The sequence below is a fragment of the Lepus europaeus genome, chromosome 11 (assembly GCF_033115175.1).
Source record: "Lepus europaeus isolate LE1 chromosome 11, mLepTim1.pri, whole genome shotgun sequence".
In the NCBI taxonomy this organism is placed as follows: Eukaryota; Metazoa; Chordata; class Mammalia; order Lagomorpha; family Leporidae; genus Lepus; species Lepus europaeus.
This window is the reverse complement of record NC_084837.1, coordinates 90,654,560-90,725,984: the sequence shown is the minus strand read 5'-3', so window position 1 is coordinate 90,725,984 and position 71,425 is coordinate 90,654,560. Positions and strand designations below refer to the sequence as shown.

The 71,425-nt window shown below is 43.3% G+C and overlaps 1 protein-coding gene across 1 annotated transcript; it reads right to left on the bottom strand.

Annotated features, from left to right (window-relative positions):
* Positions 1-12,432: 12,432 nt before the first annotated feature.
* Positions 12,433-38,190, bottom strand: SPESP1 (sperm equatorial segment protein 1). Its single transcript, XM_062206664.1, has 4 exons — positions 38,158-38,190; positions 37,103-37,124; positions 22,358-23,195; positions 12,433-12,491 (listed from the first exon to the last, which is right to left on the bottom strand). Exons 1-4 carry the CDS (start codon positions 38,188-38,190, stop codon positions 12,467-12,469), a joined length of 918 nt encoding a protein of 305 aa, XP_062062648.1. The 3' UTR covers positions 12,433-12,466.
* Positions 38,191-71,425: the final 33,235 nt, after the last annotated feature.

Here is a 71,425-nt window from a genome sequence, read left to right as displayed (position 1 = left end):
CCTCCTGAGCCCATCCATCATGGCTGTGGGCTCGGCACACCCACTCCCCCTCCGGCACCTGAACCTCACTTCCCGTCATGCACGAGATGCCGTGACACCTTCCTAGAGATGGCCACGTGTGTGTGTGTGTGGCAGCTCCACGTGGACACGCCATGACATTTTTAAGGTCCCCCAAATGGGGATGTAAATGCAAACAGTACTCAAGCCCCGCCCCAATTCTACCCTATTTGAATATTCAGTTAGGCCCTGTCCAGGGCATCGTCTATCCTATAAAAGGTGGGGACGCGAAGAGAGGCTGCCTGCACTCAAGTCTGTGTGCCGCCCCTTTCAGTAAGCCCTGCTCTCCTGTCCACCGTTAGGCCTCCTCCTTGCTTTCTTTCCTCTGTGGAGGGAAGAGCCTGGAACAGGCCCAGCCAGGGGCCGAGGTGCACACAACACTATTGAAAACTTAACCGAGTGCCGACTCCAATTGCAGCTCATGCGTCAGGTGCTAGGGATTTACTACGGCAGAAGCAACACTCAGGACACTGCTTTTTTCCTTTCTAATTATTATTTACTTAGTGTATGTGTCTGAAAGGCAGAGAGAGAGATCTTCCATCTGCTCGCTCACTCCCCAGATACCCACGACCACCAGGGCTGGGTCAGGCAGAACCCAGGAGCCCAGGGCTCCACTCCAGGTCTTCCACATGGACGGCAGGAACCCAAATACCCCCAGGGTGCACGTTATTGGCAGGAAGCTGGAATGGAGAGCAGAGCTGAGACTCAAATCTAAGCATTGCAAGCAGCCGTGTAACTGCTGTGCTAAATGCCCACCCTGACTAATGTTTCAGTAAATGCAATCTTTAGAAACCTCTGTCACTAAAGGAAGGCAGATAAAGGTAACGCATGCATGGAGAGGATGGGAGTACACCTCCTTGTCTGGCCCCAGGGCCACGTTACAAGGTAGACCACAGGTGCCCTGGTCATTTCAACACTCCACTGGCTGTTGTGCTGGGCCACTACGCTGACAACAATACCATGCTGATTAGATCTGCTGATAGTAAGAAATGGGAGATGCTCAAGAAGGCTGCCAGGGGGCCGAGATGAAACCCTGCTAAGACCCCGTGACTTCTAGCAGGGAGGAAGAAAACCCTGGGGCGGCTTCAGATATGAGTCAGCTTGGGGTGTGCATGAGCCCACGAGGATGGCTGCCGCCGTGCAGCCCTGCTCAGGAGTGAACTAGGGAGTAGCGGACCAGGGGAGCTGTGTGCCTGCTGGGGCTGGTGTGTATGTGTGTGTGTAGGGGGGTGCTCCTCTCTGTGGGGAGAGCTTTGAGAAGAAAGCGTAACCAGCGACCATGTTTGCAGGGAGGAATTGCCCAAAGCAAGGATACAGGTGGGCTCCAGGGAGCGACGAGTGGCCTGAGAATAGCAGGAGCGGGGCCAGGGATCTGGGAAAGAGATGTGCAGATGGCCTGCAAGGGTGCGCATGGTGTGTGTGGCTTTGTCTGTCAGTCAGTGCCTGCGGACAGTGGCCATGGAAGAACCCAGGGAGCAGGAGGATCCACGCCGGGCGTGGCAGCTGGGTGCCATCTGTGGCTTCCTTGGTGCTGGCCAAAGGACACAGCCTTCCCTCCCCAGGGCCGCTCTGGCGATTGCCGCTGCTGCCTGCATTGAACCTGGCCGTTACCAGGATACGGTCTCCTGAGCAGAGCAGCCAGCTAAAAAACACTCAACCCTCCCAACACGCAGGGGGCAGCACCCCAGCCTTCCTGATTTCTGCTGGTCCCAACGTATCCCAGGATGCAACTGAGTTCATTGGCTTGAGGGCACTCACCCAAGGTGCAGGACTTAACGCAGTGGCTTAGGCTTAAGCACCAGAACAACATAAGCAGGCTGTGCGAAGCAGCCTAAACCAAGCAATGGACAGCACTGGCTCTTCCCTAAGGAGCCCCTAGGGCTGCCACGCCCCAGAGTAGAATTCCAAAGATCCCCAGAGAACCCTAGATGTGAATCTGCTAGGTTGTCCTATTTCCTTTTTTTTTTTTTTTAAGGTAGAAGGACATACTTACATTCCTTAACAATTTTTTTTTTTAACTTGGCTTACAGATTTTTTTTTTTTTTTTAGATATTTGAACAAGATGTATGTGGCCTTCCATTTGTGCCCTTTCCATAGTCTCCACACACATGGGGAGCAGGCTTCATGGTGGTCTGGAGTTAATGAGGAGTAAGTATGGGGTTGCAAGCAGCGGGGAGAGAGGAAATCCTCTGGTATACACAAAGCACCTGTCAGGCAGGAGCCACATGAGCCTGTGTGTGTGCGAGCATGTGCGTGCTTGTGAGTAAAGAAAAGAGGAAGCTGGTGCAGTTAAGGGGCCTGGACGCCCTGGAAGCGACAGGACACTGGCCCATCAAAGGTCCCGTGTGCAGGGAAGGTCCCATGCCTGGGAATGTGCCTGTCCCTGTCCAATGAATCACAGGGAAAATCTGGTGCCAGGAATCTTCTTGTTCAATAACACTCCTGCCCCTACCCCTCCAGGAGTAGCCCTTGGAGGCTTCCCAGGGACCTTCCTGTCCCATAAGACTACATGCAACAGGGGAATCCTGCACCCCCAGAGCTTTCCGCCTGGCAGCATTCCAGCAGAAGAGGGGAAGACGTTCACCCTGCACCTGTTGATGCTGCCCACCCTGCCTGTCAGGTGTATTCTCTCCATTCAACTTGGCTAGCTCGCTTCCTGCTGAGCTGTCTCTTGTCTGTCTCTTGTCGGAATAGGACACAAGGACCTATCACAGCCCCTGCCTTACCAGCAGCGCAAAGGGCCAGGCTTCAACTGCCAGCCGTGTCTGTAACAGACCCAAGGATTCAGAATGGGTCGCGGGCAGCCACACCCCTGGGTAGTCTGGAAGACACCACTTCAGCAGGGTATTAGGTCAGGTGTCAGCATGCTCAGAGACCTGTGCCTTGGTTGTCATCTCTAGGACGATGACGATAGCAGGAGACGATGGAATTCGATTCTCTCTGTCCACTGTGGATTTAGTGGAGTTTCGAAACAGCAGAGGCCAGGTGGTGGTACTTCAGTTTCACAGACGACATGGGCACAGGGACACACGGGGACGGGGCGGCAAACAGAGGGTTGGGATTGCACGGAAAAGTAGCAACGGCTAATTCATCATGGAAACCCACGATGTGCGCTGGATAGGGGTCTGTTAAAATATATTGGGAAATCCTATCCAAAGTGAGTCGCAACAGTACTGCTGTCTCAAAGAACAAGACACAAAGTGTGGTCGCCTCTGGATTCTGGAGGCAACCTATATCTCAGCTGGCCAACATCAGTTAGTGGGGAAAACCAGGACTTCCTCATCATGTGACCGTGCCTGAAGAACCTCCAAAACCCTCCCACAAAATGCTGATGAGAGGAATCACACGTGAAGAGATACCGTGTGGCTGGACAGGAGCACCCACAAGGCACAGGGGTCACCCTCCCCCAGACTGATCCACTTCCGTGTTCAACACAATCCCCAGCGAAATGTCAGCCACTTTTTTTGGCAGACAGACAGCCTATTCTAAACGTTTTATGACAAAGGAATGACTGTAGTATAGCCCAGAGAGCAAAGCGGCGGGACTGGCCCTCCCCAGTGAAGGCTTCGGGCTGACTATATGCACAAAGCTACAGTAACCAAGACACGGGGGAACTTAACACAAACTGAGGGATCGAGATGGTTCTCCACACAGCAATGGAGAACCCAGAGATGAACACGAATATGGCCGCTGAGTTTTTGGTGAGGAATAAGCAATAGCCTTTTGGTGGTAGTGGTACAGTCTTTTCAGCAAATGGTGATGGGGTGACTGGACATCCATAGAGGGACTGAGTGGGGGGTGGGGTAGGAGGAAGGACCTTGACCAAAACCTCACATGTTATAAGAAGATTAACTCAAAGTGGATCATGGACTCAACTATAAAACACAGACTCAAACCATTAGAGAAGCGTGATAGGAGAAAAACCTTTGGAACCCAGAATAGTCCCTAAACTTAACACCACAAGCACACCTATGAAAGAAAAAATGATAAGTGGCACTTTACCAAAATTAAAAACCATTCTCTGTAAAAGGCCCTGATGAGAGAAAGAAAATTTTTGAAGATCTCATGTCCTCTGAAGGACCTGCACCTTAAGACATCGGGAAAAAAAAGACTCAAAACTCAACATTAAGCAATCCATTTGGAAACTGTGCAAAAGACATGACACGAACTTCACTAAAGAGGAAATACAGGGTAGAATTAGTGCATGGAAAGAGCTGGACATCATTAGCAAGCGCGAATTAAAACCCTAGGGAGATCTGAGCACACACCTATCAGAATGACACACAAGACTGACAACGTCCGATGCTGCAAGGCGGTGGAGAACGGCATCACTTCTGCGTTGCTGATGAAAATGTAAAATGGTCCAGTCACTCTGGAAAACATTTTGGCAGCTTCCTAGAAAACGGAACTGGCAAGTTCCAGACAGCCCAGGGCTTGCAGTCCTTGGCATTTATCTTGGAGAAACGTAAGGGCATCTACATTCACACAGAAACCTGTATGCGGTCTTCACAGCAGTTGTATTGGCAGTGGCTCCAAACTGGAAACTCCCCAAACGTCCTTCAGTCAGGGAATGGTTAAGCAAACACCTAAATCGCTACCATGGAATTCTATTCGATAATAAAAAGGAACCAACTATCAGCATGCGCGATGAGCTGGATGGGTGTTAAGGCGTGTGCTACTGATTGGTATCATTTTGCATCATAAGGTAAGTGATACAAAATATCAACCTCAACAGGATGTGGAGTGCACGGTTCCATGTTCATGACACTTGTGAAATAATAAAATCCTAGAGAGGGAGGAGAAATCTGTGACTGCAAGGACCAGGGTGGGGGCGGGAGAGAAGGTGAAATCTGCTATGATCAGGGTTACTGTCACGATCCTGTAACAGCCATACGTTAAGCATCTTGATGGCATGGTGGCTACACAAAGTGACATCTGTGATGGTATTCGCACCACTGTACATACATACACGAGTACTCATATGATGGGGGAAATATGAATAAGCTATGTGGATTGTAGCCTTGTCTTTTTCTTATTTTTTTATTGTATAGTTATGGCAGGTGTCAACGTTGGAGAGAGGCAATGTGAAAGGTGTATGGAATTTCTTTGCTACTTCCTGTGAATTGGTAATTATTTCAAATTCTAGAAATCAAAGTAAGGCTGTTAGTTTTGAATGGAGCCTGGGGAATAAGCACAGATTGTGTAATAGATCCAGGGCACAACACAAGTAACCCTAGGTCTTCTACCTTAGAACCCAGCAGACCTAATGCCATTGGAAGTGTCCATGGTGGCTGAGACTTTACCAGAGGCTTTGACAAACCATTAAGAGGCATAGTGCAGGGGTGAGCATCTGACACAACAGCTAAGTCACCACATCCAGTGTCTGAGTGCCTGGGTTCAAGTCCCAGCTCCACTTCCAATCCAGCTCCCTGGTAATCCTCCCCGTGGGAGGCAGCAGGTGATGGTCCAAGTGGTTGGATCCCTGCTACCCATTGGAAGATCTGGATGGAGCTGCAGGCTCCTGGCTTAAGCCAAACCCTGTCCCAGCTGTTGCAGGCATTTGTGGAGTAAACCAGTGGATGAAAGAGCCTGGCACAGAGCAAATCTGGGAGTAAGGCCACCCTTTCTCTGTCAGTGGTGTCCTGCATTGGAAGTGCAGAAGCTGGCTTGTCCTCAGAACATGACCTTATCTGGGGATAGGGTCTTTGCAGAGGTTATAGAAATACAATGAGACGATCAGGGTGGGCCCTAATACAATATGGGATTCCAGTAGTCCAAAGAAAAAGGGGGAACCTGGGGGCTGGAGTTGTGGCACACTGCATGAAGCTACCACCAGTAACTGGCATCCCACCTGAGCACCAGTTCAAGTCCCAGCTGCTCCACTTCCAATCCAGCTCTCTGCTGTGGCCTGGGAAAGTAGTGAAGATGGCCTAAGTGCTTCTATTCCTGCACCTACATGGGACACCTGGAAGAAGCTCCTGGCTTCTGGCTTCAGCTTGGCCCAGCTCTGGCTGTTGGGGCCATTGTAGGAGTGAACCAGTGGATGGAAGATTCTCTCTCTTTCTCTCTCTCTCTCTCTCTCTCTCTTTCAAATAAACAAAATAAATCTTTTAAAAAGAAAATCTTTGTTGAGGGGGGTTTGGACACAGGCACACAGACACCATGTGATGAAGGCAGAGAACAGTGACACTTCTATGTATTGAGGGGCGCCATAGAGCACCAGGGAACCCCAGAGGTTTGGGGGCTGGCCTGGAACAGATCCTTCCCTCGCCATCCTTAGAAAAAACCCACACTGCAGACTTCCTGACTTGAAGGCTGCAGAACTGTGAGATGCTCCTGGCTCTCCGAGTCTCCCACGTGGGTGCGGGAGCCCAAGCACTTGGGCCATCTTCCACTGCTTTCTAGACCATTACCAGGGAGTTGGATCAGAAGTGGAACAGCCAGGACTTGAACTGGTACTCATATGGGATTCCAGCATTGCAGGCGGTGGCTTTACCTGCTACGCCACAGCGTCAACCCCTATGCCTACCTTTTTATGAATCCACTCTTTCTCCTTCCCTCTTATCCCATCCTCCTCAACCCACCTTCAGGCTCTCTTTTTCCACCAGCACCCTCCTGTTGCCTGCTAAACATGGTCTAATCTCATCTATCTGAAAATAGAGGGGACCGGTGCTGTGGCATAGTGGGTAAAGCCGCGGTGTGTAGTGCCAGCATCCCATATGGGTGCCAGTTCAATTCCTGGCTGCTCCACTTCCAATCCAGCTCTCTGCTGTGGCCTAGGAAAGCAGTGGAAGATGGCCCAAGTCCTTGGGTCCCTGCACCCATGTGGGAGACCCAGAAGAAGCTCCTGGCTCCTAGCTCCTGGCCTCGCATTGGTGCAGCTCCAGCCGTTGCAGCCAATTTAGGGAGTGAACCAGTGGATGGAAGACCTCTTGCTCGCTCTCTGCCTCTCCTCTCTCTGTGTAACTCTGACTTAAAAATAAATAAATAAATCTTTAAAAAAGAAAATGGAGAAACTAATGTTTTCCCTGGGCCTCACTCTCCCTCTGGCTGTCACCTATGTGACCCATTCTAATCGGTCTTGTCCATATTTTTCACTCCCTTTTCTTACCCCAGCTCATTCTTCTAGTACGGTTTCCTGTCTCACCCCTGTCCGAGAGCTCGCTCTGCACCAATTTTCAGTCTTTACCCTATTTGACTTCGGAGTTACGATGGTGCTCAGCCCTCCTTCTTCCTCCTGCTTCTGTTTAACTACACAGTTCCTGGAGTAGCTCCTACGTCTCTGTTCTTACCCAGTTGCTTGAGGAACTCCTTCAAGTTGGAGTTCCTAAAGGCTTAGTTCTAGGCTGCATTCTCCTCTCTCTACTTCAGTGGCTTGAGTTTCTATCTATGGGCATATACATCCCAGAACCTTATTAACAGCTATCTCTTAAGCTTCAGGCTAACATATACATAACAGATATATGGCTCATAGGCAGCTTAAATCTAAGAGATTCAGTGAGGTGGGTGTTTGGTGCAGTGGTGAAGCGCCAGCGTCACATGTGACAGTGCCTGCTCTGCTTCCATTTCCAGCTTCCTGTTACCACGTACTCTGGGAGGAAGTGGATGATGGCTCAAGTACTTGGACCCCTGCCACTCACATGGGAGAACCAGATTCAGTTTTGTGTCCCTGGCTTCGGCCTGACTTAGCTCTGGCTGTAGAGGGAATTTGGGGAGTACTAATAGATGGAACACTTCTCTATGTCTACTAGTCTCTGTCTCTCTGCCTTTCAAATAAAATGAAAATAAATTGTTTTTTAAAGTATACACAAAAACATTTCAAAAATTATCTTTGCCATAAAATGCTTCTCCTTTTAAATATATCATAATATAGCAATATTCACTGAACATATAATTACAGGATAGACAATGTGCCAGGTACTGGGTTTATAGCAATGAACAAAATTCTCATGGCCCCTGCTCTCACAGACAAGTCAGAAACATAGAAGTCTTTTCTGATTTCTGTATCTTGGGTAACCATCACCAAATTCTCCTGGAAGTCTCAATTCCTAAACACCTCTGAAATTTGCCTACTTATTTCCATCTTCTCTGTTACCATCCAAGTCCAGGGCATCATCACCTTCCACCAGACTCCTCCAACACTTCCTGATGGGCCTCTCTTGCCATCTCCTTTTTCCTAACTGGTCTCCACTTCTGGTCTTGCTGCTTCCTATGCCTTCCCTACATGGAAACCACCTCAACTGACTTAAGATCTTTCAAAACATGCTATTTTAGAATAACACAAACTCCAATACACGAGTAAAACTCCTGGACATCATATATAAAATAAACACAAGACTCTAAAAAGTGGAGGGGAGAAGGCATCTGACTACAAAGGACATGATGGCACCTGGCTCAGGTTTTCTCTTTGCATCAGATAGCCCAGACTTGGCCCTAAAGAAGGTGGCAACCCAGGAATCGTGAACAAGCACAGATACAACAAAACCTGCTCGCTTTAGCCACGATCATGAAAGGGATGGCCTAGCGCTACAGCTTGAACAGGCTCCTGAACTCATAGGAATATTTGAACCACCAAGCCATGAGTCAGGGTGTTAGGGGGATGAAGACACTCAGGAGGTGGGCCTGGATAGAAGATCTTAGCCCACCAGGAGTGTGCCTCAGAAGACCACTGCTGTGAGAGGGTTGGTCCTAACAGCTGTGTTGGACCCAGGCATCTCTCTGTTTCCTGGCTTGCCAAGTGGTCACTCCTCCACACATACTCCACCACTGCCCTCCCATAACCTCAACAAATGGCTGAATCAAAGGAGCAAAAATAAACCTCCTTCCTTCATACGTAGATAGTCTTAGGTATTTCATTGCAGTAATGAAAAACTAATGCACCTAGAAACACAGGTATCTTCTGGGGAATCGTGGCTATCTTCTGGCCAAATGTACATAAAAGCTGTAACCCCAGCATAACCCCTATGTCCACCAACAGAAGCTGAATAGTGAGTCTAGTCTTCCATACTCACCAGGCTACTGACACCCCCCTCACCGGGGTGAGGGCAGAGAAGCTGAACAGGGAGCCAGGACTTCCATCCCTGATGGGTGCACTGAATCCCTGCTTCGTGTTAGTGAGACAATGACCAACAGATGTCGACACTAAGATGACAAAGATGTTGGAATTACATAATAAAGGGTTTATTTAACTTATTTGTTTGTTTATTTGAAAAGCAGAATGATGGGGAGAGAGGAGAGAGGGAGAGAGAGAGAGAGGAAGAGAGGGAGAGAGGGAGAGAGGGAGACAGGGAGGGAGGTAGAGAGGGAGAGAGAGAGAGGAAGGAAGACTTTATACACACACACGGAGACAGAGAAAAACCTTCCATCTGCTGGTCCACTCCTCAAATGCTCTCAACAGCCCTGGCAGGGCCAGGTTGAAGCCAGGAGCCAGAAACTCTCTCTGGGCCTCCCATGCTGGTGTAAGAGACTCAAGCATTTGAGTCATCACCCTCTGCCTTCCCAAGTGTGCTAACAGGAAACTGGGTCAGAAATGAGCAGCCAGGACTCAAACCAGGCCCTCTGAAATGGGATGTGAGCATACCAAGTGGTGGCTTAACCCGCAGCACACCACCCATCCCCATAACAAAGATTTTCAGAGCAGCCATCATAAAAATGCCTTAATGAGCAATGACAGACATGCTTGAAGTAAACAAAAAAAAGTATAAAAAGTTCCCAAAGAAATAGGTGTAGCAAATAATTAGAAAATTTAAAGGAGTACCAAGTGAAAATCTTAGAACTAAAGAATACAGTAACTGAATAAAAAGCTCAGTGAGTGTCCTCAGAAAGAATAGAAAGGGTAGAGAGGAGGAAAGGGCTTTAGAAACAATAACTCAAATCTCCAAATTTGGCAAAAGGTATAAACCTGGAGATTCAAGAAGCTGAGAAAACTTCAAATGCATAAATAAATCCCAATAAATAAATAAATAAAAGATGTATTACAGCAAGAAATAATAAAACCAGGGGTGGGGCCAGCACTGTGGTGCAGTGGGTTAATGCCCTGGAATGAAGCGCCAGCATCTCATATGGGTACCGATTCAAGGCCCAGCTGTACCACTTCTGATCCAGCTCTCTGCTATGGTCTGGGAAAGCAGTGGAAGATGGTCCAAGTCCTTGGGTCCCTGCACCCGCATGGGAGACCTGGAAGAAGCTCCTGGATCCTGGCTTTGGGTCAGCGCAGCTCCAGCTGTTGCGGCCAATTAGGGAGTGAATCACCAGATGGAAGACCTCTCTCTCTCTCTCTGTAACTTTGACTTTCAAATAAATAATCTTTAAAAAAAAAATAAAACCAGGGCATATCATGGCCAACATTCTGAAAATTACAAAGAAGAAACTTTGAAAGCGGAGAGACCAGAATGTCATCTTACCAATAAGAAAACCTAATACAAGTGACAGTGGGTTTCTTACCAAAAGCCATGGAGAGAGGAAGGAAATAGCACATTTTTGAGGTGATGAAAGGAAAGATCGATCTAGAACCCTATACCCAGCAAAAACATCTTTCAGGAATGAAGGGTAAATGAAGATATTTTCATACAAAGAAAAACTAAGAGCATCTGTTACAGGAGACCTACCCTAAAAGAATGGCTACAGGAAGTTTTCTACACAGAAAAGAAATAACAACCAGGAATCTTGGAACATCAAGAAAGGAGAAAATAGTAACTAGAGTAAAATGTGTAAATAATGTAAAAAATGTAAATAATGGATAGGGGAAATATATAATAGATTTTCTTTCTTCTGTATTTTCTCAATTATGTCTGCTGCTAAATCAAAAATTTATAACATGTCTGATGTGGTTCTGAATGTATTCAGAGGAAACAGTTAAGAGGATCATAAGCAAGAGAAGATAAAGGGCTCTAAATGGAGTTAAGATTTCTACTCTTATCCAAATAGTTAAATGATGACTGCCCTAAATTATGTATATTTAATATAATATCTACAGCAACCACTAAAAATTATAGTTATATATTTAAATATAATATAGATAAATCAAACCATATTTTTTTAAGATTTATTTTATTTATTTGAAAGAGTTCCACAGAGAGAGGTAGAGACAGATAGAGAGAGGTCTTCCATCCACTGGTTCACTCCCCAGATGGCCACAATGGCCAGAGCTCCGCTGACCCGAAGCCAGGAGCCAGGAGCTTCTTCCAGGTCTCCCACACGGGTGCAAGGCCATGCCAAGATGGCTGCTGGCAACAAAGCCTGCCTGGCAACAGGCTCTGATTGGATGGCTTCAGAAACCACATGGCAACGGAGCCTGCCTGGTAACAGGCTGTGATTGGATAGCTTCGGAAACTGCCTGGCAACAGGCTGTGATTGTTAGGGCATAAACCGCCCCTTGATCAGATTGGCTGCTTTGGCTATATAAGCTGCTGTACCAACTGAAATAAATGAGTCTGTGGGCTGCTCACCTCTGGCCTGCTTTCACCCGACTCCTGGAGTCTGTGTGGTGACTCCACGCCTCTTGCCCCCACCGCGCTCCTCCTCTCATAATGAATCCACAGCAACACCTGGCTGCTCCATTTCCAATCCAGCTCTCTGCTAATGCACCTAGGAAAGCAGTGAAAGATGGCCCAAGTGCTTGGGTCCCTGAACCCATGTGGGAAACTCAGAAGCAGCTCTGGGCTCCTGGCTTCTGCCTGGCATAGCCCAGCCATTGCAGCTATCTGGGAAGTGAACTAGCAGATGGAAGACCTCTCCGTGTCTCTCCCTCTCTCTCTGTAACTGCCTTTAAAATTTTTAAAGGATTGCATCATATAGTATTTTCTGAGACACAAAAGAATCAAACTAGAAATCAAGAATGGAGGATTACAGTAAACTCTGACCATTTGGATATTACATAATACACCTTTAAACAATCCATGAGTAAAAGAGGAAGTCTCAAGAGAAATAAAAAATTTATTAAACTGAATTTATGGAAAACATCATATCAAAAGTTGTGGGACATAGTGAGAATAATTCTGCTAGGGGCCAGCCTATGGCGTAGCCCATGAAGGCACTGCCTGCAGTGTCGGCATCCCATATGGGCATCAGTTCAAGTTCTGGCTACTTCACTTCTGATCCAGGTCTCTGCTATGGCCTGGGAAAGCAGTAGAAGATGGCCCAAGTCCTTGGGCCCCTGTACCCACATGAGAGGATTGGAAGAAACTCTTGGCTCCTGGCTTCGGATCGGCACAGCTCCAGCCATTGCAGCCATCTGGGGAGTGAACCAGCGGATGGAAAATCTCTCTCTCTCTGCTTCTCCTTCTATGTGTAACTCTGACTTTCAAATAAATAAATAATCTTTTTATTTAAAAAAAAGGAAAAATAGTTCTGCTAAGAACATATAAGGTGTTAAATGCATGCTTTAGGAAGAGGTAAAGTCTTAAATCAATCATCCAAGCATCAACCTCAGGAACCTACAAAAAAAAAAAAAGCATAAAATAAACTCCAAGAAAAAAGGATAAGATAAACAGACACAATAAATGAAATTGAAAAGATAAATAATAGAGAAAATTAATGAAATGAGTCTTCACTAGTTCTTTGAAAAGATTTATAAAACTGAAAAACCTCTCTGCAAGACTGAAAAAGGAAAAGGAGAGAACACATCAATTATTCATATCAAAAATGAAATGGGGTGTATCACCAAAGACCTTGTAGACATCAAAAAAGACAACAGGGGAATCATGTCAACAACTTCAAAAACACAAATGTGACAAGTTGGATGAAATGGAGTCATTTCTTGAAAAATAAATGGTTACAGCTCACCCAATATAAAACAAAAAATTTGAATAGCCCTGAAATCATTAAGGACATTTAACCTACAATTTAAAGATTCTCATAGGAGAAACATTGAGACCCTGCTGGTTCAACAGGGAATGCTATCAAATATGAAATAATAATTAATATCAATTGACATAATCTGTTCCAGAAAGCAGAATAGAAAGCAACACTTCCTAATTCATTTGATGAAACTAATATTACCCTGATACCAAGTACAAAACAGGGATGCCACAGACCAAAATCCCTTAGTAAATAGATGCAAAAATCCCTAATAAATATTAGCATCTGGAATTAAGGATTGTGTATATAAAAAGAAACACCATGGCTGTTTTAATTCCCTAGGGCTACCATAACAAAGTGTCACAAACTAATTGGCTTTAACAAGAGACAGTCACTCTCTTGTGACTCTAGGGGGTAGAATTCTATAACCAGGTGTCTCCAGGGCCCCTGTGATTCCGGGTGGAGTCCTTCCTTTCCCTGTCCTATTTTCTACAGGGGACTGTTGATGCTTGGCAGTCCCTGCTGTGGAACTGGGCCACTCCAATCTCTGGTTCTGTCATCACATGGTGTGAGGTCTGTGTGTCTGTCTTCACACAGTATTTTCCTCCTCTTATAGGATGTCTCAGAAGGACACTAGTCATACTGAATTAGGGACCCTGGAGTTGGCAACAGTTTCTAAGATATGCTACCAAAGCATGGTGGGAAAAAGAAACATATATAAATTGAATTACACCAAAATTTAAAACTTCTGTGCTGCAAACCATACTATTAAGAATATGAAAAAAGCAAATGACAGCATGGAAGAGAAAGTTCCATATAAATGATATGGAACCAGTATCCATAATATGTAAAGGATTTTTACAACTCAATGATAAAGACAAGTAACTCAATTAAAAGGCAAAGGATTTGAACTGACATTCTCCAGAGAAGATACAAAGATGACCAATGGCATACAAAAAGGTACGACATCATTAGCCATTAGAGAATATAAGGTAAAACAACAAGAGACCACTTTACATACACAAAGATCACTGTAATAAAAAAGACAATGACAAATGTTGGAAGGGTTGTGTAGAAATTTTAACTCTCAAATATAGTTAGTTGGAATGCAAAATTATTCAGCCCCTTTGGAAGTACACTTTGAGTATAACTCAAAGTTATAACACAAGGTTACCAGCAAGTCCACACCAAGGCATACTCCCAAAACAACTTAAAACATGTCCATACAAAAAGGCATACATGGATTTTATGGAAGCACTATCCCTAAAAGCCAAAAATTGCAAACAGCTCAAGTCTCCATCAACTGATGAGTGCATAAACAAAATACATATCCATACAATGGAGGCTTACTCCATCACAAAAGGCATAAATACGGATACAGGCTACAATATGCGTGAATTTCGAAACATTATGTATGAAAGAAGCCAGCCACAAAATGACACACGGTGTATTATATGAAATGTCAGAGAGGCAAACCCAGAGAATGCAGATCAGTGGTGGTCAGAGGCTAGGGGCAGAGGACAGAGGAATAATTGCTGGGGACAGAATTTCCTTTGGGCATGATGAAATAATCTGAAATCAGATATGATTTTACATCTTTGTGAATGTAATAAAATCATTAAATTGCATACCTTACATTTTAAAAAAGAGTGGTAACACCAAATGCCAGTGAGGTCTCAGGGAAACTCATATATTGCTGGTGGTTATATGAAATGACATAGTCACTCTGGAAAAAGAGTGGGATTTTTCTTATAAAACTGAATTATAACTGCCATACAACATAACAACTGCACTCCTGGGCATTTACCCCAGAGAAATTGAAAACTGATGTTCATGCAAAAGCCTGTAAATTAATATTTTAGCAGCTTTGTATTTTGTATTCACTGAGAACTGGAAGCAAAGCATTGGTTCTTAAATATGTGGATAGTTAAACTGTAGAGTAGTACTCAGCAATAAAAAATGAATGGATACCTGCAAAAACCTTGATAAACCTGAGTGCAAAGAGTCAGTTCCAAGAAATATGTACTGGATGACACCACCCAAATAACTTTCTTGGAATGATGAAGTTGTGAAAATGGAGAACAGGGGCTGGGGCTGTGGCATAGCTGGTAAAGCTGCAGCCTGAAGTGCTAGCATCCCATACGGGCGCCGCTTCGTGTCCCAGTTGCTCCACTTGCAATCCAGCTCTCTGCTATGGCCTGGGAAAGCAGTAGAAGATGGTCCAAGTCCTTGGGCCCCTGCACTCGCATGTGAGACTCGGAAGAAGCTCCTGGCTCCACGTGGGTACAGCTCTGGCTATTGCGGCCAACCAGGGAGTGAACCAGCAGATGGAAGACCTCCCTCTCCCTCTGCCTCTCCTCTCTCTGTGTAACTCTGCCTTTCAAATAAATAAATAAATCTTTAAAAAAGAAAATAGATCAGAGTTACCAGTGGCTAGGGAGGGGTGAGGCTGAGAGGGTTATGGGTGTGGCTATAAAAGGCAAACATGAGGGATCCTTATGGTGACAGAAATGGTCTGTATCTTATATCAACATTATATCTTGGTTGCTATATTGTGGAGTTTTAAAAGGTATTTCCATTGCCTGAAATGGATAAATGGGACACCAACTAGATCTCTCAGTATTCTTTCTACAAACACATGTGACTGTAATCTTCACAAAATAAAAAGGTTAATTAAAAATAAGAGTTCACAACAATAAGATAACAGATACAAGCCTATCAGAATGGCCAAAATCCAGAACGCTGGACACACCAACTGTTGCCAAGGATGCATCAGGAACTCTCATTCATTGCTGGTGGGAATGCAAACTGACACAGCACTTAGGAAGACAATGTGGCAATTTCTTGTAAAACTAAACATATTATGACCATATGATTCAGCAATTGTTCTCCTTAGTATTCTCCTTAAGGAGTGGAAAACTTATGTCTACACAAAACTTGCACATGGATGTTTACAGCAGTTTATTTATGACTGCCAAACCTTGGAAGTGACCAAGAAGCCCTTCAGCTGGTGAGCAGAAAATCCATTTAAAGATATGAAGGAAACTTGAACACATATCACTAAATGGAAGAAGCCAGTCTGAAAGGACTATAAACTGCATGAATCCAATATCCATTCTGGAAAAATCAAAACTACGGAGACCGTAAAAGAGCAGTGGGTTTCCAGGGGATATATGGGGAGGCAGGGATGAACAGGTGGAACTCACAGGATTCTCAGGACAATGAAAGAATATGGGTGAACATGTGTCCTTACACATTTGTCCAAAAACCTAGAAAGAGCAATCCTTCATGTAAACTATGGATTTGGGTGGTGATGATGAGTTACTGTAGGTTCGTCATTTGTAGTAACTGTACCACACTAACACAAGATGTAAATAATAGGGAAACTACTGGGAGAAGAGGGAGGTCAAAGGGAACTCTATAGTTCCTGTGAATTTGTCTATAAGCCTAAAACTGCTTTGAAAATTAAGATCAGTAATGTCAAAAAATAAGAAGGTCATCATTGGAGGAGTCTATGAACTGAGTATTTCAAAAAATATTTTTAAAAAGAAAGATTTGAGTATTTGGTGTCTAATACACACTGGATCACCAAGGAATCAAATAACAGCTATAATAATGTTTCTCTTTATAGATATATGCTATCTCCACTTTGCCTCACCTGATACATCTACCCAGCTAATAATGATCATCAAATTCTTCTAAACTAGAGACGTAACCAGATGGAAGAATAAAACACCGCCTTGCCGAGAGAGAAGAGATGGCAAGCCTCAGTCTGATGACACCTCTCTAGATCCAGTTACTGATGTAGAGAAAACGGAGGACAGGAGAACACGCTAAAGCACAACTGAAGATGCAATCAACAAAATCCACTGCAGGGAACTGTAGCACAAATGACCTCTTTCTTTGATGAGAAATTTCAAGGGGGAAAGCGAGGTTGAATCTTCAGATTAAAAATGACTGATCCATTTTCAGTTCATAATTGATCATAATGATAGAATTAAGAGTCAAAGAGATCACATAAACAAGACTAGTGTCTGCTAATACTAACTGATAGAATTAAAAAGGAGAGAATGAGCCAACATGGGAAGCGGGATACACAGCAGACTCAGAATGGCAGATGTCCTAAACAGCACTCTGGCCTCAGAATCAGCCCTTAAGGCATTCGGATCCAGCTAAAAAGCCCATGAGAGCATTTCAGGCATGGAAAAGCAAGACACTGGGGGGTGGGGGAGAGGAAGACCTAACTGAAAGATCTCTGAGAGATCCCAGTGGAAAGAACGGGCCATCAAAGAAGGAGGTACCTTTCTCTGAAGCGAGGAGAGAACTTCCACTTTGACCATGACCTTGTCTAAATAAGATCGGAGTCAGCGAACTCAAAAGGCTTCCATAGCCTTGACAACTCATGACAAGAGCCTAGGGTGATTACTGACACCATAAACAAGAGTGTCAATTGTTAAATCGACAACAGGAGTCACTGTGCACTTACTCCTCATGTAGGATCTCTGTCCTTAATGTGCTGTACTATGTGAATCAATGGTATAACTAGTTATCAAACAGTACTTTACACTTTATGTTTCTGTGGGGGTGCAAACTGTTGAAATCTTTACTTAATATATACTAAATTGACCTTCTGTATATAAAGAGAATTAAAAATTAATCTTGATGTGAATGGGATGGGAGAGGGAGCAGGAGATGGGAGGGTTGCAGGTGGGAGGGAAGTTATGGGGGGGAAAAGCCACTGTAATCCAAAAGCTGTACTTTGGAAATTTATATTTATTAAAAAGAGTTTTAAAAAAATGACTGATCCATCAAACCGTCAGGATCTGAACTGGAATTGGAGCCCCAAACTCATGCAGACTTCAAACCTCGAAGTCTTACGGTAGTGATTAATGGAGTAATGGTTGATGGGTCAGGGATGGCATTTAATCCAGTGATGATGCCTAAAGGTGGGACCTTGGAAAGCAATGGGATTGCATTGCATTGCTGGGTGGGAGCTCCTTCGGGGACTCATGAAGGTTGCAGAAGAGATCACGAGAGGGCAGATGAAGAGTGCACTTCTTCTCTCTCCCATCTTCCTACCTCATCATGTGATCTCTGCCCAGCAGATGCCTGAGCCACTGGGGTTGCCCCGCCTTGGACTGTAACTCTCCGAACGGTGAAACAAAATAAAGCTTTGTTCTTCCAAAGCAGCTCCTTGTAGATATTTTAGTTGTAGTAATGAAAAGCTAAATAATACATCAACCAATATAAATGTGGGAACTTTATTTGATCTTGATTCATACATTCTAAATTTTAAAAATTACCAATTTGGAAGTTTATTATTTTATATTAAAGAATCATTTAACAGATTTTGAAGACCTTCAAAAGACTGATGTTGCTGAGTATGTACCTGATGGAATTTGAAATTTGAAGCTCTGTTATTTGATTATATATTATGCACACTTTTTAAATTCCAAATTTGAAATTTTTTTTCAGAAATGTATTAAATATCCATAAATTATGTTTCTTAATATTTATTTGAAAGAGCTACATAGAGGGAGGAGAGGCAGAGAGAGAGTGAAAGACAGAGGGGAGGGGGAGGGGAGGGGAAGAGGGAGAGAGGTCTTCCATTCGATGATTCACACTCCCCAATTGGCCGCAATGGTAGAAGCTGCGCCGATCTGAAGCCAGGAACTTCTTCTGGGTCTCCCAGGTGGGTGCAGTGGCCCAAGGACTTGGGCCATCTTCTACTGCTTTCCCAGGCCATAGCAGAGAGCTGGATCGGAAGTGGAGCAGCTGGGTCTTGAACTGACATCCATATGGGATGCTGGTGTTTCTGGCCAGGGCGTTAACCTGCTGCGTCACAGTGCCAAACCCATAAATTATGTTTTAATTGAACTCTTGAATAACTAATTTTAGTGTTCAAGAGGTTACAGTTAGGGTCAGCTCTGTGGCATAGGTTAATCCTCTGCCTGCAGTGCCAGCCATCCCATATGGGTGCTGGCTTGAGTCTCAGCTGCTCCACTTCCAACCCAGCTTACCTGCCAATATGCCTGAGAAAGCAGCAGAAGATGGCCCAAGTGGTTGGGCCCTTGCACCCACGTGGGAGGCCCAGAAGTTTCCAGCTCCTGGCTTTGGCCTGGCCCAGCCCCAGGTTGTTACGGCCATTAGGGTGTGAAGCAGCAGATGGAAGCATATAATTCTCTCTCTCCCTCTCTGTATCTGCCTTTCAAATAAATAAATCTTAAAAAAAAAAGAGGTTAGACTTCTATTAAGTAATAAAGCTAAACCCGGGACTCAGGAAAACCAAGTTTTTAAATTAAAAAGTATGGGGCCGGTGTAAAGCCACTGCCTGCAGTACCAGCATCCCATGTGGGCACTGGTTTGAGTTCCTGCTGCTCCAGTTCTGATCCAGCTCTCTGTTATGGCCTGGAAAAGCCATAGAAGATAGCTCAAGTCCTTGCACCCCTGCACCCATGTGGGAGACCCAGAAGAAGCTCGTGGCTCCTAGCTTTGGATTAGCTCAGCTCCAGCCATTTCAGTCATTTGAGGACTGAACCAGTGGATGCAAGACCTCTCTCTCTCTCTCTGCCTCTCTGTAGTTCTGCCTTTCAAATAAATAAATCTAAAAAAAAATAATAATCACTAAATTTCTGTGATAGTGTGGTCAGGTTGTTTTAAAAGCTTATAGTTTTACGTTGTTATGTTTACAGGTGAAATGATAAAGTATCTGGGATGTAGTTCTACATAACATAGGAATGGGGAAGTGACAGGGTATACATGGAAGAAGATCGGCTATTAGTAGATAATGGTTGCAACTACATGATGGATCATGCATTCATTACACTAGTTTATTTTGCATTTGTTTGAATTTTTCCATGCTAACACTGTTGCTTTAGTTAATAGTATAGTTCTTACAAAACAAAATTTCTGCAATATTTTAAAAACTTTATTTGAGAAGTAGGGAGACAGAGGAAAACATAGAGAAAGACAGAGCTCTCATGTGCTGGCATGGCCTCCAAATGCCTGCGACAGCTGGGGTTAGCCAAGGCCAAAGCCAGAAGCAGGGAACAGGTCTTCCACTTGGGTGGCTGGAATCCAGTCCCTCAAGCCAGCAAGCATTTGCAGGAGGCTAGCCTCAGAAGCTAGAGCTGGGAATTGAATCCAGGAACTCCGTGGTAAGACACCATTGTGATCAGGAACTATTTTTGATCTCTGCCACTCCCTTGGTCTCCATATGCATTAACCACCAAATTCTGTTGATTTACCTAATTTCTACTTCTTTCTATCTGCTCCAAACTAAATGTGTCTATGCATGGTGCACTTCTTTGACCTCCTTTTTTTTTTTTTTTTTTTTCTTGACAGACAGAGTGGACAGTGAGAGAGACAGAGAGAAAGGTCTTCCTTTTGCCGTTGGTTCATCCTCCAATGGCTGCCGCGGTAGCACGCTGCGGCCGGCGCACCGCGCTGATCCGATGGCAGGAGCCAGGTACTTATCCTGGTCTCCCATGGGGTGCAGGGCCCAAGCACTTGGGCCATCCTCCACTGCACTCCCTGGCCACAGCAGAGAGCTGGCCTGGAAGAGGGGCAACCAGGATAGGATCAGTGCCCCGACCGGGACTAGAACCCGGTGTGCTGGCGCCGCAAGGTGGAGGATTAGCCTAGTGAGCCGCGGCGCCGGCCTTGACCTCCTTCTAAAACTATACCCAGAATATTGCTTTAAAAATTTTAAAGATCAATCCTTTGCTTAAAATCCACTTAGATATTCAACAGAGCCTGTAGGATCTACTTCCACCCTGTGTACAATCAACATTCCCAACTTGGGATGCTCTCCTTTCCTTGCTTTTTCATTTATTAAAAGATGTATTTATTTATTTGAAAAGCAGAATTACAGAGAGAGGAAATGAGGGAGGGAGGAAGGAAAAGAGGGAGATGGAGGGGGGGGAGGGAGAGAGAGAGAGGAAGGGGGGGAGAGAGAGAGAGAGAGAGAGAGAGGAAGAGAGGGAGAGAGGGAGAAAGAGAGATGAATCTATCATCTTTGATCTGCTGGTTCCCTCCCCTAATGGCCACAACACTGGGGCTGGGCCAGGCTGAAGCCAGAAGGCTGGAACTCCATTCGGTCTTCCACACAGGCACAGAGGCCCAAGACCTTGACCAATCTTCCGATGCTCTCCCAGCACTGCCGCACCACAACACTGACCCCTCTCCTTCCTTTTAGACTCTAGGCTCTTCCCGACTTTGCCATTCTCATAAACTCAGAGAATTCACACATGCAGTTTCCTCTGCTGGAACACCCTTTGCCCTTGTACACACACCGCATCTTTCAGGCCTCAATTCCCACTTTCTCAGGATAGCTTTTCCATTATTCTTGGTCTAGATGATGTCAAACATCTCACATCTTCCTAACAACTTGTCACAACTGAAATTTTTAAATTGCTGTAACTGTTTAACGTCTGTCTTTTCTGCTATAATGTAATCTCAGAGAGATTAGGTCGTATTATTATATCCCCAAAGTCCAGCATTTTGTCCTAGTAGAAGGTCAATACGTAACTGGCTTAATGAATGAATGAATGAATTTGAATACAATACTTAAATTATGAAACAGAATTGCCGGCACCACAGCTGTACTATTACACAGTTAACCTAATGGCATCAATTATACTCCATGACAAAGGATTTGCAAAGTTTCCATGTATATGTACACATACACAAAAATGAGGAAATAATAATGACTTCATTAAAAATCCAGGTTACAGTTGCTCATTGTTACTTTCAAAAGTGCTTAACAAAAGAACAAGAATGTATCTTAATATAATCACATACTTTTCAAAGAAAGTGCACATGTATCTAAAGAAAAGTAGTTTTGACCCAAGCCCCAAATATGGTTTTCTGACTTAAAACAGATTCTCCGAAGAGTAATAAAAGCTATATATCCCCCAAACTCTACATTTATATGCAATTCTTTTATGTTAGTCATATGTATGTCATATGTATACAGTTGTATATATATACTTATCCATATATATGCATATGGTACACACAGTCTCTTAAGTTATAAAATGTGAATTTAATTAGTCTATTCAAGTAAAATAAAAGCTTGAACATTTTAAGGAGTATATCTTCACAAGTTTTAAAATTAATAAGCAAAAACTATAGACTCCTGAACCAAAAGTTTATTTTAAATTACTGAATTTTTAGTGCATAAAAAATGCTCATGACACATTACATATAAAGATGTTAAACATACTGAGCTGCAATAGAAAATATTTTTGTATAATTGTTGAAAACACTAATATGCTTATTTCTCCTGTCAATGAATGCAGTTTGCCCAAATCAATTTTGTCATGGAATATCAAGTAGGTTTAAAATTTTTATATTATTGCTTAATAACTTTCTAATAAGGTTTTGAGTTTCCAGTTGACCTGCACATAATATTTTTTTCAGTGTATTGAATACTGTAGTAGCTTTTTCTCTCATCTCTGGTGGAATATATTTGATATCGAAATATTCAGATAACTTATACCTGGAGTTATACAGCATGTTAATAACAGTTTCCATGTCACTGGCTTCATTGCTGTCTTGGCCCACTGAGATCAGGCGGGACTGGTACATTTTCTGCAGCTTGTGCTCGGCTGCTTCAGCAAGCGCGAGGCTGCGCTTCAGGTGCTCTTTGGAGGCTATGATGTCCTCTCTGTATTCCGGATTGCTGTTGTCAAAGAAAGGTGCCCGCCGCACCTGGAGTTTCATATCCGAGATTTTTCTCAAGATTTCATCATAATCCAAGGTCGAGTGTCGTTCATACGTTGGTTCTTCGAGCTTTTCTAAGTCATATTCACCTGAGAGCTGAGGAACATCTTCCGACTCTGTGGACATGGCTATCTCAGTGCTTCTGGTTAAAGTGGTGCCAGGCAGACTTGTAAATACTTCTGTTGTTGACGTGGTTGCCACAGTAGTTTTCGTAACGGGCTCGGGCTCGGGCTCCGGCTCGGGCTCTTCTTTTTCAATGTAAGGTTCTTCCGCATGTAAAACAACAGAAACATTGTTTGGTTTGATTGACCAGAAGGCTGTACTCTGAGTCCGTTTTTTCCTTTGTATTTCCAGTGTGAAGCCTCTAGGAGGAGAAGATGTCGATTCTTCACTGACAGGATTGATTAAAACATCATTCTCAGTTGAAGATTCTGCAGGTGGAGCAGATGTGGTTACCTCCTTTGATGCCCTCGATCCTGTAGAATAATCATTTCTTGGAGACTTTGATTTTTTCTCACGGCCTTGATCCCTGGTGGGAACACTTAGTAGTAGGTTCTCTAAAACCCGTACATAATGATTCAAGTTTTGTTCTTCGTCAGGCGTCACAGTTATACCTTAAGGGGAAGAAAATCAAATAAACAATAAGTAACATTTATTATTCTATGATACATTGACAGACTCTGTGGACTTAAATTTATTATACATGCTGCCACTTATAAGTTGAGATAAACCAAGAAGCAAAGTAAATTTGACACAGAGTTAATTCACACTTAAATGAACAATTTTTTAAGGTTCTTATTAAAAGAGATGAATAAGATTGGTGCAAAAGTTGCATATTAACACAATTTCCTTGAAGAAGCTCCTGGCTCTTGGCTTCTGCCTGGCCCAGCCCTGGCCATTGAAGCCATTTGGGGAATGAGCCAGCAGATGGAAGCTCTCTCTCTGTCTCTCCTCCTCTCTGTAACTCTGCCTTTCAAATACATTTTAAAAAATAAGCCTTTTAAAAAAAGTCATAAAACATCCTTAAAATCAAGTTATCTGAGTCTGCAATTAAATCAATTATATTAAAAAACAAAAGTAATAGACAGTCAAAACTCATCACTTCCTAATTGTTCTATTTCATCTTACATTTATACTCTGGAGGTTTTTTACCCTATGTTATGTGATAAAAACATGCAGTGGTGTACACTACGGATCCCTTTCTATCTCCCTGTTCAGTAATGTCAAATTGGTAGCCTGAAATGAACTACTGACTCCACAAATAACAAATGCTACAAGTGGGGGCTCACCTCTCTCCCTCCGAAAAGCCAGTTATCAAACATTTAACGGTATGCTGCTTGTCTTCATCTCAAGAAAGATTTAACTACAGTCTGCAGGTCACATCCATCCCACCTAAAAATTTTTTTTTTTACTTCTTTGAGAGAGAGGGAGGGAGGATAGAGCAAATAAAGAGCCTATCTGGTGGTTCACTAACCAAATGGTTGAAGTTCGGCCAGTTTAGTTCAAAGCCGGGGAGCCAGGAATTCAATCCAGATCTCTCGTATGAGTGGCAAGGACCCCAAGTGCTTACATCATCACCCGCTGCTTCACCAGGTGCACATTAGGCAAGAAGCTGGAGTCAGAGTGGAGACGGCAGTACTGAACCAAGCGCTGATACAGGATGCAGGCAACTTACCTGGCGTCTTAATCTCCAGGCCAAATGCCTAGTTGCTGCTCCCCATCATAACTGTTTTCATAAATGAGTTTTTATCGGAATCCAGCCACTTTTGCTCATTTGTTTATGTATTATTTATGGGTGTTTTTGCTACAACAGTAGGGCAAAAGACCACATGGCCTGCAAAGCTGAAAATACTATCTGGCCCATTACAGAAAAGTTTTCCAATTCCTGGTCTAAATCATCAACATTTCACTCAACAATAAAATGCAAGTTCTATTTTTAATGGGGTTTTCTGAATAGTGAAGACTCTTCTTTCCAATTTGGAGAACAGAAGAGATTATTGAATAAAATGTTCTGGAATTCTGTTTAATTCCCCTACTCTGGAGTCAGGAATGTTTTAATTTTAAGTGCTGGTATTTTGTATCACATGTATTCTTCAACTGATTTTGTCATTATCATATGTCCAAATTTATTTAATTCAAGTAAGCAAGTCATTTTTTACCCTGCTGCAAGGTATAACTCCCACCTGAATGATCCTTCTGTAGGCTAAATGAAAAAACGTCCCACTCAGGAGGTACTTTTATTTGGCTTTTTAGTAAGTACACAATACTCAAAAATTGCCTTACACTGGTATTTACATTTTTCTTCTCTTTTCATTAATTATTCTAACTTCAAGAGACCAGATGAAATTTAATAAAAATTAGAATAATATTTCCAAATTAATAAGAATTTCATAATGAGAAAAGTTTAGTGAGGCAAGGTGATAATGGAAAGATACCAGATTCACCTGGAGATCTGGTTCTAATAGCAGATTTTGCATTTCGTGTATAGAAAAGTTTGCCTTCTCCAAAATGCACACAATGATAGTGGGTGACAAAGGAAGATAGATACACAAGGGCACTGCAAACAGTCAGTGTAAAAGAATTAAAATAGTATTTTGGTGCAAAAAAAATCACAAACATAGCATTTTCATAATATACATTTCATGAACTTTTTGAAGACCTGTAATAGCACAGATTTCAAAATTTTTTGCTCCTAAATAAACTTTTAAGTCCATTTACCACGAATTTGTTGAAGTACCTTCGTTCTTTTGGATTTCGATACTGTACTTGTAATTTTTTTTTTTTTTAATCGCTCATGGGCTAGGCATTGTGGCATAACTGGTTAGGCTGCTGCCTGCAATGCCAGCAATCCATACAGGTGCCAGTTCCAGCCCTGGTTGATTCATTTCCAATCCAGCTCCCTGTTAATGCACCTGGGAAAGAAGCAGAGAATGGCCCAAGTGCTTGGGCTCCTGCACCCATGTAGGAAACCCAAATGAAGCTCCTGACTCCTGGCTTCAGGTTGGCCCACCCCAGTCATTGTGGCTATTTGAGGAGTGGACCAGCAGACGCAAGATCTGTCTCTCTATATTTCCCTCTCTGTGGAACTCTACCTTTCAAATAAGTAAATCTTTTTAAAAATTACTCACATAACGTACTTTGAAATGGACTGGAAGGATAATACACCAAATTCATAGGGGTAGTTGCCTCTGAGGAGGGGAAATGGGACTGAGTTTAAAGGCAACTTCAGACTCATCTACAGTGTTTTACTTCCAAAACACAGGGTATGCATGTATAAAAAGTTTGTGGGAAAATGGGGCTGGCAATGTGATGCAGCGGGTTAAGTTGCCACTTGCAATGTTGGCAACCCACACTGCAGTGCCAATTTGAGTTCTGGCTACTCCACCCCCAATCCCGCTGCTACTAATATGTGTGGGAAGAGAGAAGATGGGCCAACTGTTTGGTTACTGTCACCCATGTGGGAGATCAGGATGGAGTTCCTGGCTTTGGCCTGGCTCAGATGTGGCTGTTTGTGAAGTGCACCAGCAGATAGAAAATCTCTCTCTCTCCCTTCCTCCCTTCTTCCCTCCCTATCTCTCTCTCTCTCTCATTCATTCCCTCCCTCTTCTTCTTACTGTTCTGCCTTTCAAACAAGTAAAAAAATCTTAAAAAGTGTAAGACCCCTGCTAAAAGTAAATATTAAAATAATATTATAGTAAAGGGTTAAAAAGTTTAGCTGCTGACAGTAGACATCCCTTAAAATAACTGTGTCTCCACCTGCCTGCAGAATAACCTTGGGAAACTGCCTTGTGAAACTGCTCTGTGTAACTGTCTCACGCGATAACACTTGCAGAAGTCCGGAAAAGAGTTGCAATAAGGTTCTATGACCATTGTATAAACTTATCCCTTCCCTCCATAAAATCGCAACAAGAGTTTGCCCTTCAAAATAGCTAATCACCAAACGCCCCGCATACATATGTTAATCAGGTGGCTACTGTCTTTAAAAACTGCTGTAACCCCTGCTCAGGGCTCTCTCACCGCCTGTGGTGCTGAGGAGCCCGTTTGCGCAAACATTCAATAAACCACCTCATGTTCTTTGCATCCTCTGGCCTGAGGTCTGGGTCTCTGGGGTCGCCATCCTGACGACCCTTGTCCCTGGGGTCGTTCAAAAGTAGAAAGGTATTATGAGTTTTCCATGAACATTTTGAATCCCCTCATAAACAAAAGTCACATTTTTAAAAGGCAAATAACATAAATAAAATACATATACCCATTTATAAAATGCATTGCCCTGAGCCTATAGTTTCCATAGGGTGAAATAGTCAGTGAAACAAATATGTAGCTTAGTGAACTGAAAATAAAATCTGTGATTGTGGTCCTGGCTCTTTTACTTTCTGGCAGCATGGCCTGAGATAACTACTTAACTTCTCTACATGCAGATGATATAATTATAAATCCATCCACAGAAAAGAATCAGTTGAAGAACTACTACAATTAAGAGAATTTAGTAAGGAAACAAGTTATAAAATTCAATATATAAATGTTAACCAGTTAGAAGGTACAATGGGGGTCGGCACTGTGGCGCAGTGGGTAAAGCCGCCACCTGCAGTGCCGGCATCCCATATGGGCGCTGGTTTGAGTCCTGGCTGCTCCACTTCCCATCCAGCTCTCTGCTATGGCCTGGGAAAGCAGCAGAAGATGGCCCAAGTCCTTGGGCTCCTGCACCCATGTGGGAGACCCGGAAGAAGCTCCTGGCTTCGGATCGGCACAGTTCCAGCCATTGCGGACAACTGGGGAGTGAACCAGCGAATAGAAGACCTCTTTGTCTCTCTGCCTCTCCTTCTCTCTGTGTAACTCTTTCAAATAAATAAATAAATCTTTTTAAAAAAGAGATACAATGAGAAAGAAGATGCTTTTCAGATTACAAGAACAATAACAAAAATACCTAATCATGATTTTTAAGACAAGTCAAAAATCATGAGAGGAATTATAGTATGCTAAATAATGAACATCAAGTGTATTAGGGCCTAATCCCTAGAACCTGTATATGTTTCTTTATTGAAGACATGATTAACTTAGGATCCTGATATGAAGCTATATCATGGATTATGTGTGTAGGTTCTAAATCTAATTATAAATATTCCTATAAAAGAGACACAGAGACTCGAAACACAGAGGCGAGGAGGATATAATTTATAGAAGAGGCAGAGATAAGAATGACAAGGCCATAAATCAAAGAATGCTAGCAGCCACCAGAAATTGAGAAAGACAGGCACATATTCTTCCACAGGATTTCCAGAGGGAGAATGGCCCTGCGCCATTTTCATTGTGACTCAGTAAAACTGATTTCAGACTTCTGGCCTCCAGAAATATGAGAATAAATTTCTGTTTTTACCAGGTTTGTGGTAATCTGTTGCAGCAACCACAGCAAGCTAATATAGGGATATAATAAATCCTTCGGAAAATTAAAATGTAAACTTCAACAAACAGCACGTTCTCAGACATGAAGATTCAACATCAAATGTTTGCAAGTCATATTCTCTGTTAATTTATACATTAAGATGCTCCTAATAAAATATCATTCCTCTTTTTCTGGAGCTATAAAAATACACTAAAAAGTCCATTTGCAAGAACAAATCAGAATAGCCAGGAAAGGGTCCAGCGTTGTGGCAAAATAGGTTAAACCACTGCCTGTGGCACTGGCAACCCACATAAACACAGCTTCAAGTCCTTGTAGCTCTACTTCTGATCCAGCTCCCTGCTAATGCACCTGGGGAAAGGAGAGGAAGACTGACCAAGTGCTTGGCCTCTGCCACACATACAAGAGCCTGATGGAGTTCCAAGCTCCTGGCTTCATTCAGCCTGGACCAGCCCTGACCATTGTGAGCATTTGCGGAGTGACCCAGTGGGCAGATGTCTCTCTGTGAATCTCCCTCTCTTTAACTCTTTCAAATAAATAAATCTTTTTTTTTTTTTTTTTTTTTACAGGCAGAGTGGACAGTAGAGGGAGAGAGACAGAGAGAGAGGTCTTCCTTTGCCGTTGGTTCACCCTCCAATGGCCGCCGCGGCCGGCGCACCGCGCTGATCTGATGGCAGGAGCCAGGTGCTTCTCCTGGTCTCCCATGGGGTGCAGGGCCCAAGCACTTGGGCCATCCTCCACTGCACTCCCTGGCCACAGCAGAGAGCTTGCCTGGAAGAGGGGCAACCGGGACGGAATCCGGCGCCCCAACTGGGACTAGAACCCGGTGTGCCGGCGCCACTAGGCGGAGGATTAGCCTATTGAGCCGCGGTGCCGGCCTCAAATAAATAAATCTTTAAAAAACAATAACCATCGGGGCTGGTGCTGTGGTGCAGTAGGTTAATGCCCTGGTCTGCAGTGCTGGCATGGCGCAAATTTGAGTACCAGCTGCTCCACTTATGACACAGTTCTCTGCTATGGCCTGGGAAGGTAGTAGAAGATGGCCCAAGTCCTTGGGCCCCTGCACCTGCGTAGGAGACCTGGAAGAAGCTCTTGGCTTCAAATTGGCACAGCTCCAGCCGTTGTGGCCAATTGGGGAGTGAAGCATCGAATGAAAGACCTCTCTCTCTGCCTCACTTTTTCAGATAAATAAATAAATCTTTTTAAAAAATTACAGTCAGGAAAGCAGGGGTTATCACTATGACATAATAAAACTAGATATTAAAAGACACTCTAGGGGTCAACACTGTGGTGCAGCAGGTTAAAGCCCCAGCCTGCAGCACCAACATCCCATATGGGTGCCGGTTCAAGTCTTGGCTGCTCCACTTCTGATCCAGCTCTCTGCTATGGCCTGGGAAAGCAGTAGAAGATGGCCCAAGTCCTTGGGTCCCTGCACCCACGTGGGAGACCCAGAGAAAGCTCCTGGCTCCTGGCTCCGGATCAGTTCAGCTCTGGCCATTGTGGCCATTTGGGGAGTAAACCAGCAGATGGAAGACCTCTTTATGGCTCTACCTCTCTATGTAACTCTGTCTTTCAAATAAATAAAATAAATCTTTTTTTAAAAGACACTGTAAATCTTTTATTATAAAAAATAGTACAGTGCTGGCATATGACAAGGCAGATGAATGGAACAGCACACAACACCTGCATGTGGAAAAATAGTTCAAGGTGAGGGAAAGTTTCAATTTATAAACCATTTCAGCTAATACATGAAGAAAACATTTCCAGTTAGAACATTATCATCTTGCAATGATTTTCAATGGTTGCCTGTGTTATAAAAAGATACATAGTCATTAAGTGCTTCGCAAGAGAACACAATACCACCTGTGAAGTGCTCTTGGAGAAGTCAAACCTGAATCCAACAGGTCTCTCTGGATCTAATGCTATACAGGCAAACAAAAAAAAGATACATAGTAAACCACACCACTGGGATGTAATCAGCAAAATCTAGTCTGTGGGAAACTAGGGGACATAGGACCAGTTTCTTTAACAGATAAATTTCAAGGGTAGAAAGCAAAGGTGGAAGACAATGTAGAAAGTAAAAGATAATTAACAAACACATCAGTAAATTACACATATGTTAAGGGTACAACAGGATTTGCCTCCCCACACTGAAGCAAATGCTTAAACTAATGTCTTAATGCTAATGGCTGAAGGATTAATAGTGGGATTTGATCTTATTGTGGCTAGGAGATGTAGCCAATGGAAAATCTTTGGGTCTTTAGGGGTGTGCCCTCGGAGGGTGCTTCTTATTAGAGTGTTGGTTTACTGTGAGCTTGAGTTGAGCCTAGGCTCACTGTGTGTTCCTGCACACCCGCCCTGACCAGCTTCCACAGATGTCAGACTATGGGACACCCCATTCTGATCTGTAATGTCCAAACTATGAGTTGAAATAAACCCTTTCCTTCCCAGAGAACTTCCTCTCAGGTATTTTTGTTAAAGTAATGAAAAGTGGACTAATACAATGCATGAATCTTATTTCAATCCCAGTGCAATCAAATGAACTGGAGAAAAAATGGAAAATCAGAAAAGTATGAGCCCTAACTGAACACATTTGATACTAAGGAACTATTAGCATTTTAGGTGTGAAATTACATTACATTTGCGTATTGTTAAATTCTTTTATTTTAATGCTCAATACTAAAATATTTACTGATAAAATTGTACGATGTCTAGACTTTACTTCTAAATAATCCAAGCCCAAGAAATTGGTAATGGGACGTGCAGTTGAGGGGAAAGTAATGTGAGTAGGATCTACCACTGAAACAAGACTAATCACCAGTTAATAGTTTTAACTGCTTATAGGAACATGGAGATTTATTATGCTTGTGTGATATTTCTATTTGTGTATATATTTAAAGTTTTCTGTAGTAAAATTAAAAATTTTTTAAATTTATGGTAAACAAGTTTCATGTATTTCATATATAGATTTAGGAACATACTGATACTTCCCACCCATGCTCCTACTCTTCCTCCTCCTTCCACTCTTATTCTCTTGATTTTTACAATGATCTACTTTCAGTTTACTTTATCCTCCTAAGATTGGGAAAGTAGAGTTCAACACTACACTGCTTAGTCCTACTAAGTAAAGAGGAACAGCCGGGACTAGAACCAGCGCCCACGTGGGATGCTGGCACCGCAGGCAGAGGATTAACCTACTGAGCCATAGTGCTGGCCTCTAATTCAGTCTCTCTTTACACATCTTTAGGAACTTGTAAGACCTGTATGTTAGGTCATCTGATAATACACCATCATCAATCTCTAATACTGCTTTTTAATTTTTCTAATTTCTTCTTTTTTGGGGGTCTATTTGCAATGATTTGTCTTCTAGCTCAGATATTCTTTCTTCTGCCTCACCAAGTCTGTTGCTAAGGCTTTCCACTGTATTTTTTATTTGACATATTGAATTCTTCATTTCTAATATTTCAGTTTGATTTCTCTTCAAAAGCTCAATATCTTGGGAAAATTATTCCTCTATGTCATGTATGGATTTGACTTGTAAATTTATTCCTCATTGCTTCTGAATAATCCTATGATCAATCTTTTGAATTCCTTTTCAGATAGTTCATGAATCAGTTCATATTCACATTATAATATTGAAGTGTTGTGCTCCACTGGGAGAGTCATGTTGTCTCCCTTCTTCTTTAAGATTTATTTATTTATTTGAAAGTCAGAGTTACACAGAGAGAGAAGGAGATGAGGGAGAGGGAGAGGGAGAAAGGGAGAAAGGGAGGGAGGGAGAGAGAGAGAGAGAGAACCATCCACTGGTTCACTCTCCAATTGCCAGCAACGGCTGAAGCTGTGCTGATCCAAAGCCAGGAGCTTCCTCCAGGTCTCCCACGTGGGTGCAGGGGCCCAAGGATTTGGGCCATCTTCTATTGCTTTCCCAGGCCATAGCAGAGAACTGGATCAGAAGTGGAGCAGCTGGGACTTTCACCGGCGCCCATATGGGATGCTGGCACTGCAGGTGGTAGCTTTACCCGCTACACCACAGCGCCGGCCCCATGTCTTCTTGTTACTTGAATTTCTGCATTTATTTTTAGTCATTTTTGGAAATACCTTGGTTTTCTCCTCTGATGGATTTTATCTCTGAACTATGTCTCTGTGGTTTAGTGGAGTGTCTGCTCTTTCGATAAACACTCAGAGGCGTGTGCTGTATGTGGCCAGGGAGCTCTAGTCAGTGTTCCAGGGTGGGCAAGTATCAACGGTGATGCCCAAAGTGAGTGTGGTAGATCTCTATTGTCAACAGTGGGGAGGGTATGATCACCTCTTCTGGTGTAATTACATCCTCACCTCCTCTCTTCCAAGGTGATCAATGCTTGGGGCTTGCTCACATTGGATACAACACTCACTCCTGCTGCTGCATGAATCACACAAAAGATCTGTGCAGTTCTCAGTGTGTGCATGGATGCCTCTGCAATGACCCATCCCAGGCAGTCAGAGATCTCTGAGCCTCTGGCGCTGGACACAGTGATTCCCCAGAGGCCCAGCTACACCCTGCACCCTATCATGCAGAGTTCCCACGGTCTCAGCACACAGGATGCAGAGGATTTGCTCTGCCCTGCCAGCCTGTCCTGTCCTGAGTGCCAGCTGCCTGTGGGTCCTCACTTTGGCGGCTTGAGTCCCAGAGTCTGTGACATGTTGAGAGGCTGGGGGCACCTCACAGTCCTTCCTGGGCATCCAATCCCCTGTCAACCTTCCCAGCCATACTCAAAGTCAGTGGGAAACAAGGATATTTTGCCTCTAGTAAAATCCCCCAATCACATGTGTGCACAGGAGCCACCACAGCCTCTACTGGTGTCAAAATGGTGTCTTTTCCCCGACAGTTGCTGGGCGCTCTTGTAGGGGGATGGGGAGAAAGAAACAGGTTTGTCACTGGATTAGGTAGGAACCCTGCCCCCTGTTAAGGCTCCAGGCCAGACTCAAAGGCAGTTTGGTCCACAAGGCTTTCCCTCTGGCAATATCACCAGTGGCACAAGCTGCTGCAGTCTGGTCTCACCTCCGCCTCCAAAGCTGACATCTCCTCCAGCCCTCAGCTGCGGGGACTGTTTGTGGTGTCACGCTCCTTGCTGAGCATCTGCTCCTGCCACGCAGGTCCACGATGTTCTTCCTCCTTCTGTAGGATTTCCAATGCATATTTCTCTCCAATTCTCTCTGGGAGTGCAGTTCTTCCACTTTTTTTTTTTTCTTTCTGTTTTCCCCTCCTCTAAAGCAGTATGTCTTTTCCCTATTCAGCCATCTTGGAATCTTCCTGCTCAACTTCTGATCAGTAAAATACTTTTTAAAATCTGTTTGGAAGGGGTGGCATTGGGGTTTAACAGGTTAAGCCACTGTCTGCAATGCCAGCAGAACATATGAGTGAAGGTTCAAGACCTAGCATCCAGCTCCCTGCTAATGTGCCTGGGCAAACAGCAAAAGATGGCCCAAGTGCTTGGGCCCCTGCTACACACATGGGAGACCTGAAAGAAGCTCCTGGCTCTTGGCTTTGGTCTGACCCAGCCCAGCCATTGCAGCCATTTGGGGAGTGAATTGGTGAATGGAAGATGTTTCTCTCTCTCTCTCTCTCTCTCTCTCTCTCTCTCTTCGCTTCTATCTCTGTTCTCCCTTTTGCTCTATAACTCTTTCAAATAAATAAGTTTTTTTAAAAAAAAATCTGTTTTGGAAATATTTGACCTTCAAGCAACTACCATAAGCAAATCTAAAAGGTGCAAACAATGAAGGCGTACATGCTTTTAAAAAGACACTGCGTGCTAAGCCTTGATTTTCAAATCATTTAGCCTATCTCTTCTCAAATAGCAGATCTCTTGTCTTTGCTCAAAGTAATAAATGAACTTCCCACCAGATGGCTAGTGGGTGAGCTGGGATGTCAAAGGCAGAAGAGGACATACTCACTACTAGCTGACGCCAAAAAAGAACTCAAGTAGTCATTATCCCCTTCTACTGTTACTCAGGCAACACCAAAGACTGTTCACAGCTGCTTAGCAACAGAGCACCCTACCTCCTACTCCACTTTTCTTCCCGTCTCCCTGTATGCTTTGTCTCTGTATGGTTCTATTATTAAATCCATCCTCTCTCCACACATTTCCTACCTCTTGCTTTTGTCCCCCAAAACATCTACGCATTTCATATTGACCCTCTCAGTTCTACTAATCAGTAGAACTGCTTTTCCAAATCATTTAATCTTTATAAAAATTTTTGCAGGCATGGTAGTGAAAAATAATTGAGTCTCAAATTTGCTTACAGTCAGCCCTGACTATAGCAGAAACCCTTTTTCTCTGTTGCTAAGGAGGAAAAAAAAAAACTAGAGGTGTTGAACAAAATTCAAATTCTTACAAAGGACAGACTACCTTGCTAGCAGCTGGATTAAATGCTTTGGATATTTGTAGTCTACACTGGTATTCTTTAAAATATTCTACCTTTACAGGTTAGTAATCCTAGCCCAGAACATAACTAAGATAAGGATCTCTTCCAGTTCGAGAAATGGGAATGCTGCTCTCCATTGCCTCATGCAGGCAGCACGGTTAACTTTAAGTCACGGTGCCAGTGCTGTGCCATAGTGGGTAAAGCCACCACCTGCAGTGCTGGCATCCCATATGGGCACTGGTTCACGTCCCAGCTGTTCCACTTCCGATCTAGCTCTCTGCTATGGCCTTGAAAAGCAGTAGCAGATGGCCACGTCCTTGAGCCCCTGTACCCGCATGTGAAGACCGAGAGGAAGCTCCTGGCTTCAGATCGGCACAGCTTTGGCCATTGCGGCCAATTGGGGAGTGAACCAGCGGATGGTTCTCTCTCTCTCTGCCTCTCCTTCTCTGTGTAACTCAAACAAATAAATAACTTTCAAATAAATAAATAAAGCTTTAAGAGAGAGAGAATGAGAGAGAGAGAGAGAGAGGGAGGGAGGGAGGGAGGGAGGGAGGAAGGAAGGAAGGAAGGAAGGAAGTCGGCTTAAGGTTTTGCTGAAATCTAAGATATAGGGCCTGTATCTGAGGATGAGGTTGCTGATTAATTGCGGAACTCTCTCTTCTTGATGTAGTACAAGGAGAACTGGTCATGGGACAGAAATAATGGCAAAGTAAACAACTAAAAACGATAGGAACAAAAGTGGCAGCAAATCTACAGGAGGAACTGGAAGACCGTGATTGTAAAGATCGTTATAGCTCTCACTCACTAAGTGATTACTATGTACCAAGTATGCTATGAAGGGCTTTGAATGTGAGTGATGTTGTGATAATGAGGAAAAGGAAGCCAGTTATAAAGAATACATAACTACACCGGCGCTGTGGCTCACTAGACAACTCTTCTGCCTGTGGCGCCGGCACCCCAGGTTCTAGTCCCAGTTGGGGCGCTGGATTTTGTCCCGGTTGCTCCTCCTCCAGTCCAGCTCTCTGCTGTGGCCCGGGAGTGCAGTGGAGGATGGCCCAAGTGCTTGGGCCCTGTACCTGCATCGGAGACCAGGAAGAAGCACCTGGCTCCTGGCTTCGGATCAGCGCAGTGCAGCGCACCGGCCGTAGCGGCCATTTGGGGGGTGAACCAATGGAAGGAAGACCTTTCTCTCTGTCTCTCTCACTGTCTAACTCTGCCTGTCAAAAAAAAAAAAAAAAAAAAAAAAAAGGAATACATAACTTGCCGAAGATTATATTAAATTTGTAAGTGGTAAGAATGAGTTTAGAGAAACCACACAATACTGTCATATCACACAAGGAGGTCACATTATGCAGGGATGCTGCTAAAAAGATGGTAATAAAGTTATCCTAAAGGAATACAATTCTACTTTAAAATATATGTGATATTAAACAAATAAACAAAATCTGAATCCTGTCAACTGGATTAAAATATTTTAAAATACGTGTGAACAGTAAAATAAAATAAGACACAATTTTGCTGTATTGTCAATTGGACTAAAATGAATCTCTTTCATATATTAAGATGTACCTAGAAACAGTAAAGGTAATCCAAATATAATGTTTCCTTATTATAAAATGTGAGTGGAGATTCACATTCAACAACTAAGAAAAGAACAAATCCACTCCACACAAAGGTACAACCCAGGATACTTTTGACTTTATACTGAGGAAAGTGATAAAATAAGGATTTAAAATGAGCAATCAGGGGCAGACATTTGGCACAGCAGTCAAGATGCCACTTGGGAGGCCCACGTCACATATCGAAGTGCCTGGATTCAAGTCCCAGCTCCACTTCTGATTCTAGCTTCATAGTTACAAGCACCAGGGGAGGCAGAAAGTAATGGCTCAAGGACGTGGATCCCTGCCACCCACGTAGGAGATCCAGATTGAGTTCTCAGCTGCTGGCTTCAGCCTGGCTCAGCTCTGGTTGTTGATAATTTTGGGGAATGAAAAAACAGATGGAAGATTCTCTGTGGGTGTGTGTGTGTGTGTCTGCCTTTCAATTGAAATGAAAATTTAAAAAATGTAAACATTTAAAAATAAGCAACACAGGGGCTGGTATTTTGATGTAGTGGGTTAAACTGCTACCTGCAAAGCCAGTATTCCATATGGGTGCTAGTTCGTGCTCCACTTCTGATCCAGCTCCCTGCTAATGTGCCTGGGAAAGCAACAGAGGATGGCCCAAGTGCTTGGGCACCAGCACACACATGGGAGACCCTGGTTTCAGCTGTTGTGGCCATCTGGGAAGTGAATCAGTACACAGAATATTTGTCTCTCATTTGCTCTCTGCAACTCTATCAAATAAAGAAATAATTTTTTTAAAAATAAAAGGGGCCAGAATTGTAGTATAGCAAGTAGACCCACTGCCTGCAACACGAGCATCCATATGGGCACCTTAAGTCCCAGCTGCTCTACTTCCAATCCAGCTCCCTGCTAATGCACCTGGGAGAAGCAGCAGAGGATGGTCCAAGTGCTTAGGCCCCTGCACCCATGTGGGAGACCCAGAGGAAATTATTGGCTCCTGGCACTTCAATCCAGCCTGGCCCTGGCCGTTGTGACCATTTGGAGAGTGAACTAGCAGATGGAAGATCTCTCTCCCTCTCTGTAACTCTGACTTTTGAATAAATATTTTTTTAAATAAAAAATATAAACAATACATTTGAAATACACATACACATACAATCCTTTTCAGAGATGGCCAACTAAAAGAGAAACAGGAAAATATGAGGAATAACATGAGCCAATTAGCATAAAAATTGCTGAGATTCGCTGTACATAAAATATATGCAAATTAAAAACAAATTTTGCTTTGCTATTGAAATAAGCAAATATTTTTAAATGGAAATATCTATGACTGGGTAAAGAAATTATGGCATATATACACTATGGACTACTACTCAGCAGTTAAAAAGAAATGAGATCCTGTCTTTTGCTACAAAATGCATGCAACTGGAAACCATTATCCTTAGTGAAATTAGTAAATCCTAAGAAGACAAACACCACATGTTTTCCCTGATCTGTGGTAACTAATAATCTAAAATGTATAAGAATGAAATTGACATTTTGAGATTCAATGATTGTTTGCAGCCTTTGTCTACTGTTGAGGAACAATGTTGTTGCTGTTTTTCTCATACTATTTGTTGAACTCTTTACTTCCTATAGGGTTAATCTTATGAGTATAAAGGAAACTGAAAACTGAAAACAGACCTTTGCAAAAATTAAGAGTGGGGATAGGAGACAGAGGAGGAAGAAGGGTGGGAGCACAGGTGGGAGGGAGGGTAGAGTGGGAAGAATCACTGTTTCTGAATTTGTATATATGAAATGCATGAAATTGTAAACCTTAACTAAAATTTTTCTTAAAACCTAGGATTTACTGTATATGTTAACTCCTTAGTAAAAGAAGTTATTTCTTGGCTTCCTCTTTGTTTTTTTAAAGATTTGTTTGTTTATTTGAAAGGCAGAGTGACAGAGACAGATAGATATCTTCCGTCTGCTGGTTTACTCCCTAAATGCCCCAATGGTCAAATATGAACCAGGCCAATCAGGAGCCAGGAATTCCAACATAGTCTCCCTCATGGGCGACAGGGCCCCAAGCACTGGGGCCATCGGACACTGTGCTTCCCATGCACATTCAGCAGGCTGCTGGATCCTAAGTGGACTCAAATCATCACTCACAACAGGATGCCAGCATCACAAGTGGCAGCTTAATGCACTGCATCATGATGCTGGCCACACCTTTGCCTCCTTTTTGATCCCCAGATCCTTCATTAGTGTCTCTCTAAGAGCACGCCAATCTTGTCTTTATAGAATTCAGGATAATTTTAACTATATGTATGTGTTTATGTTCTTTGAGAACTGTGAACATATCTGTGTTGTCACTGGTATCTATCCAATTCCAACTATACAATTCATTGTATCTATCCATCTATTCAACATCTAGAGTCATGGTAGACAGTTAACAGTATTTTTTAGCTGAATGATCAAGCATGTGAACAGGATCCTGGCAGGTACAGAAATTAATTGTACCTCCAGTCATTTATCCTAAGCAGATAATCACAGGTACAAAAAAGTCTATGGAAGAATGTTGTAGAGGAAAATGAGACTTCATGTTATGTTTAAAATAAATCTGCTATCTAAAGACTACTTTTTGGTTCGGGAGAAAATGGGGAGTTGTAGGATAACAGTCCAATAATTATGTATATTAAGGAGCAAACCTAGATAATAAACTTTCTTTTATTTTAGGCAAAGCACAAAGTTTCTGATAATTAAAGATCCAGCTTCAACCATGTTTTTCTATATTCTTAGTTTGGACATCATAAATACTGTAGTTACACAACTCCAATTTTCAGAGTGCTCCACTATGTCTTCTAACTGTCCCTTACTAAATGGCCTAATGTAAGTTTGGATTACATAAACTTAGCTAAATTTAAGTTCTAATGATTTTCTTTTGTTGGATCTTATCAATCTCTAAAGTAACACTGCATTAAAATAATTTTAATGTGGCCGGCGCCGCGGCTCACTAGGCTAATCCTCCGCCTTGCGGCGCCGGCACACCGGGTTCTAGTCCCAGTCGGGGCACCGATCCTGTCCCGGTTGCCCCTCTTCCAGGCCAGCTCTCTGCTGTGGCTAGGGAGTGCAGTGGAGGATGGCCAAGTGCTTGGGCCCTGCACCCCATGGGAGACCAGGAGAAGCACCTGGCTCCCGCCATCGGATCAGCGCAGTGCGCCGGCCGCAGCGCGCTACTGCGGCGGCCATTGGAGGGTGAACCAACGGCAAAAAGGAAGACCTTCCTCTCTGTCTCTCTCTCACTGTCCACTCTGCCTGTCAAAAAAAATAATAATAATAATAAATAAATAAATAAATAAATAAAAATAATAATAATTTTAATGTAACACTTTAAGCAATAATTGTGCAACCATTACTAAAATCTAAGTGGAAAACAGTTTCATATAAAAAATGAAACCTTCTCTCCTCAGCCCCTGCCTCTAGTCCTAGAAGAATATTAATCTATATTCTGTGCATTCGCCTGTTCTAGGCATCTCATATAAAGGACTCATGTAGGATGTGTCCTTTTGTGATTGGCTTCTTTCACTTAGCATCATGTTTTCAAGGCCATCTGTGTTGTAGCATTTATCAATATCTCACCCCCCCCCTTTTGCCAAATCATATTCCATTCTATGCTCACATTACATCTTATTCATACATTCATCAGTTGATGGCATACGGCTCTTTCCATTTTTTAGAGATTATGGATGTGTTGCTGAGAAGGTTTCAGGTCCAAGTTTTCATTTTCCTTGGGTCCACACCCAGGAGTGGAATTGCTGGCTCACAGATCTAATACCATGTTTAACCTTTGAGAAACCACCAAAGCAGCTGCATCCCCACCAGAAGAGGAGGAAGGCTTATGATATAAAGAAGAAACAAACTGCAGTTACCCCAGGAGAAATGTTAAAATATTATTGGAACCAAAATAAACTCAAGATTTTCAAATACATCTCTTCTAGTTCTATTCACTAAAATGACCAAAGTAACAAAACCACCCTACCACATGAGTCTGGCGCTTTGGTAACTAAATGTATTCTACTGGGTCTTCTATGGTAATTCTACTCAGAGCAGAGAAAATACAAAGTGGGCTTGGAACAACCAGTTACTGTCAGAAAATGAAACAAAAAAATATATAGGATCCTATCAAAAGAACACAAAAGGCATCTCACTGTGGCTGCATCTAGCCAAGTAATAAGTAGTTGAGCCTCAGAAGAAAATTTTATTTAAGTATAATAATTTGTTTTTAAAAACCACAAATACATAATGATATTTTAGAAAGGAAAATATTCTCTTCAACTAATATTTTTCTTATGCTTATGTTATTCAGATAATAAAAACTGTTGCTTATGTTTGATTTCAAATAAATTTTCAGAAGACTACAGTATATTACTTAAGGGCTACTATGGTCAAAAGAACAAAATGATAGGACTTTTCCCCCCATAAGACATCAGTGGACTATGAAACTTCCTGCTATTCCCACAAAGGCCACTCTCCAAACACTCACGCCCTCACTATCTCAGACATCAATGAGTAGGTCACAACAGTCTGGTCACGGTTTCCAGAGACCCTCCTGAGACCCACAGCCTCCTGGGGCACTGAGACAGGATGAAGTGAACTTGCAGCACAGGCCCAGGCTGATTTCACTTTCAGAATGCACTTGGAATAGAACAAATCTGCCTTTGCTTTGCCTTTATTTTGTGATAGATTTGAACATTGTTTCTGGTTACTGCCTTAGTGCCAGGGCTCTTCGAAAAGTTCCTGGAAAATGTGTATTATGAAAAACCTGTGTATGGGCTGTAAAGTTTTCTTGCATCACAATAAAGTTATCTCATAATTTCATTTCTCCGTGAATCTTTTCAAGCACCCTCATAATTCCCTTGCTTGTGTGGTTCATCAGGACAAAGGCCTCCTTCAGGACGACACAGGCTGAGGACTCACAAATCGACCCTTCTTTTAATATCGAAGTAGAGAGGCAAGTCAAGAGGTTTTGTCATCCAAGACGAAAACCTGGACCACCACCTCTTTTAGCTGATATATCTGAAAGTTGATGTGGAAAAAATACCAATTTACTCATTTGATATAAAATAAACCCATAATTAATATTTTAGTCTTGTTTTTATAGCTTCAGGCCAATGAATGTTTAGTAATTTAAAATTATAAAAGGAAAATTATGTAATTTTAATATAAACTGTCATATTACCTTAGAAATTATTGTACCTTTTTTAAGCAAAGAAACTCTCATAAGAAGTAAAGCCACTTCTACAGTGAAAATACATGAAATCATTATTTTAAAAACTGGAAAGCATTCAAAACTACAGAAAAATCAGATACAGAATATTGATCAAATATATAAAAACTTAGGCATATAATAAAGGATGTTTATCTGGCACCATCAGGATGCACACGTTTGCATGCAAGCTTGAATTTAGGGTAAATCAGTGGGGTCTGTTTGAAAGCTTTACAAGCGGTACTGGGGTTTTCAACAAATATGGTTATTTTATATGCCTGTTCTGCTATATAGGATAACCTCAAAACTGTCTTACTTGCCTAGGAAAAAACTGTGTCAAAGCTTCACTTTTCATTTAAAAACCTATGTGCCTCATCTTCGGCCCAAGAGAGCGACAACTTTTGAGTTTGACTCTCTAACAATTGTTCCAGTCATGGCTACAAAAAAGGATACATAACTGATGTAAAGCAAACACAAGAAGCCTGGATTCCTTTTAAATTAATAAATTTAAGGGGAGGGGGAGATGAAGGAAAAGGGGAGGGGATGGGGAGAGGGACCTAGAGACCGCAGGCTCCCAACCACTGGCTCACTATCCAAATGGCCAGCTGAAGCTGGACCCCAAGAACATCTTCTAGGTGTCCCATGTGGATGACAGAGCCCAATCACTGAGTCACTACTTCTGTCTCCCAGGGGCTGCATTAGCAGCAAGGTGGAATCAAGAGCCTGATCCCGGCGGCTCCTCTTCCCATCCAGTTCTCTGCTGCGACCTGGGAAGAAGATGGCCTCGGTGCCTGGGCCTCTACACCTGCGTGGGAGACCTGGAGCAAGCTCCTGGCTCCTGGCTTCAGATCAGCCCAGCTCCGGCCAGTGCAGCCATGTGGGAAGAGAAGCAGCGGACGGAAGACCTCTCTCTCTCTCTCTCTGTCTGCAACTCTAACTCTCAAATAAATAAATAAAATCATAAAAAAAGAGCCTGATCCCAATTAACAAAGCCAGTACTTCAATATGGGATGCAAACATTCTAATCATAAGGTTAAACACTCCACGGTTCCTTCTGTTATACTTATTTTTAAAGAGAAAAATGTGAATTATTTGGAGAAAAAGAATAAGAAAACAAGACATAGGGGAAAGTAGCCATATAACTTTTCCATACACATATATCTCTTAATCCATTTCCATGACAAAGAGATAAATTAGTTTTTTCAAAATATATCATCTACAATCTGTATGTATTTTCCTTATGTTTTCTAACTTCTATGTATTCAACACAAAATCATTCCTTTTTCTGGGGACCTGAAAGAAAGCTTAGGGAAAAGGATGCAAAGGAAAAGACTGGGTCATAAAATCACGAAGTTAGCAGGAGACTGCACTGAGTGTACCACGAGGCAGTACTGATGTCCCTCCAATTACAGTCTATATACATCAGTCAGTTGTGAGCCACTGATCTAGCATGACCAAAATGCAGTAACTGGTGTTATTAACAATGACCACTAAGTATCAGGAAGATAGCCTCTTCAATATGTTCTATTCCTTTATGGAAAGGGAAAAAATTTCATGGTGGTAAAATAGCTAAAAATGAAGTGTTAATATTTAAAGGGCTTATGTTAGTTATCTAGGACACTTCATCCCAACTATCTATAATTTAGGTTGTGTAGTATTTTCAATATTTAAATCTGATTTTAAACTAAGATCTTTTGGGGTCAGGATTGTGGCGTAGTAGTTTAAGCCTCCACCTGGGATGCCACCATCCCATATGGGCACTGGTTCCAGTCCTGGCTGCTCCACGTCTGATCCAGTTCCTTGCTAATGTGCCAGGAGAAGCAGCAGCCGATGGCCCAAGTGCTTGGTCCCCTGCACCCTCGTGGCTCCTGGCTTCAGCCTGGTCCAGCCTCAGCCACTGTGGCCACTTGAGCAATGAACCAGCGGATGGAAGCTTTCTGTCTCTCCTCCTCTCTCTCTGTAACTCTGTCTTTCAATTAAATAAAAGAACAAATCTAAAAACAAACAAACAAACAAACAAAACAAAAACCCTAAGATCTTGCAAGCATTCTAAAATTCTGGAAAACATCATGCTGAGTGAATTAAACCAGTCCCAAAGAGACAAATATCATTTGTTTTCCCTGATCGGTGACAACTGAGCGCCAAAGGGGAAACCTGTTAAGTGAAATGGACACTATAAGCAACAATGAACTGATCAGCTCCTGTCCTGACTTTAGATGTACAATGTAATACTTTATCCTTTTTAGTATTTGTTGTTGTTGTTGTTGTTCTAGTACTATTGGTTGAACTCAGTAATTAACACACAATTATTCTTAGGTGTTTAAATTTTAACTGAAAAGTGATCCCTGTTAAATCTAAGAGTGGAAAAAGAGAGGGAGGAGATGAACAATTTGGAACATGCTCAATCGGACTGGCCGCAAATGGTGGAGTTAGAAATGTGCCAGGGGATTCCAACACAATCCCACCAAGATGACATGTACCAATGCCATCGCACTAGTCCAAGTGATCAATTTCAGCTCACAATTGATAGCTCTGATAGGTCTAAGAGTCAAAGGGATCACACAAACAAGACAAGTATCTGCTAATACTAACTGATAGAATCAAAAAGGGAGAGAAAGATCCAACATGGGAAGCGGGATACACAGCAGACTCATAGAATGGCAGATGTTCTAAACAACACTCTGGCCTCAGAATCAGCCCTCAAGGCATTCGGATCTGGCGGAAGAGCCCATGAGAGTATAGCAGGCATGGAAAGCCAAGATATCATGGAAAAAAGAAAAAAAGACCTAAATGAATGATCTCTGTGAGTGAGATCCCAGTGGAAAGAACGGGACCATCAAAGAAGGAGGTACCCTTCTCCAAAGGGAGGAGAGAACTTCCACTTTGACTATGACCCTATCGGAATAAGATCAAAGTCAGTGAACTCTAAAGGCTTCCATAGCCCTGGCAACTCATGACTAGAGCCTAGGGAGATTACTGACGCCATGAACAGGAGTGTCAAATTGTTAAATCAGCAACAGGAGTCACTGTGTACTTACACCCCATGTGGGATCTGTCCCTAATGTGTCGTCTAAAGCGAAGTGATGCTATAACTAGTACTGAAACAGTATCTTTATACTTTGTGTTTCTGTGTGGGCACAAACTGATGAGGTCTTTACTAATTATATACTGAATTGATCTTCTGTATATAAAGAGAATTGGAAATGAAAAAAAACAACCTGGAGTTAAAAAGGAAATGGCATAGAAAATTAATTAATTTGAAAAAAAAAATTATGTAGGATCTCTGTCTTTAATGTGCTCTACATTGCTATTTAATGCTATAATTAGTAATCCAATGGTAGTTTTTTCACTTTATGTTGCTATATGGGCAAAATGTTGAAATCTTTACCTAATATATACTAAACTGATCTTCTGTATATAAAGAGAATTGAAAATGAATCTTAACATGAATGGAAGGGGAAAGGGAGCGGGAAAGGGGAGGGTTGCGGGCGGGAGGGAAGTTATGGGAGGGGGGAAGCCATTGTAACCCATAAGCTATACTTTGGAAATTTATATTCATTAAATAAAAGTTTAATAAAAAAATAAAATTCGCGTGCACTGTAATACTTTTTTCACACCCACCTGTTTGATCTGTTGATCACTTTGGTTAAACCAAACCCCAACAGTACTAAACCGTACAATGAACTGCAGTTAGACTAGATGGGCAAGCCCCACCAAACACCTGACTTAAACACTCGCCATGTGTACCTTTCAGCTATTGGGCAGGGGCCAAGGAGCTCCTGGGAAGCCATATTTTGTAATTCTGCTTAACAGACCTCAACTGCTGCCCACAACCCACAAACTCTTCCAGTTTCCTGTTGGGGCCACCACCACCCACGCTGGCATCCCCAGCACGGGCTGCTCCACTTCTCATCCAGCTCGCTGCTAATGCACCTGGAAAAGCAGCTGAAGATGGCCCACGTGCTTGGGCCCCTGCACCTGCGTGGGAGACCTGGAGGAAGCTCCTGGCTCCCGCTGGGCCCAGCTTCAACGCTTGCAGGCATGGGGGGGGGGGGGGTGTGAACCAGGGAATGGAGGATCTCTCTCTCTCTCTCTCTCTCTCTCTCTCTCTCTCTGTGTGTGTGTAACTGTGCCTTTTAAATAAATCATCTTTAAAAAAATCTTTTCCTGTAAAGGGACAAGCAGTAAATACTTTAGGCTTTGCAAGCCGGTGGTGGAGGGGACTCCTGCTGCTATGGCTCTGCAGGAAAGCAGCCACACAGGACACAGAGGCGTGCGCGTGCCTGTGTGCCAATAAAACTTTATCTATGAACGACGACAGGGGAAGCCCATGCTTCCCCAGAGTTCACACCGCCCTCTCTGAGCCGGCCGGGCCAGGCGCGCGCGCAGCGAGGCACCGGGCAGACCCGAGGGCCCGCCGCCCGGTCCCCGCGCCTGGCAGGCTGGCTGCGGCGCAAGGCTCGGGGCCCTGGCCAGCGGGGAAGGCCCCGGCCTCGGGCGGTCACAAACCCGGGAGGGTCGCCAGCGGCGTGCCGGGGTGGTCACTCACCCGGAAATGCCGGCACGGACGCAGGCCATAGCAACAGCGCAACAAGGAGGACGAAGGGCTTCATGGGCGTCGTCCGCAGCACTCCGCCATGCGACCAGAACGTCCCGGGGCCACCAGGCCGGGTGCTTCAGGGCCGGAAGAGGGTGTCAGCAGCCGACAGTCCCACCTCAGCGCCCAGGGCGCCCTCCTCACAACGGTTGTCCCCAGTGCGCAAGCGCAGCGGGGTGGGGGAGGGGAGCACGAGCGCCCGAGGCCCGCCCACTCATGAGGTCACGTGTGGGGGCGTGGAGACCGCGCGCGCACCGGCCCCGCCCCGACGCGCATGCTCGCTCTGCCTTCACAGCTCAGGCCGGTGGGGGCGCGAACGTCTTGACGCCATGGCTGCTACTGGGGACTTGAGGGCTTTGGGGCCGGCAGGCCAGGCCTTTCCCGCTTTGGGCGGAACACGGACCCTGTGTAGAAGGCGCTGTCGGGTACATACAGATAGCAGGCGATCACAAAGTGTGCAGTGGTTGTCACGCGGGGACCCCCTCTGCACCCCATGCCCAAAGCGGGGCAGGGGTCAGATTTGGGAGGTGGGGGAGGAGAGGTAGGGGCGTAGATGTCGCCTCAAGGGCTCGGATTGTTTTTTGCTTTATTGTTTTAAAGGTGACTTTTTTTTTTTTTTTTTTTTTTGACAGGCAGAGTGGATAGAGAGAGAGAGAGAGAAAGGTCTTCCTTTTTGCCGTTGGTTCACCCTCCAATGGCCGCTGCGGACGGCGCATCTTGCTGATCCGAAGCCAGGAGCCGGGTGCTTCTCCTGGTCTCCCTTGCGGGTGCAGGGCCCAAGAACTTGGGCCATCCTCCACTGCCTTCCCCGGCCATAGCAGAGAGCTGGCCTGGAAGAGGGGCAACCGGGATAGAATCCGGCACCCCAACAGGGACTAGACCCGGTGTGCCGGCGCCGCAAGGCGGAGGATTAGCCTGTTAAGCCATGGCGCCGGCCAAAGGTGACTTTTTTAAAATGGCATTTTCTGAAAGGGTAGGGTTAGGGATGGGGGAGGGTGTGACTAGCGAGGGGGTAGCACTAGCAAAATCTGGGGTGACCGTGGTGGTGGCAGGCAAAAATGAGAGGGGGAGAGAGAGAAGGGCTGATGCTTAGCAACTAGATCCTCAGCAGAGGCAGTCTCTGTGGAGGTGTTTGGACAGAAGCCAGAGCACCGTGAGCTGAGGAATGAGAAAGAGGTGATGAAGGGGTGATGGTACAGTGCAGCCGACTGTCAGGGTTGCTCAGGAGCTTGTAATGCACTCACCCGCGCTTAATCCAGAATACAGCTGCGTTCTCCACTCTCGATGTTGCAACTGGGGCAGGTGTTGTGGCACAGCCGGTTAAACCTGCAAACTGGCATCCCATGTGAGCACCAGTTTAAGTCCCAGATGCTTCACTTCTGATCCAGCTCCCTGCTAATGCACCTGAGAAAGCCAAAGACAATGGCCCAAGTGCTTGGGCCCCTGCAACCCACGGGGGAGACCTGGATTGAGTTCCAGGCTCCTGGTTTCAACCATCTTGGGAGTAAACCGGCAAATGCAAGAAATATCTCTTTCCCTCTGCTTGTGACTCTCCCTCTTACTCTTAACTCTGCCTTTCAAATAAGTAAATCTTAAAAAAAAATTGCAACTATTTGGAAAGCAATGTGGAATATGTAATAAAATCCTTATGTAAACACTATGATATAAATTGTATAATAAAATGATCACACTTAATGTTCTATGTCAACTGTACTGTATTATCCTATAATATAAAGACAAACAAAATACAAATTAAGGAAATGGGCTGAGGGTTTTTGTCACCCCCTAAATTCAGATGTTAAAATCTTAATCCCTGTCTGAGGAGTAAGAGGTGAAGCCGGACCCCCAGTCATAATCTTAATGCACTGTCTCAGGATAGGATACTAGCATCTCAAACATGCTGATTTTTTCTTTTCCCAGTTCATGGCAGTGTTGACAGATGTAGAACTTCTGGAAGAGCTGCTACTCAGGTGAAAAGTTTGGTGGTTTTAGTGAAAATGCCAGGTTCTGAATATCAAAACACAAGGCCACTGGACCTGAGAGCAGAAAGCCACAGATTGGTGTGGGATTCAGAATGGTATGAGGTTGGTTTTCCCAGTAAAGGATCCTGGTTGTTCCAGCAGAGGGGCCAGGTTGCAGTGCACACACACAACCACCTGACAGGTTTTGGAGGGGGCAGAGAATGTTCACATTCACCTTTTCAGAGTTGAGGGAAACTGCAGACTTTTCAGACAAGCTGTGTGTTCGCGGCCAAAGAGGCTGTGCACCTAGAGCTGACTCAGTTACTGAAGTGGGCAGGTCAAGTGGGCCGCTCGCCAGGGAGGCTCAGAAATGCTGAGTGAGGGCCTGGGGCTCAGATCAGAAGGAAGCCAAGTGCTGAGATATGCACCGACCTAAAGTAAGTACTTGGCAAGCTTAGCTCAAGTGTGCACTGGACCGAGCAACTGGAATCTAATGGAGGGAGTACCACAGAAGTACTGGGATGCCACTTTGGAGATCAGGCTACAAAAAGAACCATGTTTGCATCTGTGCACCCCCAGCCCTCTGTTAGTGTAAAAGAAGCCCGCTGCTGTGTCGTGAGCTGCCTTGTGCACCAAGAGGCTGATGTCTCTGGCCAACAGCCAGTGAAGACCTGAGGCCTAACCACAGTCACGTGAGTGATGTGGACGAGATCCTTCCTGGGCAAGCCTGAAGAGGACCACAGCTAGCCCACTGATGTCTTTTTCCCCCCCAGAAACCTTTTATTTAAGGAATACAAACTTCATGCATTTCATAAGTACAACTCTAGGAACATAGTCGTTCTTCCCACCTGACCTGCCCTCCCACCCACACCCACACCCACACCCCTCTTCCTCCTCCCTCTCCTATTCCCACTCTTATTTTTAACTAAGATCAATTTTATTTTTTTTAAATATTTATTTATTTGAAAGGCAGAGGTAGAGAGAGAAAGAGGTCTTCCATCCACTGCTTCACTCCCCAGATGACCAAAACAGCCGGAGCTGCACTGATCCTAGCCAGGAGCCAGGAGTTTCTTCCGGGTCTCCCAAGTGAGTGCAGGGACCCAAGGACTTGGGCCATCTTGTACTGCTTTCCCAGGCCGTAGCAGAGAGCTGGATTGGAAGTGGAGCAGCCAGGACTCAATCTGATGTTCATATGGAATGTATTCGATGGTGTACATATCCCATAATTTCTTTATCAGCTCTTCAATTGACAGACATGTGGGTTGAGTCCATATCTTAGCTATTGTGAATTGAGCTGCAATAAACATGGGTACAGATAACTCTTTCATGTGCTGATTTCATTTCCCTTGGGTAAATTCCCAAAAGTGGGATGGCTGGGTCATATGGAAGGTCTATATTCAGATTTCTAGGTATCTCCATCCTGTCTTCCCCAGTGGCTGTACCAGTTTACATTCCCACCAGTTGTGGATTAGAGTACCTTTTCCCCCATATTATCCTCACCAGCATTTGTTGTTTGTTGATTTCTGTAGGAAAGCCATTCTAACAGAGGAAATCTCATCATAGTTTTGATTTACATTTCTTTGTGGCTAGTGTTTCTGAGCATTTGTGTCTGTTGGTCATTTGGATTTCCTCTTTTGAAAATGTCTGTTTAAGTCCTTTGCCCATTTCTTAACTGGGTTGTTTGTTTTGTTGTTGCTGAGTTTCTTGATCTCTTTATATATATTCTGGTTACTAATCTTTTACCAGTTGCATAGTTTGCAAATAATTTCTCCCATTCTGTCTGTTGCCTATCCACTTTTCCTGAGTATTTCTTTTGCAATGCAGAAGCTTCTCAATTTGATGTAGCCCATTTGTCAATTTTGGCTTTGATTGCTTTGTCTCTGGGGTCTTTTCAAAGAACTCTTTGCCTATGCCAATGTCTTGCAGGGTTTCCCCAATATTCTCTAATAATTTGATGGTACCAGGTCATAGATCTAGGTGTTTAATCCATTTTGAGTGGATTTTGTGTAAAGTGTAAAGTGGAGGTCTTGCTTCATACTTCTGCATGTGGAGATCCAGTTTTCCCAGCACCATTTGTTGAAGGGACTGTCCTTGCTCCAGGGATTGACTTTGACTTTGTCAAAAATAACTTGGTTGTAGATGCATGTGTTAATTTCTGGCATTTCTATTCTGTTCCATTGGTTTATCCATCTGTTTTTGTATCAGTACCAGGCTGTTTTGATTATGACTGCCCTTTACTATGTCTTAAAATCTGGTATTGTGATGCCTCCAGCATTTTTTTATAACATTGCTTTAGCTATTCTGGGTCTCCTGTGTTTCTATATGAATTTCAGCATCATTTTTTCCATATCTGAGAAGAATGTCATTGGTATTTTGATTGGTATCACATTGAGTCTGTATATTGCTTTTTTTTTGCCACTTCTTCTATTTCTTTCTTTAATGTTTTGTAGTTCTCATCATAAAAATCTTTGACATCCTTGGTTAAATTTATTCCAAATTATTTGATTGTTTTTGTAGCTATTGTGAATGTGATTGATCTTGGAAGTTCTTTCTCAGCTGTGGGACTGTCTGTGTATACAAAGGCTATTGATTTTTGTGTGTTGACTTTGTATCCTGCCACTTACCAGGAATCTTTGGACCCCCCCAAATATAGAAACATGTCATCTGCAATCAAGTCATAGTTTATCTTCCTCCTCCCCAATTTGTATCCCCTTGATTTCTTTTTCTTGCCTAACGGCTCTGGCTAAAACTTCCAGGACTATATTGAATAGCAATGGTGAGGGTGGGTATCCTTGTCTGGTTCTGGATTTCAAAGGGAATGCTTTGGAATTTTCCTCATTCAATAGGATGCTGGCCATGGGTGTGTCATAAATTGCTGTGATTATGTTGAGGAATGTTCCTTCTATACCCAATTTGCTTAAAGTTTTCATCACGAAAGGGTATTATATTTTCTCAAATGCTTTCTCTACATCTATGGAGATAATCATGTTTTTGTTCTTCAATTTGTTAATGTGGTGTATCACATTGATTGATTTGCAAATGTTGAATCATCCCTACGTATCAGGGATAAACCCTGCTTGGTCTGGGTGAATGATTTTTCTGATGTGTTGTTGGATTCGATTGGCTAGTATTTTGTTGAGGATTTTTACATCTATGTTCATCAGGGAAATTGGCCTGTAGTTCTCTTTTTCTGTTGTATCTTTTTCAAGTTTAGGAATTAAGGTGATGCTGGCTTCATAGATGAGTTTTGGAGGATTCCCTCCCTTTCAATTGTTTTGAACAACCTGAGGAAAATTGGAGTTAGTTCTTCTTTAAACATCTGATAGAATATAGTAGTGAAGCCATCTGGTCCTCGGCTTTTCTTTGTTGGTAAGGTCTTTATTAATAATTCAAGTTCTGTCTTGGTTATGGGTCTGTTTAGGTTTTCTGTGTCTTCATGGCTTAATTGTATGTGTCCAGGAATCTATCCACTTCTTCAGGTTTCCTGTTTGTTGGCATACAGCTATTTGTAGTAATTTCTGAGGATTCTTATTATTTCTGTGGTGTCTGTTACATTTCCTTTTTCATCTCTAATTTTATTGATTTGGGTCTTCTCCTTTTTTTTTTTTTTTTTTGTTAGTCGGGTCAATGGTGTGTCAATTTTGTTTATTTTTTCAAAAAACCAGCTCTTCACTTTGCTGATCTTTTGTATTTTGTTTTGTTTTGTTTTGTTTCAATTCTGTTTATTTCTTCTCTAATTTTAATTATTTCTTTTCTCCTACTAGTTTTGGGTTTGGTTTGCTGTTGTTTTTCTGGGTCCTTGAGATGCATTGATAGCTCATTTATTTGGTCCCTTCCCAATTTCTTGATGTAGGCACCGATTGCTATAAACTTTCCTCTTAACAGTGCTTTTGCTGTATCCCATAAGTTTTGATATTTTGTATTGTCGGCTTCATTCATTTCCTGAAATTTTTCGATTCCTCTTTTGATTTCTTTAAATCAAATGAACCCATTGTTCATTCAGGAGCATGTTGTTCAGTCTCCATGTGTTTGCATATGCTCTAGAGATTCCTGACTTGTTGATTTCCAGCTTCATTCCATTGTAGTCAGAGAAGACACATGGTTTTGATTTTTGATGTTTTTGAATTTGCTGAGAATTGTTTTATGGTCTAGCATGCGGTGTAGCCAAGAGAAGATTCCATGCACTGGGGAGAAGAATGTGCATTCTGTGGCTGTGGGATGAAAAGTTCTGCAGATATTCATTAGGCCCACTTGGTCTATAGTGTTGATTAACTCTGTTTCCTTGTTGATTTTCTGTTCTCTTGGTTGATCTGTCCATTGCTGAAAGTGGGGTATTGAAGTCCCCCATTACTATTGTACTGGAGTCTGCGTCTCCCTTTAAATCCATTAACATTTCTTTCAAATAGCCAGGTGCCCTGTAATTAGTTGCATTTATGTTTATAGTAGTCACATCTAACATACTGCCCTTTGTTTCATTTAACAGTTTTTGTTTTAAAGTCTATCTTTTCTGATATTAGGATGGCTGTGCCAGTCCTTTTTTGGTTTCTGCTAGCATGGAATATCTTTCTCCATCCTTTCGCTTTAAGTCTGCATGTGTCTTTGTTGGTGAGATGTGTTTCTTTTAGGCAGCAAATAGATGCGTTTTGTTTTTTAATCCATTCACCCACTGATGTCTTGATTGCAGCCTCTTGAGAGCCATAGAGCCAGCAACAGGGAGCTCAGGTCCTGACCCATGGAAGGTAAGGTGACACATACTTGTTATAAAGTAGAGGGATATAAGATCCTGGGCGATAGCTACCTACAACTGTGTCTGTTAATATGCAATCCATAGAAGCCATGCCTGGAAAAGCCACACCTGGAAAACACCTGCAGTTGGTACCCTATTGATTGAGTTCATAGTCATCAATTATGCTTCAACATCCATCCATTTTTCATCCCCACATGGCAGCTTAAATGATCTTCACATCCTTTTTAAAAATATAATTATTTTGTTTTATTTGAAAAGCAGAGTCAGAAACAGACAATTGGAGATCTTCCATCTGCTAGTTAAGTCTCCACATGCCCTCAATGGCCAGGCTGGGTCAGGTGAAAGCCAGGAGTGGGGATCTCATTCTGAGTCTCCCACTTCAGTGACAGAAACCCAGCTGCCTGAGCTGTCCTCCGCTTCCTCCCAGGCTGCACACCAGCAGGAAGCTGGATCAGAAGCAGAGTAACCTGCACCAGAACCAGCCACTCCGACAGAGGATGCCGGCGTCCCAGGCATCACCCTCCCTGCTGTGCCAAATGCTTGCCCCGTCTTCACATCCTTGATGGCAACACAGTGGCTGCTCTCCAAGGAAGTGGTAGAACTTCCGTTTTGCTATTTTGATGGGGGTTTGGAGAAGGGAGTAGAATAAAGCTCTGTGAGTTTCCACTTACTTTGTTCTAAAGATCGGGAACCAAAGTGAAGATTCTGCTCATGCAGAATTGTAGCTCTTTCAAATGTGCACCCAAGAATTAAAAAAAGAACTGTCGGAAGGGTCTAGTGTTCCACTGAACATAGCTTAAGGTGGACTGAAGTTAGAAATGGTCACGTCACCCTGTAGGCCCAGTTCTAACGAGTGGATGATTAGCCAGAAGTGCATAACCCCAGAGGACCAGGGCTTTTCCTTTTTTGCAACAGCTGTCCCAGTAGATGGCTACTCTTCCCTTTTGGGAAGGCAGGGAGGGAACAGCTGCAGTACGTACCTGTGGCAGCATTACCAAATTCTTCCAGGATTTTCCGATTCCCCCTTCATTTAGGAGACACTGGATTTGTAAATGATCTCGAGTCTGGGAACTGAGTACAGGGCTGTGAGAGGTTCAGGTGAGATGTTGCTTTGCAGTCCCAGAGCTGGGCTTGTTGTTTGCTTGTTTGGTAACTCAGCAGCTTTCATCTCCTGAGCTGTTGTAAAGGAAATGGTGAAACAGCCAAGGTGTAACTTACTGTGGAATTCCAATTGAAAAGAATGAGTTTTAACTGTATCAAGTCTATGATTGACATACCAACATGGAGAACTCTCCAGTATGTGGTAAGTGAAAAAAAAAAATAGAGAGTGCAGAAAAATAACTTCTTTCCATTTATATACCAGTCACAGCATAGTTTTGTCTTTACATGAATTCACCAGAAATCATTCTGGAAGGAAACCCAGCAAGCTGGTGACATGCCTGCTTCTAGGAAGAGAAGCGGGATTGGGAGCTGAATAGGGAATTTGAAGGGAGAATTTTATTTTTACTGTAAGCGTGTTTCCTAAGTTTTTCCAAACAAGATTATATTATGTATTGTGCAATGCTCTTGTAACTTAAAATAAACGCAATCACTTTTTGCTTTCTGCTTATGCCACAATCTTTCAAGATGGTGCCAAAAGGCAAAAAGCCCAAAAGATCCATCTGGAGGTTTAATTTGGACCTTACTCACCTTTAGAAGACACGCACATACACTTACAGAGAGAGAGAAAGGGGGAGAGAGAGAGAGAGAGAGAGAGAGAGAGAGATCGATCTCCCGTCATCTGGTTCACTCTACAAATGGCCACATGGTCAAGGCTGGACCAGACTGATACCAGGAGCCTAGAACTCCATCCAGGTTTCCCATGCAGGTACAGGAACCCAAGTACTTGGGCTTTCATCTACTGCTTTCAAGATATACTAGCAGGGAGCTGGATCAGAAGTGGAGCAGGGCCAGTGCTGTGGCATAGTGGGTAAAGCTGCCACCTACTATGCCAGCTGGCATCCATGTGGGCACCAGTTCATGTCCTGGCTGCTCTGCTTCCCACCCTGCTTCCTGCTAATGACCTGGGAAAGCAGCCCAGATGGCCCGAGTGCTTGGGCCCCTGTCACCTGTGTGGAAGACTCCAAAAAAGCTCCAGTCTCCTGAGTTTAGCCTGGCCCAGCTCTGGCCGCTGTACATGAAAGATCTTTCTCTCTATCTCTCTCTCCTCTCTCTCTGTTGCTCTGACTTTAAATACTTAATAAGAAGTGGAGCCCCCAGGACGTAAACCAGAGTTCATATGGGATGCTGACTTCAAAGGCAGCAGCTTAATGCACTGTGCCACAATAGTGGCGCAGTTCAGGAAAGTTTGGGCTGCTTCTCCAGGAGAAAAACTGGAAATCTCAGCAAAGGTATTGAAAATGTCAAAGCTAAAATCACAGTTGTTTCTGAGAGACAATTTTCTAAAAGGTGTTTGAAAGACTATCCTAAGATGTGCCTTAACAACAATCTTAAGAGACCCAGAAGCTCCTGGCTCCTGGCTCCTGACCTGCCCAGCTCTGGCTGTTGTAGCCATTTGGTGAGTGAACCAGGGAATGGATGATCTCTCTCTCTCTCTCTCTCTCTGCCTCTCCCTCCTTCTCCCTCTGTAACTCTGCCTTTCAAATAAATAAATAAATAAATATTTTTAAATAGAACAAACTTTCTTTCTTTTTAAAGATTATTTATTTGAAAGGCAGAGTTACACAGAGAAGGGGAGAGAGAGAGAGAGAGAGAGAGAGTCTTCCATCTGCTGGTTCATCCCCCAATTGGCCACAACGGCTGGAGCTGCACCGGGTCTCCCATGCGGGTGCAGGGGCCCAGGGACTTGGGCCATCTTCTACTGCTTTCCCAGGCCACAGCAGAGAACTGGAAAAAGAGTGGAGCAGCAGGGACTAGAACTGGCGCCCCTATAGGATGCTGGCACTATGGGTAGTAGCTTCACCCACTACACCATAGCGCTGGCCCCAACAGAACAATCTTTGTGGGTGGCTTTGTGTGGCTGCATCTGACAAAGAGACTGAGGAGCTTCGTTACCTCCAGATTAGTTAAGATGTGGTTGGGTCCGAATCTAAAGAGCAGGTGACACCTCTCTTTAGAGGCTTTGCTTACTAATAAATGAGTTATTCACAAGAAAGAAACATCCAGGGGTGGACGTTGTTGCTTAGCGGGTTAAGCCGCCGCTTGCACTGCCTGCATCCTATATCAGAGTGCAGGTTCCAGTCCCAGCTGCTTCTCTTCCCATCCAGCTCCCTGCTAACGCACCTGGGAAGCAACAGATGATGACCCAAATACGTGGGCTCCCACCTCCCATGTAGGAGACCCGGATGGAATTCCTGCTCCTAGCTTTGGCTTAGCCCAGCCCCGGCTGTTGGGGCGTGAACCAGCAGACAGAGGATCTATCTTTCCCTCCCTCTCCTCTTCCTCGCTCCCCTCTGCCACTCTGCCTTTCAAAAAAATAAAGAAATCCTTTAAAAAGAAAGGGACAAACATTCAGAAAGGGATTTTTAGTGTATTAGTGAACTAAAAAATTGTACTCTGTCTCATTTATTCTTTTATGAAAGAGTAGACTCTTTGTAAAAAAAAAATCATTTTTTGCAAAATCAAAATGCTTAGAGACGGGAGGGCCGGTCGCTGGAATGGATGTCCTGTGTATCAAGTTTTCCCTTCCTTCACTCAAAGGTTTTCTAAAGTGGCACTTTTGTTTCACCTGTGGGCTTTCAGGCTGTTCTGATGCTAATCACACAGGATCGCGCTGCGCTGATCCGAAGCCAGGAGCCAGGTGCTTCTCCTGGTCTCCCATGCAGGTGCAGGGCCCAAGCACTTGGGCCATTCTCCACTGCCTTCCTGGGCCACAGGAGAGAGCTGGACTGGAAGAGGAGCAACCGGGACACAATCCGGCACCCCAACCGGGACTAGAACCGGGGGTGCTGGTGCCACAGGCGGAGGATTAGCCTAGTGAGCCGCGGCGCCGGCCCTCAGAAAAGATTTAACAAATAACAGTGCCTGTTCCTCCAAAATGAAGAAAGAGAGTCCATCCCCCTCTCCTCTCCGAGCTATCAAAATCTTTCTCCCGTGTTTCAAGGCACCGATGCCCCCCTCCCCGCCGCGTGCTCCCTGCAGGTAGGATGAGCTACCTCATCCTAGCTCACATTTCCCGTCCCATGTAAAGGTTACAGTCTGATTGCTACGTTGTTTCTTTGCAGCCAGCACCCCTAGACCACAGACTTTGAGGGAGAGGTCAAAGTCACCCTGGCATTGCTCCCTCCCCAGCACAGCCGCTCTTGCATTCACCAAGTGCTCACAGATGCATGTTGGAGTCTCACTGAAGTGAATAGGTTAGAATTTTCTACATGGGCTTTTTTACAAAATCCTAAGAGGAGCTAATAATAGTAACTCAACTACAGAGACAAGTTGCAAGTCAGTTTTCAGCTTCCGGGAAGAATCTCCGCTCTGCGTGCCTGTGGCGCTGTGACTGAGGTCCAGGTGGAGTGAATGAGGCGTGGTCTCAGCCACTGTCTGCTTTTCCTGTACCTTGCACGGGGATTGCCGTCTGTGGAATCTCTGTGTTTGCAGGCTCCTCTGGCCTGTAGTAACTTACTGACCCCGGGGGCCTCACCGTTGAAGACAGCCCTGTGAAATGTGGTGTCATGTTCAATCTCATTCACTTCCTTTTCAGGGACATGGGGGGCTCTGCCCACTCTCCCTCCCTGTCCCCACGGTGGACTTCCCCTGTACGCCCAGCGTTCAGTGAAAGCGTGCAGGTGCTGCTTGTGATTCCTTCTCCTGTCTCTACCAAGTAGGTTTGGGTTGGCAGGCTGGGGTTAGCCCAAGACAGGTTTGTCTCTTAGGAGGAGGAAGCATAGTAGGAGGTCCTATGTCACTTTCCTGGTATTTTCGTTCTTTTCTTTTTTTAAAGATTTATTTATTTATTTGAAAGAGTTACAGAGAGAGAGACAGAGAGACATACAGGTCTTCCATCCACTAGTTCACTCCCCAAGTGGCAGCAATGGCTGGAGCTGAGCTGATCTGAAGCCAGGAGCTTCTTCTGGGTCTTCCCACATGGGTGCAAGGACCCAAGGACTTGGGCCATCTTCTGCTGCCTTCCCAGGCCACAGCAGAGAGCTGGACCGGAAGTGGAGCAGCTGGGACTCGAACCAGTGCCTACATGGGATGCCAGCACTGCAGGCGACAGCTTTACCCATTACACCACAGTGCCAGCCTCATTTTCCTGATTCTTTCCATAGCCTCTCAGTATACAGGACAGCTCCAACCATGTCCCTCGCCTACCTAACACCAGTACAGTTTTCACATCTCGGCTCTCAAATGTCACTTCCTTACACACTTGGCTCAGTGCCTGGAAAATGAGTTGAAATACAATACAATGAATGAGCAAATGGATGAATTCACCCATGCTTCTATCCATCCATTCATCCATCCTGCTGTTGAGAGTAAACCTCCCATCCATCAGCCCGGGGCCCAGCAGCTTTGTCAAGGAGGACTTCAGCCACCCGGGGGCAGCAGAGCCTCGCCAGCAGCAGACGGCCTCGCGATGACAGCAATTCAGAGCCTCCCCTTGGCTGTACGGCTGGAACTGGTTTTGATTTTGCTGCACTAGAGAATACTTTGCGCTTGTGTGTTTTACATGATTCTCAATGCTTTGCATCCTAAATGCACAAACTAACATTCGATAATGTTTAAAATTATTTAGTAACGATAGCATTTGCTCTCCCAATAAGGTTGTCTTCAGTGCAGGCTGCCTAGAAGAATGTTGCAATCCAGTGTCTCTCTGACTGTCAGCTGAGCCAGTGCAGCCACACTGCAGCCAGGCCTGGGCTGACATCAAATTATAAATGAGATCTGGGAGCACCCAGGACAGGCAGGCTGACCCTGGGGAGTGCCCTCTTTCTGCAGGCTCTGCCCCATCTGAAATGGGCAAAATGCATTTTCTATTCACTATACAGGACTTTAAATAGTCTCTGTGGGGTGTTTTTTGTTCTAATACATGGATGGCCAAGCAGTCCTGGAAGGTGGATGGGAATAGCTGGCGAGGGATTGCGAGGCTGTGAGCCTTGGAGTATTTTTAGTTCTACCCGAGAAAACTCTCTCTCTTCCTCGCTCTCACCTCTCTGGAAGCCGGTGTGCAGTCCTGTGAATAATCAGGACTGTGTGATAGTGGCAGAGGAATGGACAAATAGGATCCATGGAATAGAATAGAAAACCCAAGGAAAAATCCCATTTTTTACATCTCTGTAAATCACTTCCCTGGTGCTGCATACTGACATGGTAGCATGTATTGGTACTTTATTCCTTTTCATGGATAAACAATATTCCATTGTAAGCATGTACCTCAATTTTTTTATCCTTTTTTCTGCTGATGGACATCTTTCCACCTTTGAGCAATTGTGAATAGTGCTGCTTTGAACACGCATGCAAATGTATTTATTTGAGTTCCTGTTTTCAGTTCTTTGGGGCAATTCTTTTTTTTTTTTTTTAACATTTATTTAGGGGCCAGCACTATGGTACAGTAGGTTAATCCTCCGCCTGTGGTGCCGGCACCCCATATGGACGCCAGTTCTAGTCCCAGCTACTCCTCTTCCTTTTTTTTTTTTTTTTTTTTTTTTTTTTTTTTTGACAGGCAGAGTGGACAGTAGAGGGAGACAGAGAGAAAGGTCTTCCTTTTGCCGTTGGTTCACCCTCCAATGGCCGCTGCGGTAGGCGCGCTGCGGCCGGCGCACCGTGCTGATCCGATGGCAGGAGCCAGGTGCTTCTCCTGGTCTCCCATGGGGTGCAGGGCCCAAGCACTTGGGCCATCCTCCACTGCACTCCCTGGCCACAGCAGAGAGCTGGCCTGGAAGAGGGGCAACCGGGACAGGATCGGTGCCCCAACCGGGACTAGAACCCGGTGTGCCGGCGCCACAATGTGGAAGATTAGCCTAGTGAGCCGCGGCGCCGGCCAGCTACTCCTCTTCTAGCCCAGCTTTCTGCTGTGGCCTGGGAAAGCAGTAGAAGATGGCCCAAGTCCTTGGACCCCTGCACCCACATGGGAGACCAGGAAGAAGCTCCTGGATCCTGGCTTTGGATCAGTGCAGCTCCAGCCGTTACGGCCATCTGGGGAGTGAATCAATGGAAGGAAGACCTTTCTCTCTGTCTCTCCCTCTCACTAAAAAGATTTATTTATTTATTTGAAAGGCAGAGTTACAGAAAGGCAGAGGCAGAGAGAGGAGATGCACCGGCCTGGGGCAGTTCTTTGAAACTGTTGGGTCCAAGGGTAATTCTGTCTGCTACCTTCTGAGGAGCCACCACACTGTTCCACAGTGGCTGGATGTTTTTCTTTCCCAGCAGAAATATACAAGGAATGGGATTTCTCCCCATCCTGGTGAGATCTGTAATTTTCCAGTTTGTTTGTTTGTTTTAATTAAGGCCACCCTAGTGGGAGTGAAGTGCTGTCTCACTGAGATCTGAAGCATTTCCTAAACGGTTAGCGATGCTCAGCATCTTTCAGGTGATTCTTGGTCATTTGTGTATAATTTGGAGTAAAGTGTCTTCAAGTCCTCTCCTCATTTGGGTTGTTTCTTTCTGTTGTTGCGTTAAATAGAGCTCTCAAGATATTTTGGGTACTAGACCTTACCAGATATGTGCTTTGAGATAGTCTCCCCCATTGTATGGTTGACTTTTCACTTTCTTCATAATGCCCTTTTTTTTTTAAAAAAAAAAAAAGATTTATTTATTTACTTGAAAGAATTATACAGAGAGGAGGAGAGGCAGAGAGAGAGAGAGAGAGAGAGAGAGAGAGGTCTTCCATCCGCTGATTCACTCTCCAATAGGCCACAACGGCTGGAGCTGAGCTGATCTGAAGCCAGGAGCCAGAAGCCAGGAGCTTCTTCCAGGTCTCCCATGCGGGAGCAGGGGCCCAAGGACTTAGGCCATCTTCTACTGCTTTCCCAGGCCATTGCAGAGAGCAGGATGGGAAGTGGAACAGCTGGGTCTCGAACCGGTGCCCATAAGGGATGCCGGCACTGTAGGCGGCAGCTTTACCTGCTGCGCCACAGTGCTGGCCCCTCATAATGCCTTTTTAAAGCATAATATTTTTAATTTTGATGAAATACAATTTATCTGTTTTTTTCCCCCAGTTGCTTGTGCTTCTGGTAGCATATCTAAGAATTCATTGCCAAGTCCCAAGTCATGAAGCTGTACCTCTGTTTTCTTCTGAGACTTCACAGTTTTAGCTTTTATATTTAAATTGTTAATTCATTTTGAGTTGTTTTTTGTATGATGTGGTGGGGATGGATATCTGGTTGTCCCAGCATCATTTGTTGAAGAGACTGCTCTTGTCCCATTGAACAGTCCTGAAATTTTGCAAAAAATCGATTGGCTGTAGATGCGTGACTTTATTTGTGGGCTCCTGGTTGTGTCCCATTGGTCCGTGCACCTGCCTTCAGGGGGTACCACATTGCTGGGACTACTACAGCTTTGTAATAATTTTTGAAATCAGGAAGTGAGTCTTTTGCAACATGAAGTCCTATGATCCGTGAACCCAGATGTCTTTTCATTTATTTATGTCTTTTAAAACTTCTTTCAACAGTGTTCTATGATCTTCAGTGTAGTCTTTCACCTCCTTGGTTAGATGTAGGCTTAGGTAGATTATTTTTTGGATGCTATTGTAAGTAGAATTTTCTTAATTTCCTTTTCAGATTATTTATTGCTTGTGTATAGAGACATACCTGTGTGTCTTGCTCTTGTAACCTGCAGCTTTGAATTTGTTTATTAGTCTTGGCTACTCCATTCCCCAGTCCATTTGGATCCTTCCAGAAATAGCACTCCTTTTTAGAGCCACTCACAGACAGCTTCTGCTTCCTGTTTTAAAAATATCCTAAAATTTGCTTGGGTGGTAACTAGATGGAGACAGATGCAGGCTTTGGAAAACCCAAGGGAAGGAGATGTGGCTTAGGAAGGAAGGAAGAGCTTTCTCCGTCTCCTCGGTTCTAAACTAGGTCAGTGTGAATAAGTGTAAATGTACACTTTCAATCTTTAAGCTCTATACCAGCTTCGTTTGCTAAGAGACTTTGTTTTTATTTTTTTAAATAAGATTTATTTTTATTTGAAAGAGTGACAGAGAGAGAAAGAGAAAGAGACCTTCTATCAGTTGGTTCACTCCCCAAATAGCCAAAACAGCTAGGGTTGGACCAAGTTGAAACCAGGCACCAGGACCTCCATCCAGGCCCCCACGTGAGTGGCAGGAGCCTAGGTAATTGGGCCACCATCTGCTGCCTTCTCAAGAGCATTAGCAGGGAGCCGGATCTGAAGCAGAGCAGCTGGGCTCCACCCAGCACTCCGATATGGGAAGCCAGGGTTGCAAGTGGCAGTTCAACCCACTGCGCCACAACACCAGCCCCTAATAAGTGACTTTAATATGTTACCTAACTTAAAACTTTTCCCAAAAATACTGGCGATAATCTCTTAACAGATTTGTGCGTGCGGTGTGGGAAGGTACCTGATCCTCCACAGGCTTCCCTCTCTTCTCTACACTCACTGCTGCCTCTGCCACTAGTGTAGTCAGTGCAAGGGAGGACTGTGATGTTCAGGGTCCAGACCTAACTGCCAACATCCTCCTAGTTACTAAAAACATAACCCAGTCTAAAACACAAAAAATAATATACGTGCAACCCAAAAAATGAAACACCAGTAGTGCTACTGCCAAGCATTAACCCCTCTTGACAGTCAGTGCAGTATCTCCTGAATTATTTATGAGCACGCAGATACACTTGTATTTGGATTAGTGTTTTTTTTCCACTTATTTCATGAAAGGCAGTCACGCTGTGCACACTGCTCTGCGGCTTGTTCGTTTCCGCGACGTATTCCAGGCTTATTTCCATGTCAATGTGTACAAATCCACTGCCTTCTTTGTTTTTGTTTTTTTTAAGATTTTTTTTTTTTATTTATTTGAAAGTCAGGCTTACACAGAGAGAGAAGGAAAAGCGGGGAGGAGGGATCTTCCATCCACTGGTTCTCTTCCCAATTGGCCGCAATGGCTGGAGCTGGGCCAATCTGAAGCCAGGAGCCAGGAACTTCTCCCACGTGGGTGCAGGGGCCCAAGGACTTGGGCCATCTTCCATTGCTTTCCCAGGCCATAGCAGAGAGCTGGATCAGAAGTGGAGCAGCCAGGACTCAAATTGGCACCCATATGGGATGCCGGCACTGTAGGCGGCAGCTTTACCCACCGCACCACAGCGCCAGCCCCTCCACTGCCTTCTTTCCGATGGCTTCACAGTCGCCCAGGTACAGATCCATAATAAAGTTGGCAATCCTATTGTTAGCATCTAGGTTGTGAACTTTTAGCTGTTACAAATCTTATGCTTAGTCCCCAGTAAGCTTTTCTTGTTCGTGTATTTTTGCCAGTCTGTGTCAGTTCGGTACACCAGATTCTTAGACATGACTTTATGAGGGCATATGTGCATTTAAAACTTTGTATATGGGACCAAATTGCACTCCAAAACATTCACACTCGGTAACCTTTCCACAAACACAGGTCTGGGTGCTCTCTGCCCCTGGCTGTGGCAGGGGTCTTCTGGTTTTCCCTCTCCCCACCTTGATAAAGCTGATCCATCCTCAGTTACTCATGAGTTAAGATTGTCTTGGTTTTGAAGGAATTCGCAATTTAAATCTTACTGGAGGGGCAAACAGCCAAGTCTTCAGTGGTCGATTATTGAAGTTACTGTAACCTTTCTGTCCTGTTAACATTTCGATGGTTTTCTTTCCAGTCTAGAAGTCATTTTTGTTTGTTTTGGTTTTGTTTTTTTAAGTAGCAACAGGCAAAGGTGTTAATCAAATTTGATTGCAATGAATTTATTTCAAGACTTGAGTCCTACCATGAATCAACATTTACAGATTCCCTGGACCATGCAATTGGCTGGAAGACAACTTATAACCCAAGGAAAACATCACCATTATTTCTTGTTGTTTTGGCCCCACACCTCCACAGTGCAGTAGTTTGGTAATGTTGTTATTGATTTTTTTTTCTTTTTAGTTATTTAACTCACTTGTGGTACAATTCTAGCAGGCTATAATACTCGCCAAGTCTTTTCTTTTATTCCACATTCAAAAGTCTGTATCCCTCAATTCTTTTGTATATTTAAAAGTTCAGCCTTGGAACCTTATTTCTAGGGCTCTCTGAATTTGTACCTGTAGGTATGGCAACAGCCTCCAGGTGATATTGAGAAAGCTGAATCTCCCCCCAGGTCCTTGAGACAATGGTAAGCTTTCTGTATTTATCTCATTTTAAACTCTTTTTTCAGACTTGCTTCGCTTTTATTTATTTTAAGGGATTTATTAGTATATTAGATTTTCAGGGTCATGGCAAGTGCATAATAAATACAACTCTCATCAGTTCTCATGTTAATGTAATAGTAATACAAAGAGAACAGATTCAATATAGTTCATTGATACAAGTCTGAGAACATGATATTTCCCTTTGTCCTCTATCCATCCTTCCTTCCTTTTTTAATTTTTGAGATCACACATTTTTAATCTACATCTTAGTCAAAGCTTGATGCTTCACTAAGTAAAGAGTTCGGCAAGTAAAAAATAAAAAGGCCCTAGTTCAGCAGGAATTCAGGCAAGGGCTATAAACAATAATCAGATGAAAAGATGTCCATGTCACTCATACTCAGTAAATTTTAAAATAATCACAGGCCATTAAAACTGTAGTAGTATAGCTGGATATATTAACCACTACAATTAAGAGAAAGCATGATATTTTTCTTCTGGGGTCTGGCTCTTAGTGGAAATGCCTTCAGCTTTTCCTCATATAATATGATGCTGACTGGATTTGTGCCTTGGTATGTGGAAGTATGTTCCTTGAATTCCCAGTTTTTAAAGATTTTTGTCATGATGGATGTTGTAGTTTACCAATTGCTATCTCTGCATCAGTTGAGATAATCATATGCATTTTATCCATTTTATTGATGTGATACATCATGTTTATTGATTTGCATATGTTGAACCATCCCTGTATCCTGGGATAAACCCCACTTGGTCCAGGTGGGTGATCTTTTTGATGCGTCGGATTCAGTTTACTAGTGTTTTGCTGAGTACTTTTGCATCTGTGTTCTTCAAGGATATTGGTCTGCAGTTCTCTTTTTTGTTACATCTCGATCTGGTTTCGGATTAAGATAATGCTGACCTCATAGAGTGAGTTTGGAAGGGTTCCTTCCCTTTCAGTTGTGAACAAGAAGAATCTCAGTTAGTTCTTCCTTAGAAGTTAGGTAGAATTTAGCAGTGAAGTCGTCTGGTCCTGGGCTTTTCCGTGATGGGAGGGTCTTTATTGCTGATTCAATCTCAGTCTTGGTTATTGTTCTGTTTAAGTTTTGTATGTCTTTGTGCCTCAATTCTGGCAAATTACATGTGTCCAGGAATCAATCCATTTCCTCTGTATTTTCCAGTCTGTTGGCATACAGTTGTCGGTAATCATTCCTAATTATTCTTTGTAAATCTGTGGCAGCAGTGATAATATCTCCTTTTTCAAATCTGATTTTGTTAATTTGGGTCGTCTTCTCCCACTTCCCCTTTTTTTGTTGGTTAGTTGGGCCAATGATTTATCAAATTGTTTATTTTTTCAAAAAATAGCTCTTCCTTTCATTCATCTTTCATAAAGTTTTTAGATTCTATTTTTTTTTTAGTTCTCTAATTTTTATCTGTTTCCTCCTACTAATTTTTGGATTCAGTTTGTTTTTGTTTTTCTACGTCCTTGATATGCATTGTTAGATCATTTATTTGATACTTTTCAGATTTTTTGATTACTATAAACTTTCTTCTTTTTTTCTATTTTTTTAGAAAACTTTTATTTAATAAATATAAATTTTAAAAGTACAACTTTTGGATTATAGTGGTTTTTCCCCCCATAACCACCCTCCCATCCACAAACCATCTCATCTCCTATTCCCTCTCCCATCCTATTCTTCATTAAGATTCATTTTTAATTATCTTTATATACAGAAGATCAACTTAGTACAAACTAAGTAAAGATTTCAACAGTTTGCATCCAAACAGACCACAAAGTATAAAGTACTGTTTGAGTACTAGTTATAGCATTAATTCACATTGTATAACACATTAAGGACAGAGATCCTATGTGGGGAGTAAGTGCACAGTGACTCCTGTTGTTGACTTAACAAATTGACACTCTTATTTATGATGTCAGTAATCACCCTAGGCTCTTGTCATGAGTTGCCAAGGCTATGGAAGCCTCTTGAGTTCGCCAACTCCAATCTTATTTAGACAAGGCCATAGTCAAAGTGGAAGTTCTCTCCTCCCTTTAGAGAAAGGCACCTCCTTCTTTGATGGCCTGTTCTTTCCACTGGGATCTCACTCACAGAGATCTTTCATGTAGGTTATTTTTTGCCACAGTGACTTGGTTTTCCATGCTTGAGAAACTCTCATGGGCTTTTTAGCCAGATCTGAATGCCTTAAGGGCTGATTCTGAGGCCAGAGTGCTGTTTAGGGCATTTGCCATTCTATGAGTCTGCTGTGTATCCAGCTTCCCATGTTGGATCGTTCTCTGCTTTTTAATTCTATCCATTATTATTAGCAGACACTGGTCTTATTTATATGATCCCTTTGACACTTAATCTTATCTTTATGATCAGTTTTTAAACTCATCACTTTAACCAGTATGATGGCATTGGTACCTGCCACCTTGATGGGATTTGGAGTCCCATGGCATAAACTTCCTCTTAACGTTTCTTTTGTTGTATCTCATAAGTTTTGCTATGTTGTATTTTAATTTTCATTCATTTCAAAGATTTTTCTTTCTCTTTTCATTTCTTCATTCAGGAGCATGTTGTTCTGTCTCCATGTGTTTATATATTTTTTTAACTTTTATTTAATGAATATAAATTTCCAGTGTACAGCTTATGGATTACAATGGCTTCCCCCTCCCATAAATTCCCTCCCACCCGCAACCCTCCCCTCTCCCGCTCCCTCTCCCCTTCCATTTACATCAAGATTCATTTTCAATTCTCTTTATATACAGAAGATCAATTTAGTATAAAGATTTCAACAGTTTGCACCCACATAGAAACACAAAGTGAAACATACTGTTTGAGTACTAGTTATAGCATTAAATCACAATGTACAGCACATTAAGGACAGAGATCCCACATGAGGAGCAAGTGCACAGTGACTCCGCTTGTTGACCCAACAAATTGACACTCTAGTTTATGGCGCGAGTAACCATCCTAGGCTGTCATCATGAATTGCCAAGGCTATGGAAGCCTTCCAAGTTTACCGACTCTGATCATATTTAGACAAGGTCATAAAAGACAGAGTGAGAATAGTAACCAATGATCCTAAGAGTGGCATTTACCAGGTTTGAACAATTATACAGCATTAAGTGGGGAAGAGGACCATCAGTACACACAGGTTGGGAGTAGAGCCATTGGTGGTAGAGTAGAGGTTATGATTACAAAGGAATGAGGCCCAAGTGCACTAGACAGGGCCTAGAACAAAGGACAGAGTCATTATTAGAGGAGCTAAGAAAGGTGCTGTCTAAGCTACAATGAAGTTTTCTGATTGAGAGGCAAATAGAACCTGATAGAAGGGGCTTGATAATAATCTGTTGGGCTTTAGGCCTTGTAAGTTAAGAGGCCCAGATCTATCTATCTCTTCACATGGGGTATATCCTAAGGGAGGTGTGAACCTCCTAGGGGAAGGCACTCTGTTGACTTTCATTACTTGGCTGGCCTGGGAGGAGAGCTGGCCAGGTAAAGGCAGGGGGCATCTCTAACAAGAAATTTACAGTTCTGCCTGCAATGTTGCTGACCCTACTTGACCATCCCCTCAGCTGTAGTGGTCACTTTGGAAGTTGGCTGAGTGAAGGGCTTTTCAGCTTAGAGCCAATAAGATCTGTGGGTCTGACCTGGGCATCCTTCGACTCCAGGGCAGGTCCATTTCCAGTGATCCAACTCTTGGCAGAGCTGCCAGGGCTCTTCACAAGCTGACTTCTGCTGAAGCCCAGGCTTACCACTTTGAAAGCCACTGCAGGGGACTGGCCTGTTGGGTCTCCTTGAGGGCAGATCACTGTACAGATCAGCCATTAATAGGCCTGCCACCCATTGCTTCTGATGCCGAGCTTTCTTTTCCTCCTGGTTTGTGTTAAAGCAGACCAGAGGATGCAAGTCAAGGGAGTGCCCAAGTCCCATCTCTAATCTTCGGTGGCCTGAACTACAAGTCTATAGTCACAGGCATGTTCTGTAGTAGTTTTTCTAAGGTAGACAATGCCCATGAGGAAAATTATATTCTCACTTTAAAACTTTCTTTCCCTTTGGTCTGAAAGGGAGGTTTTTTCTACTTACTGTATACTTCGCTGATGGCGAAGTGAATCTAGCTATGAGATTATTATTTAAGTTCTTATTTTGGCTCTGCTATTACAGAAAAATGTTAGACATCTCTTTTATAAGGTCTAAAGATTAAATTGTGCATCCTACAGATTCCTTTATAATATAATTAGTTTCCTACCTTGAAGAGAATTGAGAAATGAAAGAACAAGTTGGGCTTAGAATAGAGAAATGAGGGAGCAAGTCCTAGATCGCTTGCTGACAATAGCAATATCACATGAATACTTAGCAAACCGTTTCAACCATTAGATAACAACTTAAGAAAACATTTACCAGAAGGTCCAATGCCTTCTATAAATTTTAAGAATCATGTACTTGAAAACACCTCTTAAATATCTAACATGGTGTAGTTTGTTTAGCCAGTAAACTTAAGCACAACCATCTAAAATGTTTTTAGTTTCTTTCTACCAACACGTTTAAAACATATGATACACATATTCAGGTCACACACATTAAAATGTATCTTTGATTGATTTTAGCAGCTTAAATTTATGGACAATCTTATCTATAAGCCATTGAAAATAAAACTCTTAATAAAATTTCCCCATGTGGACATACAACATGTACACACATATAACATAGCATAATAGACCAATATAGCAATTTTAATAATAGCTTTTAAAATCTTTAACTCTTTTTGTAGATTGCCAATTGATTTGAATTGCTTTTTGTTTTTAGTAACCTCAGTTAAGCATACTTTCTCTCAGTGGTACTGTTAATACATTATTGGCTTCATCTGTTTACAGAGCCATCCCAAAGTACTGAATACAATAAAAGTGGCTGGAAAAAGTCCATAGGAACCTATAGGAGGACAGCTAAACACAGAACCAACAACGCTTTAGTTTTATGAGCAGCACGTCATATATAACTATGTATGCCAAAAGACTTTAAGTCGCCATGTTTAAAATTATAAACTCATCAACCAACAAGAGGCACTTGCTTACTTCACAGTATTTTTGAAAGCACCTGTAGGATTTTACAAGTATTTAACCCTTTAGGCCTCTGGGGCTTTCTCATTAAGATAACTATCATGTCTAGTAACACAAGATCATTAGACTTTTTAATTCTCAAACATTTGTATTAATAGCATTTTCCATTATAGAAACTTAAAGTCTGGTACCACATCACATCTTGACAGTCCTTCTAATATAATCCAAATAGCCTGATTAGTTGGTGTCTCTATAAGATGAGAGACATAGGTCCTTAGATTTTTTCAGTTGGGCCCAAACTGGAAAAACCAAAGTCCAGGATTTACTGGAAATTTTAGAGACCTGATTGTTTGAAACTTTGATTTTTTGAATGCCTGTCAAGAATGCCAAGAAGGCTCAAAATCCAAAATATCTGGTTGAAATAAGATTCCTTAAAATCATGACATAACATAGACCAAATTTGATCATTGTTACAAGGTGATTATTCAACTCTTTGAAAATAAGCACATATTTAAATAACCCATAGCTCTTAATAAAAATTCAGCTGTTTTTGATCAATTAGAATTTAACAGACATCAAGAGATCATAATAGATTACTTTAACACATTGCTTTAACAGAGCATCAGAATTTAATTCTATGTCAAAGAGAAATTGAGCTTCTTGTGATCTTTTGCTGTGAGGTTTCCTTCCTTTACCTTCTTTCATATTGGTGACCATGTTTCTGTGTTTCTGTGTGTAACACATCTTTAAGCATCTTTTGCAGGGCAGGATGAGTGGCAACAAATTCTTTCAGTTTCTGTTTGCTATGAAAAGTCTTAATTTCACCTTCATTCACAAATGAGAGCTTTGCAGGATATAATATTCTGGGCTGGCAGTTTTTCTCTCTTAGTACCTGGGCTATGTCTCGCCATTCCCTTCTAGCTTGTAGGGTTTCTGATGAGAAGTCTGCTGTGAGTCTAATTGGAGATCCTCTAAGAGTAATCTGACGTTTCTCTCTTGCACATTTTAGGATCTTTTCTTTATGTTCCACTGTGGTGAGTTTGATTACAACATGTCGTGGTGAGGATCTCTTTTGGTCATGTTTATTAGGGGTTCTATAAGCTTCCTGTACTAAGATGCCTCTGTCCTTCTCCAAACCTGGGAAATTTTCTGCTAGTATCTCACTAAAAAGGCCTTCTAATCCTTTCTCCCTCTCCATGCCTTCAGGAACTCCTAGAACCTGAATGTTGGGTTTTTTAATAGTATCCTGTAGATTCCCAACAATATTTTTTAGATTTCTAATTTCTTCTTCTTTTCTTTGGTTTGCCTGTTTCCTTTCCTGTTCTCTGTCTTCTAAGTCTGATATTCTCTCTTCTGCTTCGCCCATTCTGTTTTTAAGGCTCTCTAATGTGTTTGTCATTTGATCTATTGAATTCTTCATTTCATTATGATTTCTCGTCACTATCACAGTTTCTTGTTCCACTAGTTCTTTCATTTCATTTTGATTCCTCCTTAATATTTCACTTTCACGAGAGAGATTTTCTATCTTGTCCATTAAGGATTTCTGTAGTTCAAGAATTTGTTTTTGAGAACTTCTTAATGTTCTTATCAATTTTTTGAGATCTGCTTCTTGCATTTCTTCTATCTCATCATCTTCATAATCTTGAATTGGGGTGTCTTTTTCATTTGGGAGCGTCATAGTGTCTTCCTTGTTCTTGTTACCTCGGTTTTTGCGTTTGTTGTTTGGCATGTTGGAGATATTTGGTTTCTTCACTGTGGTGTTTTTTCTTGTTACACTATGGCTCTATATTAAGTGGACTGTCTGCTTTCAGTGGAGCCTTAGAGGCTTGAGATGAGTGTGGCCTGAGAGCTGTGTTTGGTTCCTCAGGGTTGAGGGTGTGTCAAAGATGACACTCCCAGGTTAGGTGTGGTAAATCTCTCTTTTTTTGATTCAAAAGGGAAGTAATTCCGCACAGCTGAACGTAATTGGAGGTAGTTAGCAGGGAAATGATATACCCACAGGAGCCAGAGATCGGAAGCTCTTTCCCAAGGACCACACAGGGAATCTCTGCTGCCCTCAGTGTGGGCTCCAATTCTCCTGCAGTCTCCCACTGGGTTGCCAAGTTAGATGCTAATCTCCTGTTATTTCACCCCTCCCCCCAGAGTCAGGTTTTTCTGCTAGGCTCAGGGCCTGTGCAGACCTGAGGTCGCCCTGCTTATGACGTAAGTCCAAAATGGCGCCTGCTCTGTCTTGCTCGCCTTTGAGAGGTGAGTGGAGAGAGAAACTTGTGTCCGTATCGGTCACTTTTTTTTTTTCCTCTCTCTCTTCTAGTTAGCCTGGTGAGTTTTTCCCCACAGAGTTTCAAGCCTCGTTCCCTCTAGCCTCCTGTTTCTGCTTGCCCGCTGGTGTCTTGGGCTATTGAGGTTCGGCTCACCTCACGTTCCAGCGCTGGTGTGTTGAGTCTGCCGCTGGTGTCCCGAACTTGGGCTCCCATGCTCTCCAGCAGGTACACTGTGAATCACTGGTTCCGGAAGAGTTTCCTCTGCTGTTTCATCCCCTACTCTTCCTTGACCCTGCAGTATCTCCACTTATATTAAAGTGTCTCTC

Coding starts and splice junctions, on each gene's coding strand:
- SPESP1 (XM_062206664.1), bottom strand. CDS start 38,190: ATGAAGGATCTGGGGATCAAAAAGGAGGCAAAG. Junction 37,125..38,157: donor GGATCAAAAAGGAGGCAAAG/GTGTGGCCAGCA, acceptor TTTCTCTTTTAG/TTGGCCATCTCTGAAAAGGA. Junction 23,196..37,102: donor GGCCATCTCTGAAAAGGATT/GTATGTGTATGT, acceptor CTTCCCCTTAAG/GTATAACTGTGACGCCTGAC.